Source organism: Toxotes jaculatrix, chromosome 15, assembly GCF_017976425.1.
Source record: "Toxotes jaculatrix isolate fToxJac2 chromosome 15, fToxJac2.pri, whole genome shotgun sequence".
Classification (NCBI taxonomy): Eukaryota; Metazoa; Chordata; class Actinopteri; family Toxotidae; genus Toxotes; species Toxotes jaculatrix.
The window spans coordinates 8546026-8610781 of NC_054408.1; the positions used below are offsets into that span (position 1 = coordinate 8546026).

General features: G+C 41.0%; 6 protein-coding genes across 7 annotated transcripts; 4 read left to right on the plus strand and 2 right to left on the minus strand.

The window, feature by feature from the left end:
• The first annotated feature begins 2879 nt into the window (after positions 1-2879).
• On the plus strand, positions 2880-7813 carry cracdla (cracd like a). Its single transcript, XM_041057724.1, has 9 exons — positions 2880-2928; positions 3249-3393; positions 3511-3646; positions 3732-3893; positions 4159-4386; positions 4473-5580; positions 5858-6843; positions 7233-7353; positions 7432-7813. Exons 1-9 carry the CDS (start codon positions 2880-2882, stop codon positions 7623-7625), a joined length of 3129 nt encoding a protein of 1042 aa, XP_040913658.1. The 3' UTR covers positions 7626-7813.
• A 1818-nt stretch (positions 7814-9631) lies between these two features.
• creg2 (cellular repressor of E1A-stimulated genes 2) lies at positions 9632-12728 on the plus strand. Its single transcript, XM_041056347.1, has 4 exons — positions 9632-10122; positions 11401-11570; positions 11964-12077; positions 12200-12728. The coding sequence occupies exons 1-4, from the start codon at positions 9673-9675 to the stop codon at positions 12339-12341; spliced, it is 876 nt and encodes a 291-aa protein (XP_040912281.1). The 5' UTR covers positions 9632-9672; the 3' UTR covers positions 12342-12728.
• A 1418-nt stretch (positions 12729-14146) lies between these two features.
• Positions 14147-40561, plus strand: mgat4a (alpha-1,3-mannosyl-glycoprotein 4-beta-N-acetylglucosaminyltransferase A). Its single transcript, XM_041057160.1, has 16 exons — positions 14147-15137; positions 25138-25305; positions 26424-26564; positions 31594-31727; positions 31830-31876; positions 32012-32125; positions 33231-33306; positions 33950-34064; positions 34948-35078; positions 35161-35268; positions 35359-35433; positions 35605-35723; positions 36895-36973; positions 37510-37570; positions 38007-38119; positions 38241-40561. Exons 1-16 carry the CDS (start codon positions 15044-15046, stop codon positions 38265-38267), a joined length of 1602 nt encoding a protein of 533 aa, XP_040913094.1. The 5' UTR covers positions 14147-15043; the 3' UTR covers positions 38268-40561.
• Positions 40562-41001: 440 nt separating this feature from the next.
• On the plus strand, positions 41002-42963 carry LOC121194901 (cytochrome c oxidase assembly factor 5). Its single transcript, XM_041058037.1, has 3 exons — positions 41002-41231; positions 42334-42417; positions 42632-42963. The coding sequence occupies exons 1-3, from the start codon at positions 41130-41132 to the stop codon at positions 42671-42673; spliced, it is 228 nt and encodes a 75-aa protein (XP_040913971.1). The 5' UTR covers positions 41002-41129; the 3' UTR covers positions 42674-42963.
• Positions 42964-42998: 35 nt separating this feature from the next.
• On the minus strand, positions 42999-46612 carry si:dkey-4e7.3 (uncharacterized protein LOC402865 homolog). The gene is made up of 7 exons (XM_041058036.1): positions 46504-46612; positions 45802-45896; positions 45398-45585; positions 44332-44511; positions 44147-44258; positions 43890-44026; positions 42999-43737 (listed from the first exon to the last, which is right to left on the minus strand). Exons 1-7 carry the CDS (start codon positions 46563-46565, stop codon positions 43390-43392), a joined length of 1122 nt encoding a protein of 373 aa, XP_040913970.1. The 5' UTR covers positions 46566-46612; the 3' UTR covers positions 42999-43389.
• Positions 46613-49289: 2677 nt separating this feature from the next.
• Positions 49290-59223, minus strand: inpp4aa (inositol polyphosphate-4-phosphatase type I Aa). 2 transcript variants are annotated; one of them, XM_041057213.1, is made up of 23 exons: positions 59124-59223; positions 58976-59020; positions 58098-58216; positions 57875-57991; positions 57667-57746; positions 57438-57555; positions 56795-56885; positions 56514-56661; positions 55831-55961; positions 55365-55469; positions 55146-55254; positions 55004-55021; positions 54687-54873; positions 53205-53486; positions 52968-53115; positions 52466-52498; positions 51835-52007; positions 51546-51669; positions 50961-51228; positions 50720-50817; positions 50496-50608; positions 50258-50412; positions 49290-50177 (listed from the first exon to the last, which is right to left on the minus strand). In XM_041057213.1, exons 1-23 carry the CDS (start codon positions 59221-59223, stop codon positions 50045-50047), a joined length of 2895 nt encoding a protein of 964 aa, XP_040913147.1. In that variant the 3' UTR covers positions 49290-50044. The 2 variants fall into 2 exon arrangements, with proteins under 2 accessions (XP_040913147.1, XP_040913148.1); XM_041057214.1 differs by lacking the exons at positions 52466-52498; positions 55004-55021 and having other exon boundaries at positions 53205-53269; positions 53330-53486.
• Between the last annotated feature and the right edge of the window lie 5533 nt (positions 59224-64756).

The following is a 64756-nucleotide window of genomic DNA, read 5'->3' on the forward strand; positions in this document are numbered from 1 at the left end:
AAAGAAGTCAGCTCTGTATATATCAGTCAATATGTCAGCTGTAATCACATTATAAGATAAGATATGCTTCTGCGCATAATGGCCTTTATGTGTAGATTACAGACAATAAATCCATGAATGGAAGGAATTAAGTAAAACCACATCCCAGACTCTTATGTCACTGATGTCTGTTGACATGCTGCATGTGGCTTGTTGCATGTAATCCAGATGTCACCGACTGGGTTTATATTTTGCTGGTTTGTATTCTAACAGATGAGGATTTGTGTGATGAGGAGCCTCGTGAGAGAAGCTGCTTGGCGACACATCCAGAAACAAAAAAACAAACAAAAAAACAAAAACGTGGATGCAAAGGTTTGCTCTTCCCTTTCCTGCTTCCCTCCCTCTCACTGATTGTAGCCCAGTGGCCTAGATAGTGTTCCTATCTCTGAATCCTGTGTGAATGTGCAGAAAGTTGGATTCACTGCTGCAGCACTGAGATAATTTCACTAATTTTAATGTACTTGCGAGAGATATTGTTGTCTCTTAGGATTACATTTTGATATATTTTTTTTCCATTTTTACAAAACAGTTCTAAACAGGAAACATGCCACTTCCAAACCAGGAATATTGCGGTTATGTGGCAAACACCTCAACCGAAAGCCCACCAGGTTGCCAAAAAGTCTTTGATGAAAACGATCAATCGTGTCCATTTTACGCTTGTAGAAGTGTTTAGTACCTAATGATGTCTGAAGACACAAAAGTAAAATTCATGTATTTCACATATTTCTGTATAACTACTGCAGAATGCTATAAAAGATTATTTTAGCTCCAGTGCCTGTTACATTTGGATTTGAACTCTGGGTCTCACCAAGGCTGGGAGATGTCTAATCCCTGGTTGGTGTTTTTTTTTTTTTTTCATGTGTATGTTTTATTTTTAACTTTCTAAGACACATACTTGCACACACACACACACACACACAGATGCATAGACTCCCCTCTGTGATCATCCCCTCTGTGTAGGCAACTCAGTGTAATGTGTAAACAGTTCTATGAGCTGTAATTCCTGTATGCCTGTCCTCCTTCCAACTGCAGCTTTATTTTTTTTCCCTCTACTCTCATTTCTGGGCCTAAAATCAGGTTAGCGTTTTATAAGGAGCTTAGCGCAAAGGGCCACAGTGTGCCACTAATGTAATAGAGCATCTCCCTCTCTCTCTCTCTCTCTCTCTCTCTCTCTCTCTCTCTCTCTCTCTCTCTCTCTCTCTCTCTCTCGCTCTCTCTCTCTCTCTCTCACTTACTCACTCACTCATTCTCTTCTGTCCTCTTTTCTCTTTGTGCATTTGCTTTCCCCATCATGAAGTGACCTTCTCTCTCTCTCTCTGTCTGTCTCTCTCTCTCTCTTTCTCCCTGGCTGTTTTTCTTTCTCCTTCCACTTCCCTCGCTCCCTTCCCTCTGCATCTCCCTCTATCTGCAGATGTGCACGACGCAAGCCTGAGGTTTAAACATTAGGACACTGACACAGCCAAGACAAGACAACTCAGCGTAAATCGGAGGACAAACAGGAGGAAGAGGAGCAGAGCTGCTGTTATTAGACGTTGGGTAAGTTCACTCGTTTTTGCACTGCAGAGAGTGTGTATGTGTGTGTATGTTTTACAGGTTTTCACACAGACAAGGAGAAGTACTTTTCCTGTAGATGTCAGGTGAATATTGTGCTGCAGCACTCAGCATGAGAGGCTTGTGATTAAGCTGTTGTTGTAGATTACGGTGCTGTGAAATCTTACAAGGATCTCTCTGCAATGTCAATAATCCAAGAGATTATCCTCTGCTTTGTGTTGGGGCTATAGCTTGGCTCGCTGGATGGCTAAACTCTGAGGAAGGGCCCGGTTCATGAGCACTTTACTTTCATTCACTGCGGTGATATTTCCACTGACAAGTGGAAAGTGATTCATAAGGCAATAAGTTCAAATGTTAGTCAAGTCAAATGTGACATCACATGCAACTTTTTTGCCATGCTGCATGTATGTGCTTAAATCCTTTTCAGGATGGTGTGCTAGTGGTCTGAGAGTCTATTGAGTGCTATGAGAGGTGCAGTGTGACTTCCTATGTGTATCCATAACCTGACACATCTAGTCTTATCACCAGGCTTTGTTGACACCAGTTTCTAGGCTACACAGGGAGCACTGGATAAAATACAGAAAATGGTGTGTGCATTAGTCAAATAGAACATTATCTCCGGGGCAGTGTACAAAATAAAGACTGTAAAACAGAGGAAACAAGCTCCCTGTACTGAATCTTGCATCCAGTAACACATCAACCCAATCCGGATATTTCTCAGGCAAGTGTTGCATAAGTAAAGCTGCCTGAGAGCAAGAGTTTAGCTTTTGCTTTGTTCACAAAATTGAACATGTTATCCAGGTTATACTCTTAAATGTCATTCTAGAAATCCTGATACCTCTGCTCTAACCTACATAGTGTTAGTGTTTTTGTTTTTGGATGACACTGCACTAAATGTGTTTTCTATTGTACATGGTGTGCTTGTAAAAGCTTCTTTAATTGTATTTTCTTGATCACATAGACATAGAGTTTCCAAACCACGCCCCACCAAGCTACAGTAAAGGTTTGTAAAGTTCCTGATAATGTCAATAAACCTTTGAACCTCAAGTCCACTGTCACCTCTTCAGGCTATCACACAAGTACTTTAAGTGCATATGAATGCTTGCCAGAGAGTAAAGAATATGCGACTGGAGTATTCACGCCATGTAAGACGTCCTTCTCCGTGTTACAACAGCCTGTAAAAACTGTGTGTCTGAGGTCTATATTGTCACAACTGCCTCTCATCACCAGTGCCTGTCTTCACGCACTTTCCCGTCGTCTGTTCTGTGCTTGTTTCAGGGATCAGGTCAATGGAGTCTTTCTCTGGCGATGCAGAAGAAAGCACTGATGATATTCCAGGTGAGATTATTTGTCATGAAGTTTTACATTAGCAAATTGTGGTGAAGAGAAAACAACTCCTTGTCAAAAACGAGTAATCGGAGTAAAGGACTTGGTCGAAATAACATTAAAATGTGACTAGCACACACCAAGGGCCATTTATTGTCAATGACAGATCACAATCTACAGCACAAGCTGACATATGTCTGATGATTCAATTAGAAAAGATCATTAGATAGTTTACAGGGTGCGGAGATGAGATTATGTGAGTTCTACTTGTGTGTGTGTATGTGTGTGTATGCGTCTGTGACCTGGATTTTCTCCATCTCGATCTCTGTTAGGACGCAAAAAGTCCAAACTCAAGTCTCTGAAAACCCGTCTCTTCGGGAGAAGTAAGAGAACAGGTGGAGAGGGGAACATCAAACTCAGTCAGTCGGCCAGTGACATCACTGCAGGAAAGGGCCTCGGGTCAGATGAAGATTTGGTGTGAGTGTCTACATGATAGTAAAACTTATAAATGTTTGCTTTACAGCTCTATTTTCTGCCCATATTTCTAGTTTAGCCCTTCAAACGGTTTCTGTTTTTCCTATCCTGCTGCCTCAGATGCTCCCAGGGGATGATGGGATCGCGAGCATTGTCCCATGACAGCATCTTTCTGGCTGATCAGGTCCTGACGGACACTGAACCGGCCAGGGTCTTATCCCAGGAGAATGTTCACAGCAAGATCAAAGCTCTGCAGGTATAAAATCGTATTCTAGGCATTTAGGAGAAGTGAGCCTTTTTATAAATGTAGTTTAAAAAACACACCTGCTTTGGTATCATAGATTAAGCTTCAGCAGCAGAAGATGCATTTGGGGCCGCCGCCTCTGGTTCTGCCGATCAGACGTCCGGAGGACCAGGGTAGCCGCTCAGAGGATGACAGTCTTCCTCACAGCCCCCCTGAGGTCTCAGGGAGTGATGTTACATCCCAGGAAGCCTTCAGCAAGGTGATTAATCATCTCATTTAAGTGATACTTGCCCAGTTACCTGCATGGTTAATCAGTATAAATTTATTTACACAGAAGAATAAGATGCTTTGGGCCTGTTTGTTTTTTCATGGGATTTGTTTAAAATATAGAATATTGGCAGCCTTATCCTTTAAGATCAGGCAGGTAGGACAGAACCAGGTTACAGTTAGGTATTATAGAATGAATGCAATGAATAAGTATCCTAAGAATAATGCTAATGATTTTGTTGCCTTATTCTTTTTAGGCCATATCCCAGCCATCCTCTCATCCACTCTTGACCAAGTATGCGCCCTCGACTCCATCCCATCTTTTACCTCTTATTGTCCCCTCCATTTCCTCTGTTATCGAGCCCCCCTTGGACTTCAGCTCTCCAGCTCAGTTCACCCCCTGCCTGGATACCTCTGCTGCACGCCACCGGATGTCTGTCAAGCCGAGAAACCAGAGGGCCAGCACCAAGAAGAGGCTCGCTACAGTGAGTTACCTTACCTACTGTTTGTCAAACAACACACCGCACACCTCCATCACTTCCCTAACCTTGCCATCTTTTTCTTTTTTTAGCAGACTGATTCTAGGTCTCACTCACACACCCTGAACAACATTGACCACTGTGAGTCTGTGAAAGAAGAAAAGCAGCAGCTTGGTGCTCAGGACGATGTGACAGTGGAAACAGAACAAGGAAAGACTGACATTCCTGTCACAGCTCAGCATCTTCCTTCAAAATCCCCAGAAGTGGCACCAGTCACACGAGAAGCAGCACCCAAACCCTCCAGTCTAACGTTTTCCCAACAGGACCATGCTCCTCTGGGGAGAGCGCCCTCTGCTCCCTCACAGGTACCTTGGGTTAAGCCTCAAAAACCAGTGGATGTAACGTCCAGTGAACGGCCACATACATCCTGTATTGAGTCAGAACTTAAAAAGAGAGGGGGGTTTGAGATACAAGTAATGTCCCAAGACAAGAAGAATACTCTAAAAAAGGTTGAAATGGCTGAAGACCCCTCAGACCAGCCCTCCACTACCTTTGGCTCAGTGGTGGCTTTCAAGTCCTCCTCTGTTCACCAGCAGGTTCAAGGTGAGATAGAGAGCACAATAGGAATAAAGAGACTTAGCCCAGGATCTGGGTCCTTCCATCTCTCCATCACCACTGCCAAAAACCGAGATGGAGAGAGACCCCGATCAGGCAGTTTTGTGGGAATGCTGGAACAAGCTGAAGCCAAGCACAAGACTGTAGGGGGAACAGAGGATAAACCCTTTTCAAGCTTGGGCCCCTTTGCTGTGGGAAGACTGAAACAAGAGGGAGCTTCGCCCAAAAGTTCAGTACTTGTCAGGAGGGACAGCCTCAAAAAGATAGAACCAGACACAGGCACTGAGTCGGGGGAGAAGGTGGAGAGCAGCCGGGAGGAGGTGGAGGAGGCAGTGGAAGCACAGGAGGTCCAGGAGGAAGAAGGAAAAACAGCATTTGGTATCAAGCTACGCTCAACATCTCAGTCGATAAGATTTCGGTCTGACCCTACTACGTCTAACCATCTTTCTAAGCCACCAGCATGTGAAGACCAGTCTGACAAACAAAAAAGACAGGAAATAAGCGATAATGTTACCAACATGTCTAAGAAGCTGCCGACAAACGTCTCTTGTACGCCATCCACCTCTGGAGATGTCAGAGTGACAGGTGAGTTTCTGAGAAATTTGATTCTGTGCTACCAGCCAAGGTTTAAAACTGAAATCCACAGCCATATTTCTAAACTCCTTGTAAGGTTAAACATTGCACCGGCACACATTATAATAGTATATCTGTGAAACGAGATGAGTTTCACATAGTAAATGATCTCTCTAGAGCGATAAGATTTTTACTGATCACAAGGGACCTTTGTACTCATTAAAATACCACCCAAGCTAACTTTAACAGTGCTGCCAAGTGTGTCTAACAGATCTGTGTCACTCCTTAGATCCAACCCCACCTGACTCCTCTCTTCCAGTCAAGAATAACCTGCCATCTAAAGGCGATCCTCACATCATGCTTGCAGAAGTCCAAGCAACTTCCTCAGACCCCAGAGAAGAAGAAACTGCCCTAACAGTGCCTCAGGAGCCCCAACCTGCCCCTCAAACAGCCTCATCTGAGGTGTCCTGGATGAGCCTGGCAATGGAAAAGACCAGGAGCCTTCAGCAACTCTTTACTAGTAGATTCCCCAGAGATTTTACAGGCGTGCAGACTGCAGCTCGACCGCAAGTGCAAGTGCAGCCGGTGAGTCAAACAGAGACACAGACTGGTGCACAAATGCAGACAGAGACTGTAAAAACGCAACAGAGTACAACACCAGTGCAGGCTGCAAATCAATCAACTGATAAAGCAGCAACAATACCAAGTAGAAGTCAAGCACAGACTGTGAAACCATCACTGATGTCAGTGCAACAGAAGGCATCACCAACATCTGCTGGTCTGTCAAACACTTCTAGAGAAGCACAAACGTCAAAGCAAACCAATGAATCCCAGTCACACCCAAATACAACTCAGTCTGCCTCACAGTGTCCGTCTCATACACCTGTACAGACTAACCCATGGACAACCCAGTCTCCCTTGTGCTCTTCTACGCAAACAGAGACCTCATCTCAGTTTACACAAAGGAGTGCCGCCCAGTGGCTTGCACAATCTGACCTTTCCACGGGCCAGCATGCCACTTCCCAACAATCTCCTTGGAGGGGTCATCACCCCACCAGCCAGCTCAAACCTGCAGCTTCCATTTCTACCACCTCGTCAGCCACAGCTCCTCCCCCAGTGTCTGCTTTGGGAAGAGTGGAAAGAGAAGAAAACATGCAGGAAAAAGAGGGTCCCTCATTCTCAGGAAGACGAGTAGTTTGGGCTGGGTCTGTGAGCGAGAAGGCTGCTTTTCTGGAAAAACGGGCAGAGTGGACCACTCCACCTGGAAACAAGGGGGTTTGTGGTACTTCTTTGTAACTTTGAAACCCAGAAGTGATTGCAGACTACTTAAAGCATAAGTGGTATATTATAGTTTCTTCTTGTCAACCAACTGATTTCCCTACCGTGTCTATAGCACTCAGGCCCACACCCATTTGTTCCTGCTGAAGCAGGTCACCTATATAGTTTAATTTTCATAAAAAGCAAAGACACTTCCTTTAACGGCTGGGCACTGTATTTCTTAGCAAACATTCATCAAACTGAAGTAAAGAAGGCCATTTGTTTAGGACTACTTTTAGCTACAGATTTGGTGCCCTAAAAAGTATTTTACGACACCAGAATGGTGTATTTAGGATTAACTGAAAGTTAACTACATGCACCCATGTTCAGTGAATTTGTTTTCTCAGGTGGAACTGAAGAAAGCTCAAACTGAAGTGCAGACATCAGGTGAATCCCCCACCATGGCCAAAACAACACCTCTAAGCAAAGACTCAAAACCAGAAGGAAGGCAAGCGGTAAAACCTGCAGGTGTGTTAATCATAATGATGCCTGTAGAAATACAAATTGGTGTTCAGTATCTCAGTGTTCAGTGTTTTTTTCCTTTAGAGTCAAGCCCCACCAAAGTTCCAGACAGGCCTCGTGAGGACAAATGGCTCCGGAAAAACATGGTGTCTTCGTCGCCCTCATCGTCCCCCACACAGCCATCAGTGTTGCAGTCCATATCTGACAGTGGCCAGCCGTCTTGGATGGAGCTAGCGAAGAGGAAGTCAATGGCATGGAGTGACAAGACCATGGACTAAGAAGGAAAAGAGACAAATATACAGGGTATGGAAACAAGAATATGAACAGGACCTGCAGACAAATACTGCCTTCATCAAGGTTAATGAGCCGAATGTTTGAGAATGTCAGAATGATGTTGGTACGACTCCATGGTAATTTATGTTGTAAGGGTTTTGTGTTTGTGTAATGAATGGTATTTAATTGTAAAGTATTAATGTTATATTGAAAGATAGACGGTGACAGTATATGTTCAAAAGTTCACTATAATCCCTTTCCACCACAACCACTTTAAGGTGAAGGGTATTTCTGAATAATATTTTGTCTGATACAGCATTTCACAGCTGTTCTGTTAAATAATAAAACTTTTTAATGTTAATTTTTTTATGTCATTTGTTAAGTCCCATTATGTGAGATGGTTAAAGCCCAGTATACATTATGCTGCCTTAATATCAGAAATTAACTAGTACAACTGAATGTGAAACTAAAAGACACTAAAATTTCAACTAATTTAATTTTAGTGTCAGCCAGTGCAATAATGTCCCTGTGTGATATACTTAGTAATAATGTATAAATATATGATGGGAAATTCATTTGCTCACTGATTTGGTGTACAGCCCTGCCTGCAGGCCAGATCTGTACTGTGCAAGGCTGTACTGAAGGTGGATTATGTTAATAATCTTAAACCTAAGGGCCTTTTTTTCTTTGAACACAGATCAAATCGCAGAACAGATCGCTGCAGAAAGAGCACAGGTGTAAATAATAAAATTAACGATTGGGTTCAATTTAGCTGTTTAAGTTTCAGGGTCCTGGCATTCTTCATGGATCACTGTCACCGACTCTTGACTGGAACAGAGCCATCATTGCTGTTATTAGTAACACCTGTGCTTTTCCTTCTGTTCAAAATGCAGAGAAAAGAATGAGCATTCAAAGACCAGACACAGCTCTGGTTCACCCACACAGGTGTTTCCAGTTATTTTTGCCTGATTAAAGCTCGGTCAGGACTGTGTGGGTGTGTACAGAGTGTACTTGATTGCTATCACTACCAGCTGGGTCTATCACCTCAGTCAGTCGGTTTTGCACCTATTTGCTCAGAGATGAGTGGAGAACAAACTGATTTAGCAGTTTATTTGGTTTTCAGGAGTTTTTGGAGAATAGGTAGAAGTATCCAGTATTTCATGAAAAAAAGAGGAAAATCAGACAAAAACAGGACAAATAAATGTGATTTTTGTCTTTTATCATTCCTTTAACCATTGTAATCTGGAGGGTCCTGATGCTCAGGTTAGGAACTACTCATTGAGCCTATATAAAAGCATCAAATTTTCTCAGCACACCAAAGGTTGGGTAAGTAAAACATAATTTGGAAAGTAACAATTATCTCTAGATGACTTCTTTTTTTAAAGGCACCTTGAGGAATACACCACTTACATTTTATAGAGCAGTTTATAGTTTTCAAAGTACTAAGGGGTCCATGATTAAAAAAACAAAACAAAAAACATTTTAATGCCAAACAAATGTACTATAGAACTTCTTAAAGGTGTTTAATTAGTGAAGCATGATCCTGCAGGACTGCCACAATCTACAGAAACCAGAAAGACTATGCATAGATGTCCTGCAGGACGGTGAATGCTGCAGAGGGAAATTACAAAATGTCCTGTAAGAGAACAATATCAGAATCTAATCCTGCAGGAATGTAGTAATTTAGTTGTGTAGCAGTGACATGTAGTGAGGGTAGCAGTGTAGTGGGATACAAAAAAGAAAAAAAATTCTCTCTAAAATCTAGTGGAGTGAGAGTAAAATCCGCAAGTACCAAAGAAAAAAATCTACTAATCAACTCAGAAGTCAACACAATGTTTTTGCAGAGCTTCTCTACTGTAGCGTGTTATACTGCGTGTAAATAGCAAGTTTTTATGTCCTTAATGAAGGAGCTTCAGTGGGTTGACTATAAAATTAATTTCCCTGCTTTGTCAGTAGGGGTCGGTGTAGACAGGGTATGCTCTCTATCTTACGAAAATCTCCTCGTGTTACGAAAGCACATACACGTGAGTTTGTAAACAAGAGAGTGGGTGGATGAGGGCGGCCATTCTCCGAGCTCTCAATGACATGAAGGCCCGTCACTTTCCCCTGGCAGTACTTGCCAGTGTGCTGTGTCTGTGTCAGAGCTACACCCTGAGGAGCTCGGTGTCCTGGGTCGTGTCTTCCAACGACGTGGTGGAGGACGCGGACCTATCGGAGGAGGTCGCCCCGGCGTTGCTGGTGGACAGTGCGGGGCTGTGGAAGCATGCTTATCCGTCCTCCGACGTCCTCGGGGACAGCGTGGAGAGCCCCGGGGAGCTAGGCAAGCCCGAAAACGACAATGTAGCGCAGCTTTCCTCTCGTTTGTTTTCATATCGGCTGGAGAAGGTGAAGAAGTCCCCCGGCAGCTCGCCTCCCCCGCACCAGGAGACCGCCAGGACTGCCAGATACATAGCTCACTACAGTGATTGGGGACACCTGTCCACCATTTCAACTCAAGACAAGGTAACACACGCAGAGGGGGAGTGGTCCAGATTTAATATGTAGGTTTTCACTGGGCTGGGACATCCTAATGAATGTGTGAATGCAAGTCAATGCATTTCAGTAAAAGGGTTAGCCAAGGAACAAGATTCAAAATCTTATTATAATGAATCAAACACTGATGGCACCTCAGTAGAGCCAAGACTGCACCATAGGTTTTTACAGATACTGAGGTACAGAGATGGAAAGCAAAGTACATTTACTGAATGTACTTAAGTACATTTTTGAGATACTTCGACTTGAATATTTCCAATTTATGCATCTTCATACTTACACTTAAATTACAATTACATTTCAGGGCATAATATTGTGCACTACATTTAACCATAGTTTCTTTGAGTTTACATATAAAACGTACAGAATTTGATGCATAAACATGGATTTGAGACCAGTTATGTTGCTGATTAGCCGTGTTGTTGGAGTTGTGTATTCTTATACTGGGATTCATTCAAGGTCATTGTGTGATATAACTGGAATGATTAAGTTGGAATTTTGTCACAGGACAAAATTAACAAGAAATCCCCCAAAGTACCCAAAAAGTTGTTTTTTTTAAATCTATATGGGACTTTGGAGGTGCTGTAATCTGAAAGGGACCAATATGTTTAATGAGTACTATGTTAATTATTTTTTACTGTATTTTTACACTAGACCTCAGGGCAATTTCATAAGTGCACGTAATGGTTAATTGTTGTTTGACATGAAAGAAACTGCAGATTTTGTAAAACAATACAGTTACAAACAAGTCTGGATTCTCATATTTCTGACATAGGGTGGGAATTGCCAGTGTTTACATATATTATTCAAACTCAACCATATGAATATTCATGTTGATTTCCTTTTCTTATCATAGCTGATCTTAGCTTTCATTTGCTGGAATGCTGGACTGGACTGCCGCATATGTGACTGTGTAAAGAATTTGTCTTTTAGTCATAGCTGTAACAGTCATAACTATAGAAATGAGTCATAGCTCTAGATATGACTGTAGCAAGTGTTTTAGAAGCACTGATATGAATCAGCCCCTCCACCCTGAGATAATTTTGAAAACACCTGAAACTTTTCTATTAATTTGAAAGCTTTTCAATTTTTTATCATTTTTTAAAAAATATTTCTTTATTGATTGAAGGATCTCTACACGATGACTTGAAAGCTGGTTTGGTGGAGTGTTATTTATTCTTCCAGTAATAGATTATGGTTGTATTTCTCTGTAACAAGATTTTTGGTAACATCCTCCTTTTTGCACAGATCAAAGGTCTCCCCTTTGGGAACATCTTCTCAGTCAGTGATGGACCACTGGACAACAGCACTGGAGTTATCTACTTCTATATGACTCCAATGGACAACAGTGTGTCAGACCTGAAAAGTAACCCTTATGCTTCTCTCACCTTCTCAGAGGCAGAGGGGGAATTCTGCAGGTAAGCCTCAGCTTTTAATATGCTCTACTGAAATCATGATTGCATTAATCTGCTAAGGGGTCCCAAAAACATTAAATAGCAAGTAATGAAAATCTTAAAACTAACTAACTTAAACAAGGGCTGTCTCAACCCATAGCCTCAAGATTAGATAGTGAAGCATGACCCTTTGGCTACAGGACTTGTTTTAGTGCTTATTTTCAAACAGTTATTAATATAATTAGTACAAACCAGTTGACACACAGACTGGAGCTTGTGGGGCCTCGGGGCAGTTTCCCACTTTGGTTTGCTGGTCCAGCCATTGACTGAATTATGACCGTGAATTTCTGAAAAGGGAAAATTGTGTACGTGTGTGGGTGTATGTTTCAATGGTGACATGGTCTTCTGTGTCTCAAGGCAAATGGTGTATGATCCAGAGGATCCAAGATGTGCTCGACTCACACTAACAGGGAAGATGGTGGAGGTTGCCCCAGAGGAGCTTGCTTTTGCAAAAGAGGCAATGTTCTCAAGGTAACTGAGCTAATGGAAGATTTATTAGTGTATGAATGCATGTTGACTTCTTTCAACCTTAAAAATGCGGGGAGATATTTGGCACATGTTGCAGTTTAACCATGTGTTGCTGTTTTTTGTAGACACCCTGTGATGGCAAAGTGGCCAGTGGGACACAAGTGGTTCTTTATGAAGCTGGAGTTGATCCAGGTCTGGCTGCAGGACTGGATCGGAGGCACATCATTCATTCCAGTGGAGGACTACTTTAAAGCTACACCCTTCTGAGAATATCCTTCCTTCTGCACCATGTCAGCCTACAGAAACGGATTAATTCAGCTGTCTACACCACACACACGTCCCTCCAATAAGGGGAGACAGTTCCCAAAACAGCAGTGTTCAAAAAATATTTTCAACATTTGTTTCAATTACTGTTTCTGTTTTAACTTGTGAAGGTGAATATTCTTCACACATATTTTTTCCGTTCAACTCAGTGTGGTATGTGAATGTATCAAAAGTCAGTAAGCTTATTAAATGTGATGGTCACAGTCATCACAGCTGGCATAGAAAATTCTGTGTCATTAAATGTATTCTTTTTAAACACTGATTACTATTTTATTGGTTTGCATTAAACTGTGTGCTGTTTGAAAAATAAATGAATGTTAGCACACAAAATTGTTGTGCATACTTTTTAAAGAAAAAAAATATATATACTAAGCTGTGTGGTTATTTTTAAAAATGTAGTAGCTGGAAAAAATTAAGGCAACTATTAGTTCAAATCAGTTATTAGTGAGACTGTATGATGGCTTTCATTCGTATCACATTTAATTAGCACATGTTCATCTCCATTTTTGAGAACTTTGCGGACACCTTGTTCAGTTGGTTAATTCATCTGCGTGGTGAAAATCATGATATGATCAAAAGCCCTACAACTTTTACTTAGTGGACCTTGAGTTGAGATTGTTTTACCAGCTGCTGCTTTAAAGGTCAAGAATGAACTCTGATCCTAAATCAGCTATATGCTCTGATACTGAGCGCACGCAACTGATCAAGGGAAGCATCATAATGTTATCTGATTCATAACCACAAAATGTGATGTGAGTAGGGAGTAGTTCTGCAGTCATGCATAGTGCAGGACAAGACTGGGTGTGAGCACAAAAAGAATTTATAGAATTTTTTGTTTGATAATCCTCACTCAACATGTTGATTATCAGAAATAGTTTTAACTAACATTTAAACATAAGACATCGTCAAATGTGAAAATGTGTCTTGGTGTTAATGCAGCTGAAGACACGGCCACTAGATGGTGTGGTTTCTACTTTTAGAGTGAAGAGTTGCTGGTGGAGAACAGAACTTGGTTACTCTAGAGCAGAGGTGAGCAGAGGTCAGCAGATAGGTTTCAACCATGGCCCTTGGTTTTAGGTATTTTGACCTGTAATAATGGCCAGACTGTGGCTTTAACAGTGAAGAGCTTGCCTGCCAAACTCCCAGAGTGAAACTCCCCTTTGTCACTTCTCTATCCATGCACGCCATGTTAATTTGGGCTTTAGGGAATAATAATGGACATTTGTCTCTGTTTTCTGACACTTTATACAATAAACAGTCAACAGTTATTAAAGAAAATAATTGAAAGACTTATTGATAATAAAAGTAATTGTTGGTTGCAGGTTTACAATTCTGCAGTCTTGTCCCAGGTCGTCTGTTTTACTTTAAAAATAGAGATAAAACTAAAGTAATTTGATAAAGCGTAACTTTTACATCAGACTGGGTCAGTATAGATATACAACAAGAACAATGTATAAATAATAAGTATAAATAAGTACATTTAAACAAAGTCTTAATCCGTATACGTCCCTCATTGCTCATATTGTACCTCAGTGGTGTAAATTTCTGACAAATTACTAATTAATCAAATTATGTTGGCATGAATTTTATGGAATAAACCTCGGGCTTTTGGGGCCCTGTTCTGCCCGGTTGGTAATAATCCAGCCTTTACTGAGTCTAGACTGTTGCTTTATTTTGAAAGTTGTTACCGGAAGACCTGCTTGTACATACTGACGGGTAAATGCTGTCAATTAATTTCCTAAAAGCGTTGTTTGTAGGCGTTTGAAGGCAGTCTGTGGCCAGTCGTTCGTTTTAGGGCGTGTGTTAACTGTACACGGACGGCAAAATGTAAAACTGCCCAGCGAGAAGCAGCCACAAGAGTTCCTCCTTTCTTTGGGCTGCTTTTGTTTTGGTAGTAAGCAGCTTGACGGACGCCGGCGGGGCTAACTAGCGGAGTTTGAACTTGTTAGCTCGGCAGCTAACTAGCTAACACATATTGTGTCGCAGTCGGCGGGTCGACCAGTCAGAACTGCAGATAAAACTTGTTGACCACTCTGAAGTATAAACAGGAGGCTCGGTTAGTTAGCACCACGCTGCTTTAATTACAACAACAACAAAAAAAATCATATGTTGCCTGTCGAAGCCGATTTGGCGTGATTTGAGGCGTAGCCGTTCGGATCCCGTCAGAGACAGAACAGCCTATCCCAGAGGATCAACCGTCACACACTCGAAATGCTTTCTACTTGTAGCTAACGACTGGCTGTGAAAATTACGATGGGTACAATCGGCAGCTAGCTTGTTTTATCTTAACCGACCATGTAAGCCGTCTTGTCACGAAAAGCAGTTGACTCGTGACTTGTCGCTGTAGGACGGTGCAGGAAGAGCCCGTTACAGACCTCCGAACAACGACACGAACAGACGCGCCGACACTGAGGCTTAGGGTACATGCGAGCACCCCTCACCCCCTCTCCCAGCGCAGAGGTCCGTGCTCACTGTCCTGTTAACCGGAGTGTTTTTTTTTTTTTTTTTAAACCATTTGACCCCCCCATATGCCTGCGCTTACGACCGTGTCAACATCCTGAAGGCGGAGAGAGACGGAGGAAGGGAGGCAACGGCAACTCCGGGGTCCCCGACACTCAGCCGAGGAGAGGCATCGCTGAAATGAGATGAGGCTCAGAAATGGAACTGTGGCCACTGCGATTATTTTCTTCACGTCGTTCCTCAGCCTGTCCTGGTACACAGCGTGGCAGAATGGCAGAGGTAGGCTGAACACCCCGAACATCCCTGTCATCACGACTACCACACAAATGTAAGGTGTTATCGGGTTTTAGGGGAAGCGACAATTGTAAGGCCTGGTTAACAAACTGGTAGACATTGAGCTGACGTGGGTCCAGCCGCATGTCGTAGGACAGCAGGTGTTACCCGTTCACCTCGTACCCATCCGGATTCTGTTCAGCATTTTGGTATTCACATAATCACCGTGCGATATACATTATGCAGTGGTTACCTGTTGTAATATTTGGCCTTTACAAACGGGTTCATCTATATTGTTTTTATTGGATTATATTGTTATTCCCACTAATGTATGACAGCATGGCAGGTCTGTAGACAGTCCTCATCTTGCCTCATCAAACTCAGTCAGTTACGGATAATGTATTATGTCCCCGTCAGTTTAAAGCACTGGAAAGGACAGTTCGCAACTCATCTTGATAATTACAGCATTCAGTGTCATTTACCCATTCTCCCTCTTGCATAAGCATTTAAATCTTTCATCTGGGCATTAACCAAATTTGTCCTGTCAAACATCCAGGTTCAAGTGTGTCTGTGTTTCTATAGAATGCAAAGGCTGTGTGTTAACATGCCAGGCTTAACCCAGCCCATGTGGGGAGGGTTATGGGCCTCAGTGACTTCTTATCAGCAGAGTGTAAATAATTGCAGCCTTTTGATAAATTCCAAGCCAAGGCTTCATGTTGTGATTATTGTTGAGCTTATCAGCTTGATTAAGTATTTTCCTTTAAAAGGAGCGCTCTCTTAGTGCCACCGCTACAGCAAGCAGAGATTGGCCCATGGCTTGATTAAAGTGTGTGTGATAAGCAAAGGTCAAGTAAAAATGCCCTCTGGTCTGTCTGGTCCACCTGTTGATACAATCCAGTAGGTCTGTATTCAAAACAGGGATATTATTGAGTGCAGACCCTTCTGTTCAATTTCACATAACTGTCATTGACTAGCAGTTTTCTGTTAGTTGGAAACAAGTATACTTTTATCAGCACTTCACAGTTGTCTCTACAGTTAATATGATAATAGCATATGGTGAAATGCACTACTTCTCTGACACAAATATGAGAGAGAGAGAGAGCATGCATTTAACACGCATTTAGACCCTAAATTATAATACATATCAAGATTTGGAAGACATTTTTGTCTGAATATTTTAAACAACTTTTAAAGACAAGCAATAGGCCATGTTTACGCTAGACATTTTGACTTGTCATAGCAGGAAAAGCGGAGGTGTTTCTGTCAACATTAATGACGGCTCCCCAGTAAGCCGTATCAGTGTGACCATGAGCTGCCATGCACAATACCGTGAGTTTGAAGCTGAAGCAAAAGTGGAATTCAGCCGTCAGTAACTTTATTATTTACACCTGTGCTTTTCCTGCTTTGACATGTTGAAATTTCTGAATGGCTAAGTGTCTAAAAAGGTTATAATGAATGTAACACTAAAGCTTTTATTTAAAAACAAATGCGCTGGTCTGTGCAGTGGCAGAGGGAGCTCAACGCACTGCACCTTAAGGAAACTCAAACAAATAGATAAAACACAAGCAACAGAAAACACAATTGAAGCTGGTAAACGTTAAGTAACATGCTGGTAGTTATTGAAGGGCTAACAGTAGTAGCCAGTATCTCCACAACTAAAACTAAACATTTTTGAACTCCCTTGACAACTGGCCTCCATATTTGTCTGTTTTCTGTGCCTGCTACAAATTTCTTTTGTGTCAAGTTGGACTTGCTGTGTTTTGTGTATTTGCTTCTTTTCTGTATGTGTGTTTATTTGCTTGTGTTTCCTTAAGCTTCATTGCAATGAGCAACATGTTGAAAACAGCAAGCCTGTTTGTCCAATCCAAGGTTTATTTCCGTTTGGACTACAAAATGTGTACAGTACAAGTATTTATGTTCTGGGGGCAAACCATGTGAGCAGTAATCAAACCGTAACAAAGAGCTCTTTTTTTTGGCCTCACAGTGAAAGCTAGAGTATTGATTTATACCATAAACTCTGACCAGCATTAATTTATGTGAGGGCCACTGACACACACAGTCTTTCTGCACATCGCTGGGCTGTTTCATTTCTTTTTGTGGCCGGGATCACGTGTAGCACTTAAGTATCCTCATTGGGGGAGGGGGGCAGACAAAAGAGATGCAGTTAGATTTGCTGATTTGCTGTGACACGAAACACTTACAACAAAGGTCCCAACTAAAATATGATATACTCACATGTACTCTTACATGCTTGCAGGAAATGTTTGTGTAACCTCAAGATACCTGAAGCTGCATATTTTTCAGTCAGTTCTATCCTCAGAGTGTATTTCCATATATTAATCTCTGGGTACATAAAACTCAGACCAGTGTGTTCTTTACCTGCATCAACATCACAAGCTTTAATCTTGTACTTTACTGTGTATTGCACTGGCCCCCTGGCTCCCTGCCTCTGTGTGTTTGTGTTGTTTCTTGTCTTAACAAGAGATGTTTTAATACAGTTTTCTTCCTTTTTGAAAACATATGCACCTTTTTTATGTTCCTTATCATTTTTCCCTGCAGTTATAGATCGCTTCTCCTCTTGATGCTGCCTAGAGTGGGTGTTTAGAATTTACTTGGCCTCCGGCGTTGAGTCATTCTGAAAAAGACAAATTTCAAAACCTGTTCTACTAGTTGTAATCAGAAAACATGTTTGTATTATAGGCTTGTGACTGTGTTGTATGATTCGGTTATTGTAGCCCATAAGGACACTGTTTTGGTGTTTGTTTCATGGGGTATTGGGGTAGAGAGGTAATCCCAAAGTTTTTAATTGTATTTTTTTGCCCAACTCTTTGCTTCCGACAGCCTGTCTTGTTTCTGGTCACTTGACTGCTGTGAATGAGAGCTGTGCCAGTCAGCTGTCCAAACACTCCATGCTGAATGACTCTCCAGAGTGTGTACTTCTCTGTCAGAGTCTTCCCTGTCCCCCAGCATGAGACTGCTCTCTGATATCTCCGTGGTAAAGTCTCAAGTAGACCTTAATATTTGTTGGGGCTTTAGATTTGTGATGGGACAAAAATTGGATGTAGCAATGTAGCTACATCAAATACACCGTTATCGTTTAGGCTTAGCAGAGTATTACCTCTTGATGATATCTCAGGTTTGCATTTACCATATTAATGGTATAACAGTGGGTTGAAGTAAAATGTACATGTAATGCGCAATAAAAACTGAATAGTGGGTAGCAGGGACAAGCCTATTAGACAGTTTCAATATTATCCTTCACAGCGACAGGACAAGCAAACAACGAGAAAGTACACTGGTACAAGACGAACAAGACAAGCCATTCATACAAAGCAGTTATCAGACACAAATATATTAAAATGTTTTTTCCCCATACCAACTCTAAACTGGTATGGGGAAAAAACCCTACAACAGGGGAACTTCTACAGCAAACATCAGCTGTAATTTGGTGGCATGTGTAAGTGGCATGTGTAAGTGCATCATGGCAACGTTTCTGAAAACACAAGTATTTTAACACCTTCCAAAAGTGTTGCTCATTCAACCTTTTTGTATAACACAGCAGTGAGTGGGATAAATGTCTTATGTGGGTTAATGAATCAAATGGCAGTGTGGTAGGTTGAATCCTGTAGTTTAAGGATAATGGCAGCAACAAAAACATATAAAAACATTGGTTTTTTTTTCAGTTATTAAAGGTGAGAGACCTAAGACTCTTTCTGTGAAAGACTGAAAAAGAATGAGACAGCTCTAAGATATTAATGATTTTTGCTTATTTGCTGTGACTTAACATCTACCAAGTGCAAAACATTCTTCTCTTTTTGCATATGTGATTTCCTCTTTGCTTTCCTTGAAGCAATATATTCCACATCCTCTGTTTAAGGGCATGTTTTTCTTCTATCATCACATCATTCCAAACACAATGGGCCAAAAATAGCAGAAGTGATTGCAGTGAAGGGGGTAAATGAGTAGGCAGATAAGGAGAGTGGTAGGCCAGATTCATGGGTTATTAGTTAGAATGGGAGACAATATGGCCGGCACATTATGTTTTCTCATTTGTAGCATCTGCCTATATGTGTGTGTGTATAAATTTTGTTTGTGTGCACTGAGAGGTAGTAGTGTGCACTGAGATTTGCCTGGCAAACTGCCAGGCAAATCCTAAGTGGCCTGGAAGGAAGAAGTGAATAGAAAGGCCAAATCTTAGAAGACAGAGGATGAGAAGAGCCTGAGGTTGAGAGTGCTGACAATGCAGTGAGACAGAGACAGTGGGACAGTTTCTTTTTTTTTTTATGTGTTCTACCCTGCTTAGTCACACAGACACACACACCTCCTTTTATCCCAGCTTTGGCTCCGTCTGAACAGGAACAGGCGTCTTCAGCTGTTAGTAAGTTAACAATCACTGTTGTTTGCCTCCTCGTGCTTCTGCTCACTTCCTTAATCCCATTCAGCTATGCATTCATTCATTCATACATGTTCTCTTTCTGCTTCTGGACACAATTCCCAGACAGCTCACAAATTCTCCTCAGTGTCAGGGAGGAGAGATGGTGATTGTTGGTTTCTAACTGTTTCCTGTTGAATAATCTGTGGCATAAGCTTCCTGAACATACTGAGAGAGAGATAACTTAAGAGTTATTAAAATAGTTGCAGATTAATTTTAGGTAATTGGTAAATCAGCTAATCCTTTCAGCTCTAAAAATAGTTTTTGTAATGGACTTTTTTTAAAAAAAAAAAAAAGTGAGAAGAGAGTGATAGCCCTGGCTGATGGCAGCCTTTCAGGAGCCAAGTGAAGCCAGAGGAGTGGAAGTAAGCAGAGTGGGGCTGTGCCTTCAGCTTCACTGCTGTCAGACAGCGTGCTCTGCCATAAAGAGAGTCAGCAGGCTGCGGGAGGATATCCTGACTTACAGCACAGTGGAGGAAGAGGAGTGGGTGGAAGGCGAGAGAAACAATGAGCCTACAGTGATGAGGCAAAATTAAGAATCTGGGTTGGAAAGTTGCCAAAGGCCACAACTTTTTTCAGTACTTTAAAAGTGAAGTGAAACGGTTGTAGTGCACTGTAAAGGAAAAAGGACAGAATGGGATAAAGGCATACATTTTCTCTTTCTGCAAACTACATAAAACCGTTCAGGGAGTATCACTAGCCTACTCATGGATCGACTTGCACTTCTCCTCAGGAAAATACCACCAAAAATCAATACTACTACTCTGTGTGTGTGTGTGTGTGTGTGTGTGCAGTATTATTTATGTGTGTTGGTGTGCTTGCTTTTTTCTGTGTTAAGTGTTGCCATGATTTTCACCCACTGAGATGGTTTAACCAAAGAATTTAATTTGCATTAACTTGATGGATCTTTTCTGTCCAGTGGATGAGTGTCACAGTACAGTCTGTATCTTCATATGACTGTTTAACTTCTGTAACCTGTAAGAGTTATACTGTAAGAGTATACTAAGTCATGTTTAATCTAACATGACTTATTGACCTAATGTTCGAGCATCTGTGCACTTTTGTATCTGTCCCCTAAACACCAACATGCTATAACCATTCCAGTTTTTGTCCTATTAATCTCACATTCATGTTTTGCACCATCTGCCATACTTAAGATATAACAGCCTGATTAAATGCTTTGTGTTGCACACAGCAGCTGCAGTGTGGAACCATGAGGCTAGCAGGTGCATCACTTCAGGGCTTTATACATGCATAATGGACATGTTTTACATGCATGTGTATCTTGCTTGTAAATGTCAGACAGGTGGAATCTGTAGCTACAAGTCCATAAAAAAAGGCTCAATGATGTGGCATCTTTTCAGCAACTCAGAGTGTAAGGACTGTTAAATTTGTTATGGCTGCTGATGTTACAGTATAATGTGAAAAATAGCTTAAGTGCTTTTGAGATAATTGACTTTCTGTCAGTACATGGAGACAGTCTGCTGAGATCGAAATTAAGAAAAAAATTATTTTGATAAATGGAACTTCTGGCAAAGTGCCTGATTCCCAGTTTCAGTGTGGTGCATTAAAAAGAGGCTATACAAACAGTTTAAGTTAATGTGGGGACACAGGATGATAATTTTGGCTGAACACCTAACTGCTATATGCAAAGAAAATTGTAACATCAGTACTTGGTAGCTCTTCTGCAAATCTTGGTTTCGCTTTGAGTCTTTTATCCAATTCGTTTTTGGTACAGATCCAGACACGTGGCAGGCAGAATCCATAATTTAATGGAAAAGTTCCGTTTTTTTTGCCGATGATGAGATCAGATGAGAAGACTGATACCACTCTCCTGTCTCTACGGTAAATAAGGAGTTGACTAACTTATTCTAGTACAAAGAGTGTAAACATTTGAACCGACTCTGTCCAAATGTAAAAAAAAATCCACCAACCAGCATCTGTAAAGCTCACTAATGATCACCTTCTGTCTTCTTTGTTTTGTATGAAAACAAAGACGTAAAAACAACAAATCAACTTTTAGAGGAAGTTATGTGCCAGACTATATCTTGATCGTGACCAGTTGCCCGGCAACAAGCTGAGACTCCAGGATGAACAGAATTTTGTTGGTGCTTGAGAAATCTGATTTGGAAAAACACAGCAATGGGTCTTTCGAGAAACATTGTCATCAGCTGAGCTCAGATCAGTTTGTAATAATTACAGAAGGACTGTTTTTAAGATGACTCTTGTGTCTGTGGAAAATGATTTCTGTGAAAACTGCATGTCAACCACAACTTCCTCTGAACATCAGGGTGTTGAATCAGCTGTAGTATTTAGGCAAGCTTGTATTTCAAGAAGAATTAATCATCACTATTTCTCAAAAGAGGTACGTCATTGAGTGATTTTCCCTTTTTTGTTATAACACTGGAATTACGAATGGTACCTTCTAACCATAGCGGTGAGATTTTATTTCTGCTTCCTTGCGCAAAATAAATGTTTTTAAATGCTATAGACCTGGGATCAGCATGTGAAAGTGTGATGGGGAAGTGAAATTCCAGAAAGGGCATTTACATATTATGTAGTGCAGCTTTCCCACTCGTGCAAACATAAATTGCACAAGTCCCTCATCAGCACTCATGAACCTGCAGTCAGCAGCATGCATCAGCAAGGGAGAGTGAGGTCAAGGACAAGATCGCTGTGAGGGCTTTTGATGAGCTGATGGGTTTAGTGGTAAAACTCTGAACACTCTTCTGAGTTCAGGGTTGGATTTCTCTAAAGTATTTCTCAGCACTGAGATCATCCTTGTCCTCTTTTAACTGTTAAGTTATTAATCAAGAATCAAGAATCTTCACTGTCAGTATGCAATCAGCGTTCACCAGTCAGATAATGAAATTCTGAAAGGTAATTCTAGGCTAAGTGTAAAGGAGGAGGCTCAGAGAACTATATGGCAAAGCCAGGTTACTGTGTCTGTCAGCTCTTTCTCTGACAAGCTGTTTTCAGATACTTAAATGCTAGAACTGAAGTCAAAGCCATTGAGCACATTGAAATAACAACAATCAGGTTACAGCCACAAATATCTTAGTGTATATATGTAATATTACTCATAAAACTAATTATAGTATTCTCGAACTTTTTTGTGAGTCCAGTGAGTTTTTTTCTTTTTTTTTTAAAATCATCCACATCTATGAACACGATGGATTGAGCAATGGATGTTATCTTTAGTTTTGTTGCTCTGATTTTCTTTGTTGTTGAATTAAGACATTAACTTCAAATTTACTGGATGCATGATCACTCTGTGGTCTGAAGTGTGTGTGTGTGTGTGTGTGTGTGTGTGTGTGTGTGTGTGTGTGTGTGTGTGTGTGTGTGTGTGTGTGTGTGTGTGTGTGTGTGTGAGTGTGAGACCATGGCTCTGTTTGTTACTAGCTAGTTGTTGAATGTCCATTATACAGTCAGCTCCTCCTCATTTCTCCCACGTATCTCATTAATGTATGAAATAAACTGAGCAGATGAATGGGGGAAAAAGCAATGGCCTGTCAAGGCAAAATATCACAGGAGAGTCGGGGGCAGTGGATGTATGGAAACCAGGCAAAGACAAGCTAACAAAAGTGTATGCCAGGATGCAAGTGCAGATAGTATTCAAAGTTATATACTTACATAAAAGTAAAAATAAATAAAGTAAAGGGAGGAAGCAGTGAGACAATGTTAAGAAAAGAGACTGAATTCAAACAGATGGAAGGAGAGGAGAGGTTGTCAAGCTCAGAGGCAGAGCATAGCCACTTAGCCCTTCCCCCACTACTCACAGTTCTAGAAAGCAGAGAAGAATAATGAGATTGAATAGATGTACTCCAGACCCTCAGGTAGGTCTAATTGTTTAATTCATTTGTGTACCCATGCAGTCATCAAGCGGCTGTACAGCAGCAGAGTAAGTTCACCATTCAACCTGTTACCTGAATTTGATAATGATGACACTTGATTTGCCATAGAAAACGCTTTTGTGCTTGTCTGTAGTCTGAGCTTTTTATGTGAAGTCAAGGTCAAGTTGTGAATGACAAGAATGAAAGTAAAACAAAAGTGACATATACCTGAAATGTCGAGAGACTTTTGTAAACACTGCCCAACATTCTTGATTCTACTCATGTCATGGAATGGAAGAACACATGATATTACTAAATACATGCAATAATCCTACAATTTCTTGGGGGATATTAGGTAGCTAGGAAGCTCGTCTTCTTCCTGTGTCTGTTCTGTGGTGCTGTGTGTGTGTCTTGTTTCTTTGCACAGTAGAATTACAGGTGTGGTTTCATGTCAACAGGCCTGGAGTCCAACAATCAAAGGACTGATGTGAAGATGAAAGTCTTGTTTTAGGTTGAAGCTGCCCTTTTCTTGAGGTTTGGGCCAAATGACAGCATCTGTCTGTGTGTCTTAGAGATCAGGATTCATGAAGAACAACATGGTTCTGTTAAAAAGAGAAGCCCAGGCAGAGGGGTGGGACAATAGCTCAGTCAGAGAGAGTGATGGAGAGGGAAAGATGAAGGGAGTCTGGGTTTTGTTGTAGTTAAGGGCACTCTGATAGGGCACAATAAATCTACCAGTGGAGAGAAGATCAGAGACTGCCCAAACCTGCACCCCACCTAACCCTCTCATACACACACACACACACACACACACACACACACACACACACACACACACACACACACACACACACACACACACACACTGTCACACATTTCACACATTTCAGACAAATTTTGGAACAAAAATCTACACTGGTAATACAGACACTAAGATTTGCTTATTAAGCAGGTCAAACAATGCCATACGTTTTCTTGGCTTCATTTCGTTATCATCTTCATTTCACAGTCATCTCCATCTCCATAAATAGTAATTATAATAAACTTTATTCATTTTTTTTTTCAAAAACATGACAAAACACAAGGCAATATAACAGTCAGGCAAAAGACACAACTAAAAATACTAAAACAGAAAGGAAACCAAACACAAAGAGAATTCAACATAAAAGTGTCTTTAAGTTAGATAAGTAGAAGGTGTGCCTCACTGTAGCTATAGTTAATTTAATATATCTGATCTCTCTCAGACCACAGCTACTCCCCTTTTCAGCCTCTACTTTCGCCTCCACAAGCTGCTCAACTTCTGATAAGAGACTGGTTTCCTCAGGCTTTTGTAGTAAACTGCTTCCAAACGTAAAAAACAAAATCGGTAAAAACAAGCGCTTGGTTTTGCCAATAAATGGCTGCTCCTGAGCACTGTATTGGTGTCAACATTATCATCATCATATGGTACTGCAGTAGTTCAAAGATTTGCTTTAAACCCTTGTACAATGAGAGAAATCCTGGTTGGGATAAAAAAAAAAAGCTTTTTTTCTCCCTTCCCTCAGCCGCTTAATTTGAAACATTCTACTGATCCAGTTTATTTCATTCCAGTCTGTTCCAGCAAACCTGTTCACAAATCATCAGATAGAACTCTCTTTCCTGAGCAGCCCCAGGGTTTGAATGTTTGTAACCAGCTGAAAAGGACCATTCACTAAATTTTCACCTCCTAATGCACCCTACTTTGCTTTTATTTCTCTTATAGAGAAGCTGATAGCATACCAGCGGGAGTTCCATGCCTTGAAAGAGCGCCTCCGTGTGGCAGAGCACAGGACGCTGCAGCGCTCGTCTGAGCTCAACAACATTCTTGAGCAGTTCAGACGTGCCATCGCCGAGACTAACAGCAGCAAAGATGCTCTCACAAACTTCTCAGGTGACTGACGTACACGAGCACGTACCAACACATTAACTGAGGTTTTACATTGTCGAGTTAACATGAAAGTTGTTTCAGTCATTTATGAGAAACAAATGTTGTAGTTTTGTGTGAGAAATTTGGAGTGTTCTAATTTCCATCTAATCGAGCATTTCCTTCTTATTTTGGCTCTGCATCACCTGTGGGAAAATCCAAAACATGCTGTGCACCTAGATGCAACAAAGGCTTATTTTGTTTTTACTTGCTGTTGAATTTCTGTACTTGCTGCTTGAAAGGAAGTGGTCAGGGGAAGTACCTTTGTGAGAGTGAGCTCATTTCTAATGAAAATGAAATGAAACTGACTTTTTCAATGATCATCCATTCTCCGAGGCTTCTTTGTAGAATCTGTCAACCCTCAAAACCACTGGGGGAGTTATTAAATCCAGTAGGCTGAAACACAATAATAGGCTAAAGATTATTTTCCATTATCAATTAATCTGCCGCTCATTTTCTTGATTAATTGATATTAATTTAAAAAAAAATCTCAGACAGTATTGGAAAATGCCCATTATATTTTTCCACAGCTCAAGTGCAAGTCAGGTATTCAGATTGCCTGTTTTGTTCAGCCAGCATTCAAAAACCCGAGAAAAAAAAGCGTCAACACTTCAAATTTAAGAAGCTGGAACCAGTGAATATTTGCTGTTTTTATTTGGAAAATGACTGAAGTGATAAATTGATTATAGTTGCCAATTAATTTTCTGTTGATCAGTTAGTATATTAATCATTTAATGTTGCTCATTGTCTCCCGATTTTAAAATGAAATGTCCATTTTATATCCAGTTTTATTATCATGATGGCATCGTTTTGCTTTTGAGTACACTGAAAATTTCCTGCCAGTAGAGTTTTACTTTAATTTTCTCTGGCAGTTATTATGCTTTTTCAGACTGTTTTGATTTTTGGTTTTAGTTTTGTCATGAACCGTGCAAACACAAAAACAAAATTAAAAACTCATTTTCATAAAATGCTTTTGGCTTATTTTCGGCACCAGTGGCCTTCTGTAATAGTCCACTGCAGCCAATAATTTTACTTCTGTCTTCATTTGGACTCTACTTAACTTGTTTCTCTGTGTTTGCTTTCAGATGAGACACAGAAACTACTGAAGGAGCTTGCAAATAGGAAACATCTCCAGGTGCCAAATATCTACCACCACCTGCCTCACCTTCTCAACAATGAGGGCAGCCTGCACCCTGCCGTACAGGTTGGCCTAGGCCGAACAGGAGGTGAGAAGCTTATAAGCACAGTGCAAATTTAGTACAACAGTAACACCCCTGATTTATGAGGCGTGTTCTCCAGAACGTGCATGCTTATCCTACACAAACACAATAAAACCTCCCGAGATCCTCGTTACACCAGGGAGAGAATCAAGCCTCAACAAGTTTTCAGTTGGTGACTAGTTCACAACAAGTATCCCCTCTGGACTGAGCTTTGCATTAATATCTTTGCAGAGTTGAAGATAATTACAGTGTATGTAACGGGATAATTCCCTAGTTAATTTGCAAGTTGAGTTAGTTTGATTGAACGAGGATTTCAGTCTTGCTTTTACGTCTTTATCCTACTTTGTTTTTCTGCCGTGTTTGCACTTGGTGTATTCAAATGCCTTTCTCTTGTCTTCTCCTTTCTCTTTTAATGAACCTGTGAGGCACACTGTTTTTTAAGTGCTATTCAAAGAAAATTTACCGTAGGAACATAAATTGAACATAAGATTACAGGTCGAGGCCACAGTGAACCCAGCAATGCAATTTCCGATCATGTTTAAGTTTACTTACAGCAGCAACTACATTTTTACAAAGCCACTGAAGTGCAGTGTGTCCTGTTGGAGCTGTTGTCTGACATTAGTCCCACCACTTTCATATGGATTATTTCACTTTTGTTTTGCTCTTTTCTGTTCACCCCTATTTTTAGCAACTCTATTTTTGAAAATTTCTTCCTTTCAAGCTGCAGCATACAGCATGTGTCCTCTGCTAATTCAAGTTTACTCTAAGAGCATTGCTTATTCGGCATTGTGTGAAAGGTTGAGTGAATTCGGGGCGCGAGGGAGGTGAGTTTAGGGACTGAACAGCTCAAATGGTGTTTCCACATTCCTGCTGACAGTGACTGAGAACAGGAACAGAGGCCCTAGACAAATTAGAGGCAAAGGAGGAGGGACAAGTTGGGTACAAATAGGAGTTTCTTGTCCCTGGCCTGCAGCCTGTTTGATCAATGAGAGCAAGGTATTCCCACAGGAAACAAGAAGAATGCAAGTCCTATTGACAGAGAATCTTCACAGACATAAGGCCTATTGTTGCCATCTTTTTGGCTTTCTTTTATAGAAGTGGTAGCACAATTGCAGTAGAGGATTTTTGCCTCTCCACCACCCGTGCATGCCACATGACATACTTAACATGACACACTGGCAGCTTTTGCCTTAATGCCCCAACAGTTAGTGTTCCCTTTTCCTGCTAATTGTTTTCCTTATTCTGCCCCTGCGTTTCACATTTTTCTTTTTCACTTTCCCTCTTGTTTCTCTGCTGGTCTAAGCATATCTGACATTGGGATATTTATAGCTGTGCAAATTAGGACATCATCCCACTTTAAACTGAACAAGAATTTAAAGTTGAAATTAACATTTCAGTCACAGAGAATCTCTGAGACTGAAATGGGTGGGGTGGGGCCTCACTGAATCCCCTCTCATACAGAAGTAAACAACTGTGTTATTGTAAAGACAGCCTTGCTAGTTCCAAACTCATATATGTCCTTTAGCAAGTCATCCTCCTACCAACTCCTGCCCTTTTAAACTGTCACTACTTTCTTTGTTGCCAAGCAACATCAGTAACACACTAGCGTTCGTTTGTTCTGACCAGCCATTAAACATGCTATAGTCGAAGATCTTTTGTAACTGCCTTTTCCTGCCAATTTGGAACTCTTTCAGCTGCTGCCTTTGTCGCTTCTGACTCTTCTGTTGGCCTGAACAGAGTGTAGTCAGTCATGTTTCTGCTCAGATATACACATGGTGCCAGCTGCTTCTTTTCTTGTTTCAGAGAACCTCACTGTGAGGGCCTAACACATCTGAAGATTGAAAAAAAATCTCCCCCATGTCCCTCTGCTCTCCAGTAGAAGTTGCCTGTGCAGGGACAAGAAAACGATCCCTCAGCAGCTTCCCACTCACTGCTGATAATCATGCTGGCACTTGTATTCCTTATAAGGCAACAATGTTTTTGAGACTGGCATGGACAGAAAAATGATCAGTTGACAGTACTATGAACCTTATATTTGTATAATTTGTTCCTTTTATTTCTTTTCTGTTTAACCCAAATTACATTTCTTGCTTCCCATGTAATTGCTTGTACATTTTGAGCAGAGGGTCCAACATGGCAGCCTTTGATTTAGCTGATTATGCAGGAGTTTAAATGGCAGTTGTTTAATACAGTATAAAAAAGAACCTTATATATCAAGCCTCACCCTGTGTGCAGGCATTTCTAGCTGAAAATCATCACCAAACACAAGTGAAGGCTTTCAACTATCTCTGAAAGAAAATAGGACATGGTTCTGTTTTTCAACTGTTAACTCCAATGGATGTCAGAGCAGCTGAACTTTGCAGGGCAAAGCTCTGCGTGGTGCATTTCAGCCACAAATATCAACACGTCTATATAATCAGACGTGTTGCCCACATGTGGTTGACACCAGACTATAATTATCAGGTTTGTTTTTTAACCATACCCAAGAAGTGGTTGTCTAGTCATGCAAATATGTGAAGCTTGTACTGTTGATCCATTTAGTGGAATATTGTGATTTGGTAATAGTATTGTGCAGTATTAAATGCACAGCAAACAGAACCAATTTAAGGTGCATAATTACTGTTTCTGCAAGGGACTGTTGTGATTATTGATGGTAAAAAACTTTTTTTTTCAACTGGTCTGTGGTGTTATAGATTTAATTTATTGAACAAACTACTTAAGTAACAAGATACTATAATTTTAAAGTTTGAGCTTGAGCTTTGAGATTTTTACCAAAAAAAAAAAGTTAGCTTTTTATGGATTGCTACTGTCAAACTTGGTTTAAAAGGGCTTCACACACTTGCTCACCCACACACACAGGCACAAATTAATTATTTATACATTGATGTCCTAAAAAACTATGATTCCTCAAGTCAAATTGAGTGTTATACGCATAGACACACTTGCCTGAATGATTATTCCCACTACAAGTAATAATCTAATGGTGTCAGGTCCTTCCTTGACACTAACCTTAGCCCTAAATAATGTGTGTCCATGATCTCTAATCAGAAAAATTAGCGCATTTACATGCTAGGTTGAAGCAAGCAGTCAAGCTGGACATATTTTGCTGGACATCGAAAGGATAAAAACACAGCTGAACACTAGCTTCTTTTATATGTATGTCATGCCAGATCAGTTCTTTTCACTGGTGTGGCTGAGAAGCAGACAGAAGTGTAGAAGTGTTTTTTTTTTTTTCTCCTGAAGGAGATGAAAGGATGGCAGAGTGAAACGGGCAGGCTGATCAAGGGACACGGGGAGGGGCAGTCCTGGAGTCGGTCCTGCTCAAGCTACACTTGCATGCATTATCACTCATTCACTGTCTGCCTCACTCTCTTATTCTGTCACTCTCTGTCTCTTTTTCTTCCTCCCACATTCTGCTTTCATCCTCGACCTACTTTCTCGGGGATGGTGGGTGTCGCTATACGACACAGAGCTCAGTGTGCGAAACACAAAGCAAAACTGGGACAGATTCTCCACGCTGCACAGATCACTCTGGGGGATTGTACCCTTTCTCTGGTCCACTGTGCTGCTCACTCATTCTGCACCTCAAGTTTAGTTTTTTTTTTTTTTTTTTGCCCCTTCATCACCTCAGTCAGCATGTTTTCACAAGCCACACATTACCCCGGTGCATGTATTTCACAGTCATTACTATCCCTATAGGGCCAGTTGTTTGTAACTTTCATGGGGACAAAACGTAACCCTACTTTCCTTTCTCTGGGCGAGCATGGTACATTTTATCAAAAACATTATCCAAAATGACCTTCTGTAGATTGTGGCCCAAGGATTTAAATTCAGTAAAGAGCAAATACATCATGTACAGATGAAGGGAAAACTAAACATGAAAAAAGAGAGCACACAAGTTAATAGGTAATTTCATGCTGCTGTCTTGACTTATTTTCCTTAGCAAGAGGAAGATGCTAATTCGTTGTCAGATAACCAGCCTGATAACTTTATCCTCGAATTTGCTCTCACATCACTGTGGGCTTGCTGTATACTCTCTTCTCCCTTCACTTGTGAAAGTGATGTTTGTATTCTTCTAAGTAAAATGAACTGGTTTCATGTTGGTATCAGTCTATTGTACTTCTTTCATCCTCATTTAGTTTTCTGGGAGACTCTCCATACAAAAGAAGAGGCCTTCTGTTTAGCTCCAAGCCTCATATAAGAGAAGCAATAAGGAGATGACAATGGGCACTTTCTTTTTCTCTTTCCATGTCTAGCTGTTGTGTCATTCAACCAGCCTGTTCTCAGCTGAACGAAATGTCTGCTATTAATGTCTTCTTTAGCTTAGAGATGACGATTACCATAATTTTTGAGATCAGTGGGCTGTGTTAACACAGTTTATTGCCTAGTTGTTAAACAGAAAAGGAACTGAATACAATTTAAATAATGTATTAATCCATATTTTGACCAGATAAAATAACCAGAGAAAGACTGGAATATGGGGTCTGGAAACTTTGACATTTTATAGTTTCATAAATAATTAACGACAAATAAATCAGTATTGTATTGTTATTAAATTAGAGGGGCCAGATCCTCTCTGATCCTTGCTCTCTGCTGTTGGCTTTGGCCTGTACAGCTTTATTTAGCTGGTAATAAAAGCTCATAAATTCATTTATGAGAGTGTTGCTGATCTCAGAGTAAAGGATGATGTTCAGTAAAGCATAGTTTTGTTTACTCTGGCTAAAGTCTAATAATTGTTGCCTCTATGTAGCCCGCAGTTGTAAATTAAAATGCTGTATGTTTTGCAATAAATAACCAGATAGTGTAAGATTGTTGTATAAAAACGTTTCTTTTAGGAACATGTAGCATGGTAGTACAGATGGATTACTAACTACCTCCATCAGTCATCCTTCCTACTGCCATCTGTCAGTCTGGGCATGAATATCTGTTCCTGTTCTGTTGCAGTCTAACAGTAAAGATGACTTTTTTTTATTGATCCAGTTTATTAAACAGCCACCATTTCCTGTTCTCCCCTCATGCTTTCTCCTCTTCTTAGTTACAATGGTGATGGGGATTCCCACAGTGAAGCGGAAGGTGAAGTCTTATCTCTCAGAGACACTGCATTCGCTAATAGACAAGCTGTCACCCGAGGAGAAACTTGACTGTGTTATTATTGTATTTGTTGGGGAGGTGAGATCTCATGATTCATACAATATGTGTCATTGCGTGATGCTTCTATGAAATGCGTTTAAAAATGATGAAGTCTGTGTCTTCCTGGTTTAATATCTGCAGACGGACCTGGACTACGTTCACAGCGTAGTGGCTGGCCTGGAGAAAGAGTGAGTACACTTCTCTGCTTTCTGACAGCTGCGAAAAAAGGTGGAGATATTGTGAAGGTGTAAAAAGATGCTGTGACCCAGAGTGTGTATGTCTGTACCACATTGTTGACACCACCACTGACCCTCTTTCTGCAGGTTTTCTACAGAGCTGAGTTCAGGCTTGCTGGAAGTGATCTCCCCACCGGCCACCTATTACCCAGACCTCACCAACCTCAAAGAGACGTTTGGAGACTCTAGAGAGAGAGTCAGGTAAGCAGCTCGCTTATGCATGAGGTCTGTGTTATCTGTTTTATCTGTGCTGACATTTAATTAGGCAAAATGTGATAGAGATCATTATGGAAATCTAGAGAAACCAGCCTTGGGAGAAATGAAATGCAGGAGAGCTGTGATGAGGATTGCAGAAAAAGTAAGATGAGTCAGGGGAATAGGAGGGAATGAGCAAGTGAGAGCTTTTAGGGAGGCTGCCTTGGTGCTTAGTATTCCACAGGCATTTCTCAAAGTCATATCAAGGTCATCAGCCGCAGCACCCTGTATCTCTTTGTCTCTGTAGTGCTCGGTCTTATTACCTTCTGTACTTACCTTCTCTTTAGCTCGTCAGCTAACAACTGGCTTCATTAGAAATCTGTTTATAGTGCAGTTTGTGCTGACTAGTTACAGTATGTACTTGGGTAATAGCCTCTAGGCCCAGAGGACTATGTGTTATGTTTGTATGTGGGTGGTTGTGAGCGAATGCTTCTGATCATCGTTTGAACAGTTAGTATCTTATTCAACATGGGTCTGCGGTATACAGTAAATATTATAATTGAAACACTTGTCTTAAGTGTGTGTCCACATGGACCCAATTCAACGATATAGAAAAAGGTTTATTACATTCCCTCACTGCTGAAGCTGCGGCAACACTGAACCACTTGGCTGAGCTGAAGTGCATGCACATCCATGCCTTCATATCGGTGGTATCTGCTCACCTGACTGGAGTGTTAAAAGTGTGTGCGTGCGTGTGTGTGCGCGTGTGCATGCATGTGTGCGTGTATGTGTGCTCGTGTGCGTATGTTGGCACATGTGCACTCAGGAGAAACTGTGTGCCGCCTCCCACAGCTGCTCTCTTGTGTTAGAGTCAGACTGCAACAAGGGCAGATCATTTAAATCAAACAATTAGTGTGACAGCACTTGGTTTATAAATTATTCAGAGTCTGCTGTTGTAATATTCAGTCTACCTGGGAGTACCGGATTTGAACAGTTTTGCTTTTTGCATGTGAGCAGTGAGCAGTGGTGTAATATTTTGGAGGATACTTGATAGTAGATCAGTTTTGTGCGTATAATTTTATTGTGTGTTGATGATTTCTGCTTTGTTTAGATGGCGGACCAAGCAGAATCTGGACTATTCCTTCCTCATGATGTATGCTGTGAACAAAGGGGTTTATTATGTCCAGGTATGTCCTTAAAAACAAATAAAAAAATATTTCCATAGCTGCTAGTTGGAGTGCATTTTAAGAAAGTCTCTGTAGACAGTTACTCACAAGTATCAGCATGAAAATCTTTTCTAACCTAAAACTTGTTTGCTGTTAGATTGGAGCATGTCATTCCAAATTAAATGTGTATTGGTGCAGCCATTCATCAGAGCCAGCGCTGTTTTTTTCCAGACCAGAGCCAGTTTCACTTAATCTTAGCCTAATCCTCTTAGACTTCTACAGCTTGTATCTGTCTTCTTGGCTAAACTAGGCATCCAATTTGAGAATGTTCATATAAACGTTTACTTATGCTAACACCAGCCAGTCACGGTTTAGTAACTGTGTTGTTAATCTCCCATCTTTCTATCTTGTGCATGGGGTGTGTCATTTCCGTTCTCTGCTTTCAACTGGAGGAAAGAGGTATTGCCTCTCTGGCATCTACTGCTACTCTAGTTTAGTGTAGCAACTCAGCAGTGTTCTTTAGTTCAGTTCAGAGTGATGTCCCTGTGTGAACATAGAGGAGTCCCCCACCTGCTTCTCTCCCTTAAATTAACAACAACCCCTAACTGTTAAAGTGGTTCCATCTGTCTTACGTTTCACTCTTTCTGTACCTCTGTTCCTCCAGTTGGAGGATGACATTGTGGCCAAGCCCAACTACTTTGCCACTATGAAGAACTTTGCCCTGCAGCTGTCGTCCGAGGACTGGATGATCCTGGAGTTCTCGCAACTGGGCTTCATTGGTACGATCCATTAAGCACTTCATCAATGTGCAGCATCTACCAGGAGTCTGTCAAATGAAGCAAGATCTGTCTACTCAGCTGATGGCAAAGCCAAACAAAGGCAGTCCGGACTAAATGGTGTCTATAACATGGTTATCAACTCATGCTCTTAAACCAGCAGTTTCCAATCCACTTGACAAGGCTTTTTCATACTGTAAGATTTGTAGGGTTTATGATGAACAATGAAATACAGCATGGACTGATGCAGAGTAGAGCAGCCTGTATAATTAAATTAAAATTATATTGATCACTTGGAAATAAGGTCATTGCAAAATAATAGCAATTGGACAGGGAAAAGTAAATCCAAAATGAGCTGCAGTGGTATAGATGTTATTGTATACAGATCTCTGTTTAAATTTAAAGTACTCAAATGTAGTTTTATCATTAAAAGCAGAATTTAACTAGACTGTGATTAACCCTAGTTTGTTCCCCCTGAACAATTTGTTTTAAAGTGGAGTGTTTTTGGTTGTATTGGGTTTTGTAAATGGATTTTTGGCAATACACTCTATAACCAACCAAAACAATAACCCTGGTTTTGGTCTTGTGTGTGTGGCAGTTTTTTCAGCCATGTGGGGCAAATGATGACGGTTCTAAAGCAGACATCTTTTGGAAGGCTTTTTGTGGTTTTTAGAGAGACAAGGTTTCCACAAGGAGACACTAATTGTCTTACTATTTCCAGTTGATTGTACTCTTTTTTTTTATTTACAGTGTAGCAACAAGTCCCTTAAGTCCTGTTCATGGTTTAATCATCTCATTGCAAATAATTGGTTGTTAATGATGCTGAGTGCTTCTGTGCAGAATCAGTGAGCATCTATGACCCCTCCTTATTCTCTCTTTCCTTCAGGAAAAATGTTCCAGGCTCCAGACCTAAATCTCATTGTTGAGTTCATCTTCATGTTCTATAAGGAGAAGCCCATCGACTGGCTGCTGGACCATATTCTCTGGGTCAAAGTCTGCAATCCTGAAAAAGATGCAGTATGCACTGTGATTACTGTATAGATATGAGCATCAGTGTGTGGGGAACGGGTGTCTCATTCCCACCTGTCTTCTTTTCCAGAAACATTGTGAGCGTCAGAAGTCCAGCCTACGTGTGCGGTTTAGACCCTCCCTGTTTCAACATGTGGGACTCCATTCTTCTCTTGCTGGAAAGATCCAAAAACTCACAGTGAGTCTCACGCCCTCACAGTCGCTCGTTTGCAGCAGCAATTCATGCTACTTCCTTTGTAGAAACACTGGCCTCTGTCTGTGTCTGTAGGACAAAGACTTCCTGAAGCCACTTCTCCACAAGATGCATGTGAACCCCCCAGCTGAGGTTTCCACTTCAATGAAGGTATCACTCCAGAGGTCCCATCCTGCTGCTGTCCAGTTATCCATTTTCTAGTTCACAGGCATGATTATAAAAGCAAGAGCAAACTGAATGCAGTATGTCCTAAATTATGAAGAGAATACAAGAGCAGAATCAGTGATCAAGTTGGAACAAAATGTTTACTGTGTCACACAGGTGTATCAGGGTCACACACTGGAGAAGACGTACCTAGGAGAGGACTTCTTCTGGGCCATCACTCCTACCGCAGGAGATTATGTCCTCTTCAAATTTGACAGACCTGTTAGCATAGAGAGGTAAATGTGAGGGAGGGAATTGTCTGTTTGTGATTTTTTTGTGTGTGCACAGCTTCTTAATGTTTGCATTCAAATAATATGGTGAGCATGCAAAGCACAGCCCAACATAAATATTATCATCTAACATTTTCACATACAGGCACAGGCAAACTCTGTCTTTTCATTTATTTCCTCCTGCTGCCCTTCACTGTGTGTGTGTGTGTCTCCCGGGATCAGGGTGAGCTAATGAGAGTGCTCTAAAATAAGCATTCTCTGGCCAGCCTCCTACTCTCTGTCGAGCCAGGGTAGGAAGGGAGTAAGACAGCCAATATAAAGAGAGCTGATATCAAGACTGATGGCTGGGAGCAGATCGGAAAAAGGATGTTATAAGTTTGGTCATGTGAGGATGTATGGTGATTGTATCCTTTGCTCTTGTAAAGATTACTGTATGTTAGGACAGCAAGACCAATGCGAGAGACTGTCAATCACTCAGCAAATAAGTGGCAGTGAGTGGGAAAGGGTCCATCCAGCGTTCCACTGTCTGACTCTGAAGTGTCTGCTTTTGAGTGAAACCAATTACACTGACTCAGACTGTATTGCTGTTCTGAGTAGACAACATCTCATCAGCAGCTGGTTGAGAGATGCTACATTTCTGTGGCTGTTTCACTTTTAATACAAGTCAATACAGTGCACCCTCAAACTTGGGTGCCAACAGATAAAGTAAGGGAGATATAATCATTTATTTCTTCTTTGAATCTTGCCAACCATTAGCCCCAAAGCCACAGCTACAAGTAAAACTCATATTTCATGATGTGCTCATGCTTTGTGAATTCGAAGCACCGTTGTAGCTGCTCTGAAATCGAGATATCTCAGCTTTTCCTGGCTAGAAAGGAAGAAGTACTGTAATTTTTAATGTTTTAAACCTGTGACTGTGACCTGAATATGAGATCTAAGAAGCACGAGATTTGAAATTCTGATCTACTATATCCTACTTATAGTTAAGTCCTGATGACACGTTGGGTTTATGTACGTTTACATACCCATTTTTTTTTTCATTTCATGGATATAACTTACTTGATTTCCACAAGTGATTTGATGCAATGTGTCTGTCTGTGTGGCTCTTACCATTGGGGTGCAGGAATCATTCCCCATTGGTGTAAATATTAAAATGAATTCTTGGTTTTATTGGCAGGTTTCTCTTTCGCAGTGGTAACCAGGAGCACCCAGGGGACAAAATTGAGAACACCACAGTGGAAATACTGCCTGTTTCGGTAGGGAAACACACACACGTACTTGTACTTATATCTTTGTGAGGACTCTCATTGACATAATGCATTCCCTAGCCCCTTACCCTAACCTTAACCATCCGAATGAATACCTAACCCTGACCCTAAAACCAAGTCTTAAGCCTCAAATAGCCCTTTAAAGTTGTGAGGACTGACCAAATTGTCCTTGCTGTCCAAAAATGTCTTTCCTCTGTAACGTCTATGCTATTTTTGGTCCTCACAAAGATAGATGGACAAGTACACACACACACACAGTCTGTCACCCTTCTGTGGTGTGATGTGCAAACGGTTCTGATTAGATTACATTGAGTGGTTCCTCTTGGGGACATAGTGCATTGATTATTGACAGGAATGTGAGCATGACAGAATCGTTTGCTCTGCCAGAGGCGATACATTCTGACATTGTGATCCGCACCTCCAGTGTAGGCACAGAAGCTAGTATCTGTACAAGTGCTACTCAAATGAAAAATCACTAAGATTTTAATTTCTGCTGTCCATCTTTCACTGTGTTCGTATGTTAGGAAACTAGACTGCAGACCAAAGAGAAGTACAAACGAACAGAGGACCGCTTTTACAGAATTGGTGAGTGGATTTCTCCTTGTCGTCTAGAACTATATGTGTTAGTGCATACCAACATACTGAGACATCGTGATCAGATTACACACTCACACTGATGGTGTCTAGAGTTATAGGCAGTTCACAAAAAGTGTGTGAAATGTTCTGTCACACTTTTACTTTTTTAATCTAATCTCCTGTCTTGTTTTTGCTGACATAATTTCTACTTGTCCTTTTTCTGTCCTAGTGTTTTTGTTTATTTAATGTTCCTTGTAAATAAGATAAACAAAAAAAGCAGGTGAAGGCCGTGTGGTTGGTTAAATAAATTCCAGTAAATCATTTATCACATTTATTTTTTTTCCACTTGCGCACCCAGTTCACTGGTAAAGTATTGGCCATGGACTCACCCTATAAATATGATTTAAAGTACTTCATAAGTGCTTTTCTGTGTTTTTAAACACAGGTCAGTTTGAGAAAGGTGTGGCAGAAGGGGCTGTAGATCCTTCTTTCAATCCTGTTGTGGCACTTCGGCTTTCAGTTCTCAAAGACTCCGCGGTGTGGGCCATCCTCAGTGAAGTAAGACAATCACAAAACGCACCCCCTTGTCCAATCACATCAAAAATACCACTTGCCCCAGATGCATACCGCCTCCTCGTTTTAACCCTCTAACATGTGATGCTCTGCTCTCCTCTTGCAGATACATATAAAGAAGATAGCTGGCTGAATCTTCTGGAAGGGGCACATGAATCATGGCCCCTGGGGGACCAAAATCTCCTGGACTGCTTATGCAGGGCCTCTGGCACCTAGCAACCAGCAGTGAAATCATTAGAGCCCACTAGAGTTGCTCGTCTGAGCTTGTCTGAGGAAAGCCACCTCTCTGTTACCCACTCTCCCTAATGTACCTTGTTATTTTGCTTCTCATCGATCGACTTCTCCCTTTTCTTTCTGCATCTCTCCCTCACTCTTCAGTTCATTTGTGAGAATGTGAATACTACTGTCTAAAGAACAACAGTGAAGTGTGTGAAGACATCTGTTCCCAGCTCTGGCTCTGAACGTGACTGTGTTGCTCAGCGGCTTTGAACACAAAATGCCTGCACGATTGAGGAGAAATCTTCACATCTGGGGAGAACCGGTCACCTGGCCACTGGTGTAGATGCTGCCAAATCCCTCTCTGTAATTCAATGCTGCCACCTTTGGGCAAGCTGTGGCATTGCACTGTCACTAGCGCCTCAGCAAAGCCCATGATGATCAAGAATGTTGTCACTAATGGCCAGTTGCTGTCTGTTCTCAGCAGAGATGATGGAGCTCTAGATCAACACCAGCCCAAACAAAAATGTTTTCCTCACTCCTAGAGTATTGTAAGTCACACTCAAATACTCCACTTGTCCTGAAACACAAACTCAGGATGAGCTTTTCCAAACTGTTCCAAAAATCCTGCCCACAGTCAGTCGGTGACAACTTTGACCATAGGCCAGATTCCGTGGTAATTACCCCAGTCCATCAAGAAAATAAGTACCGTGACACCATATCTATCTCACGTCCTGTCTGACAGGCTGTGTATGACCTCAGTGTCCATTTATAACCAATCAGACATTGCCTTTGCGTCATTTTCCCGAAAGGAATATATTGTTATATTGATATATTATTACAGCTTTGACGATCTATGAAGGTGACTTAATTTATTTGAAATAAATCTTTAATTTGTACAAGAGGTAAAATATATTTTTATTCTATTAAGAGATGTTTATGGTAGTTAAGAATCTGTTTTATTTGTGTACAGTTTTTTTCTAAATTGCTATTCTTGTGAAAAGCTTCTTGTGAAATTATGTTGTCTGCAAGTAGCAAGTAGCTCCTTTCAGTTTCTTTTCATTTAAAGTGAAATGTTACAAGAAAAATTATGGATTTTCACTGTTTAAAAATTACATGGTAGGAGAGTTGTGAATAGATTCTTTTGAAGTAGTCATGGGGCAAAATTAGAAAAATGTGCCTTATATCCAGGTCTCTTGAAATTGTCTCAGCAACATTATTCGAATCTGTTCCCTCTTACTTTTGCCTACACTTTTCTGGATATGGTATTTTGAAAATAACACCTACAGTACAAATAGTGATTGGATGTCAAGAACAATATCTCTGTGTTATAATGACTGAAAGTGGCAAACAAGGGGTTTTTTTTTGTACCAGATTACCACCTGAAACAGCTTGATTTGCACTGCTTTCTCACCATCACCATCACATCCCTCACTGCTGTACCTATATTTTCCATTTTGGCACAGTTTATGCTTATTTCACTGACTCCTCCAAATCCACTTTACAATTAATTTTGTCCAATCGCTCATCTGTTTTTTGATTGGACAGAATATGACTACTGATCATTGCAGAGTATGCCTTTGTGGAATGATTTGACTGAGGTTGTGTAGTACTTTCACTGATTGTATAGCTATGAAAACAGCAACAAGCATCTCTCTCTCTCTCTCTCTCTCTTTTGTCTCACTATAGTTTATCGAAATTCACCTGACATGTTTTGTGTTTGTGTGTGTGTGGCCAATGTTCTGAGTGGAAGCTATTTTTTAAGTGAAACTTCACTCACGCTATGTGTCAGTGGTTTATTCAAGGGGGTAGTGAAGTGCCTTTTGGTTGACTTGATAAGAAAATGGGACTTTTGTTAATCATGCCTGTTCGCATGCATGATTATTTGTAATTTATAAACAGTGTTTGTTTTAGTTTATTTTCAGAACAGGCTCCTTCACCCCCTGATCAAACCATCAATGCTGTACTCAAGAAAACACAAGTGGTTTAGCGTCTGCCTCTTAAATAGATTCTGTTGATTGGGAGAAGATGGGAATAAGCCATTTAAAGAGTGGAACATGTTTTGAAAGGGTAAAGACACAGTTCTGCTAACAGGATTGGCTTCTGCCCTTTACACGGCATCCACATACAAACTGAAACTAAATGCATGAAAACAGCATGAATGGTCATGTAATCCCCTACTATATTTGTGGAAGGTGGATGGACAGGAGACTAAAAAAGAAAAAAGGAACTCTTCCCATGCTCGACAACCCTACGTACCCATCAGTTCATGTGCCTTCATCATGTACATGTGAATGCCTACGTACGATGATTTTGACATCATTTTTCATGGACGTCTTTGAAATAAACGATAAAAGTTGTTAGAAGTCATGGCCATTTCTTTTTTTTGTGTTATGATTTGGTTCTAGTCGCATTACTCATACCATCTGCATCCCCAGGTTTGAAGTAACAGGCAAAAGAAATACATTTTGTCTTTGTTATGAATTCATTTGTAAACATTGCAAATGTGATCACGACATCCAGCTGACACAGCCTCATAACCTTTTCACAAACGAAGGGTGACAAATGAATATTTTTCAAATTACATGGAAAAACTACAAGTTCTCCCAGCATGCACTTCTTTGGGCCGCGTATTTCCGTTTTCCCATCATGCCGTTTCGGGAACATGGTGGCTCCGAGTTTTCATAACAACATCGATGTCATTGCGATTTTCTAGGCGATTCTTGCTCTTGCGAGATTATTGATAAGGTATTAGCGGTGTTAAAGTGGGCTGTGCACAATGCCGAAATATTACGAGGATAAAGAGACGGATGACAGAGCCTGCGCCGGTATCAGAGAAGACTTTAAGGCATGTCTCCTTCAGCACGACTGCGTCGTAAAGGCAAGTACTCTAGATGTCCTCCGGTCATAACGTCTGAAATGCAGATGAAATACAGGTGTGAAGGTTGGCTGCTGCTCTGTAGTTTTAATAGCTGTCTGTATTAACTTGGAGTTAAGTTCCTATGTCAAACCGCACGTGGAAATTATATGTTATCAGTATGCTGCTGTTGTGCCGGAATCTGTTCTCATTTTGAACTCCAACCAACCAACCCTGTACCAACTAACCACAATTTAAGCCAGATCCTCAGCTACTGATGGCGAAAGCTGGATGAGAAACACTGTTCGAAAGTAAAACACAAGACTTAGCTTTCGGCTAGCCAAGCTTGTGAAATAGTAGCGATTCGAGCTACTGCTTCTCGCCGTTCTCTCATTCTCCGTTCCGCCAAACTCCATTTAAAAGACTGGCAATTTAATAATGTGTGTTTGTCGAATCGATGGGAGACGTTGTTTCAGTTCGGCGTCAATATAGCTAGGTACCTATAGCTAGGTAAGTTGAGTTAAAGTACGAGTTTGAGGGCGGTGTTAAAAATGAATTTCAACGCTGTCTCCGTCGTGGTGAATAAATTAACTGCTAAATTTCCCGGGTAGATCCTCACCCGGGACTGACTTGCTCAAGGACCCTTAAGCAGGATTATGGTAGACGATGCATTGGACCCACGTTTTTTTTCCGCCCAGTTCATGAACGTAATGTTTTATATATATTATATATTAACTGACCAACAACGACGATTTTTTTATTCTCTGTTATTTTTTGTAATCTGAAAGACTAGTAAAAGGTTAAGTAAATTGTGCAGTTAATTTTCTGTCACTTGACTACAAGCTTTACTCTTACATAGTTCCTCTTCCTTACAGTTGTGTTGTCTTTGGTAGGAAAACCCTCGTGTACAGGTGGAAACCGTTAAAGGCTGCAAATTAATTAGTATACCCCAGTCTTTTTTTCCCCCTCTGAACAAAAGCTATGTGATGTGTGTCTTATGGGGAGTTGAGTGAGACCTGTGCAGTTCCAGATAAAGAAAGGACTGGAAAAAACAGGTGAAAGTTTGTGTTGGGGAAAGGAAAGATTTATAGATTTTACATTTACATCTGGTTTCTTTAATTTTCAGGAGGGGAAACTGCCCAGTGAGTGTTTGAAGGAAGGCCACTGTAAAGCCCTGCAGACGTCATTCTTTGAGTGCAAGAGGTCAATGGTAAGTCTGTTTAATCTTCCTCTTTCCTGATGTTTCAGCAAGCTGTATCTTCCCAGAGTGAAGCAAATATTATCTTATTAAAACAAATGTCTTGTTTCATCTGTTTTAAAGTCTGTTTCAATTTAATCATATTCTTCCCCATGCAGAGATAATATAGGATTCATGTTTTAAGCTGTGCTGCAAAGACTGACCAGCCTATGTCTTCTATCTACAGCTGGACACAAGGTCAAGATTCAGAGGAAGGAAAGGATATTGAGGAACAAGCTGAACAATGAAATTGCCATCAGCTATACATACTTCGAACCATTTAAATCAAAGGAAGCTGGTTCATGGGTCAATGTATGTACAGCTTTAAAACCTCAGTGGAAAGACATGTCAAGAAAGTGGGTATCAAATGACCTAACATGAGGGAATGATGCACACGGACACTTGAAAGGATTACCAACTCATGAGGAAAATGCAGCGCTGAGAGAAAAAAAAACTGAAGCAGTCACTGGCTCTTGATTTCTTCCAAAAAAAAAAAAAAAGTACTTTGTTATTTTGTGTTTTATGATAAGTAAAATAAATAAAACATAAAGAAAGACTTTCTATCAACATTTAATGTGATTTTAAAAAAAGCGACGGAATCATAGGATGTTTAATGTATTACAAAGCTATTTTTATGATGATGTCCTCAAACAATTGAGGTACACATATATAGTAAGTCCTTGCCCTGGCCCTTTCAGCTAGAAACAGTGCAAAGTTACAATTTGCTGTCAGTTACACGGTTTTATAGTAGTCTATTTGTTATACACAGTATATTGATTTATTACTGGAAATAGAAATAGCTGAGGTTTGTGAATTGTCAGACTAGAGTTTCCGCAAGAACACAAATCCATTTAAAAAAACAATCCCCTTCAGACTGAGGTACAATGTGTGGAGAGAAAAAGAGACATGGTGGTCACTCCTGTCTCCTTACCACACTCAAAAGTGCTATTTCAAAGCAGCCATCATCATCTGCTTGAACTTCTCCATATCCACCTTCTTAATGATGACAGCCGTGCGAGACTTATTCATGAAGCCCACAGTATCTACTATCATCATGCCTCTGGTGTGTGTGCCCGTCAGCTCTACGCTAACTGGATACTGGTCGCTTTCTAGTATGAATGAGTCGTCTATGGCGGCTGCCATGGCGTATGAGTCGCAGGAAATGAAACCTGTGCCAGCGACAAGCTCCTTCTGGACCCGCTCACTTTGTGATGCCTCGATGCTGTGGCGGAAGATCCGTGCCATGAAGCGAGCTTTATCGGAGTCCAGTGCCAGCCAGGTATCACAAAACTCCTGTCAAGACCAGGAGAAACGTCAGCACAGAGAGGTCGCAACATTTCTCTCTTGTCTTTGTTGATGTATTAAATTGTTAGCAAGGTTATATGCTGAAATTTGTGTTAGAAATCTGCTCTATGAGTTTGAATGTGTAAAAGAGAAATCCTTACCCAGGGCAGCTTGCTATAGCAGGTAAACTCCCAGCAAGCCAAGTAGGTGGGGCACAGGTAGTCGTTCAGTACAATGTAAGCAGCTTCTGGATCAGCAGCAAAATTGAACTCACCACACACTGTGGTGTTTCCTCGAGCTGGGAAACCAAAACAAAACTGATTACACACTGAACTCCAGCGTTACGTGGGGTGAACAGAACAAAGAGAACGATTTGAACATAGGAAAAATAGTCATAGTCTCTGATTCTTTTACTGACATTCAGTGTTGCCTCCCATGATGTATAGCCCTCTGAGTTTGCTCGGCAGAGATGGATCCATCCTCACAGCTAGAGCCAGGTTGGTGAGGGGTGCTGTGGCAACCAGAGATACCTGGGAAATAAACACAAACTTAAGACCTGCGAGAGACACGTGTGCACAAATGGAGCTCTGCCACACCTCTCACCTCTCCTGGGTTTTCACTGACAATCCTGATCATGGCTGACACAGCGCCCTCCTTCTGAACCAGGTCCAGACCGGGAGCATGGGGGTCAGGAGCGTCTCCCAGCCCGTCCTGTCCGTGAAAGTGTCCCGCACTAATCCTTTTCCCAAGAATAGGCTTAGCAGCACCTTTAAACACTGGAATCTGAAAGAAGAGCACACAAGGTGAAAAGGGAGCAATCGTGCAAATTATTCCGAATTCAGACTGGTTCATGGAAACAGGATTTTCACATTATTGTGCTGAGGTACCTTAAATGACGTAGCCAAAAACAAATGTTCCTACCTCGTAATTTTTGAGCCATTAATAATTTGTGAACACAAATTTCCAGAAAGTTTACTACATCACAATATTATGTGTAGGTACTGGAAAACTGAACAGTGAATAGTGTTAAGTTCCTAAATCATCTGAAAGTGTTGCAAATTACTATTTTTTTGTCATCAATAAACCTCTGAGCATTCTCCTTATAAATGTATTACACTTGATATTACTATGCTATACTGATTTTTCCTACAAATGCAGCAATCACACATGTATTTGATGTTGAACCTGCTTGGACTACTATAACATACTCCTTTTCTAAGGTCCTTTTTAGGGGACATTTAATGCTTTGAATAGACAGCAATGACAGGAAATGAGGGGAGAGAGATGGGGAACAAATGATGATACTGATGTCCTTGTTGATTAATGCCAAATCTGATCAGTATTAGTAATTGTGATTTTGTTCAACATAACAATGATAATATCATGTTAGATGTCTGCTTTCATTTCCTTTTCAGAACAGCAGACCAAAACTACAAAGAATTTCCCATTTCTTTCTGTTTTAAAAATCAGTTGTTTGGATCTTGACGTGAATTCATGCAACCAAAAATTGTCTACTAAAGCTAACTGAACTCATTCCAGTCGTCCAGTTTGTTTGGTTCCTGCACGTCATGTGGCTTGAGGAACAACAACTCATTGTTGGTCAGTTTAATAAACAGCACCCCTGCTTGTCACATGTTAAAAAAGAAAATCACACCAGTGCTGCACTCACCTCGAGTTTATTACAGACTTGCAGAACGCGCAGTGTGTTCTTACACACATTCTCCACTGTGGTGTTTCCATGGACACAGGTGATACCCAGGAGCTCCACGTTGGGGGCAGCCAGCGCCAACATGATGGCCTGAGCATCGTCCACCCCACAGTCTACATCTACCAGCAGCTTTTTACTCATTATGGACCCTGTGAAGAAAAGACCTTTAGTCCAAAAAGAGCAAAACACTTTAACTGTTTATGTAACTGGTTAGTGTTTAATTCTGTTAGTAAATCAGTAACATCACATCAACATTTACCTTTTATATATGCACACAGATGACTGGAACCAATCACGCTGAACTTGTTGTGTAATTCAGTGTACCTATCACACACAGAAGCAAGCAATCACAGAACAACACTTACCAGAGGCTGAGTGTGGAACTGATGAACTGTGATGTTTGACGGCTGGTGCCCTTCCTCTCACAGACTGGAGCCAATGATAGTCAGCAACAAGCAACCTTGGACAGGCCAGAAGGAACTCAACAACTGATGGTCTCAATGGGAGGAGTTACAATATAGGAGGCAAAAGTTCATAACAAATCTGATTCGGTGGCCTTCTCCAGAGAATAAAATAAATCTCTTACCAGTTGTGGAATAAACACAAAATTACAGGATTTACAAGGAAAAGTATTTGTGTCTATCAGAGGCGGAAATACTTCTTGAGTAATATTAAAACAACCTTTGTGTAAATACCCCAGAAGTCAAAGAAGTGAATTTAAATACACAAGTATTACCTGCAAAATCATTTGAGTAAATGTCCTTAAGCTGTCTACATGTCTTTATGTTTACAGAGCCCGATGACTAAAAGGAAATTACTATCTTAAAAGGAACATTGATCATTGAGTTGGTTTAATTCCCAGATTGAACATAAAAACAATCAATATATTTACAAGACATTTCAGTCATTTCTATATTGAAGAGTATGAAAATGTCTTTCACGCGCCCTTTGATATAAAATACTCAACAGAAACACTAACGACTGACATGATAGCTGTTATAAAGAAATATGAACGCGCAGCAAAGGTCTGAGTCTTTGCTGTTCTTCAGTGTTTAAGATCTGCTCACCTCCACACAGAGCTGCTGGAAATGAACGCAGTCGCCGCAACGCATCGAAAAACCACCGCCATGTAGACACATACCGACCTGAGAGGAGGGCAATAGAAAGAGGTCCCACTCCGCCGGGAATTCTGCACACCGAGAACTACATCGAGAAGCAAGCCGAGCAGTGTAGTAGCACCCGTTCACACTGTATGGTGTATGATATTTTAGATATGTCTTTTTTCAAGCAGGGAAGAATTATTCATTAACGGTTTAATTGCAGCTCTGGATGCCGATGTTTTCGGACTGGAAAGTGGGTCATTGTTTGAGTGTTGAAGTGATTCTTCTTTAATATTAGACAATCTTTGGCAAAGACGCCATTTCCGGAAATGCTTGTTGATGTTGTTTTTTTCTGTTTTCTTTTGTTTTGTTTTTTTTTCCACCAAAATTGTCTGAACTAACATGCTCACATAGAGATTTCTTTTGTTGTTGTTTGTCGTTTATTTTGGTTTCTTTTATACGTGCTAATATATTTTCTATACAGTTGAACCAACCAGCCAAATAAAAACTTCTGGAGAGAGTCACCAGTCAGTCTATATGATGCATTCACTGGATAGAATAGAGTCTCTGTTAATGTTATGTGGAGCAACTGTGCCCTTTCTACTATGGCAAGTCCATGAAAAAGCCCTGTTAGGCTTGTGGGTGGACTGTGTGGGTGTCCACAGGCTGTATCTGATTGACATTTGCCACAGTCTCCACCTTTGATGGGTCTTTCAGGAAATGGTACTTTATCACACTGATTTGTACAGAGTCCAGTGACCGAATGTAATCTTGAGCATAGCTTTGTCATTGTCTCTGATAAGAAGTCTAACCAACCAAACCAGTGATATTTCCTCTGATATTGGTTTTGCATGTTCCTAAACATATTTGTAGTTATCAAAATCTCCAGAAATGGTACACTGTTGCACTTAAAGTTGGAATAATTTTGTTTTCAGACACATTTTTCTTTTTATTCCTATTTATACACATTAGTAATCACACTGTAAGAGACTGATCAATAAGGTTTTGAGAAGATATACACTTTATCTATCTATCAAGAATAAATCACATTATCACAATCATTTCATGAGAAGAGGTAAATTATTCCAACTTTATGGGCAACAATGTATACACACTGAATGTGGAGATTTTGGGGGAACTGTAAGTCTGGGACCCCGGGGCAGCTACCTACTTTGTCTTAGGTGCTTAAGCTTTGACCAGGAGCTTGGATTGAGAGGGAAAAATATAAAAATGGAGATAATGATATACTTAGGGAATTTAATGTTAATGTGGGCCTAGTTCTTTAAGATGCTTTTCTCTGAAGCAATTTAAACAAATTCATTAGGAGGAAATTGTTATAGCCCAATTCACAAACCATGACGTCTCATTTAATTCCCAGACACAATAAACTGTTATCGACAAGCTTTTATTCATTATCCAGTTTCAGTTCATACCTCTATGGGGGTGCAGGCATCGCCCAAACTCCCCTGTCCAACCTATGTGCACGTATAACCGATCAAAACAAGGTCATAACTTACTCAGTAACAATGGATAAAACTATAACAGCATTTGAGAACAGCAGCCGTATCAACATAAATACCTGTAAGCAAAATAACATCTTCAGAATAAAATCCACTGTCTCTAAAAGTTTTGTACAGTACGATACACTGGAGCCTGTAGGTGGTAAACTGAAACAGAAGAGGTGGTGTTGATGGTGGTTATAATAATGCAATATGCATTATTTCACTTTCAGTCTAAAAACATTTATCAAGTGCTCGTTGGTACTCTTAGTTGCAACAGTACACAGCTTAAACAGTAAGCAGTAAGGTTTTTTTTTTTAATCTTCATGCAGGTTAAAGTTTTTACCCAATTTTGATCACAAAGTTCTGCATAATTCAAATGAGCGCTTTAAAACTGAAAACACACACTTAAAAATATAAAAACCCAAGTTTGAAGGGCTATTGAACCATTATTGTGCTGCATATAACCTGCAGAAATATCTTAAATATCTGTAACTGTAGATATTTTAGAATTACAGAATAAAGTGGTGCCCCACTTCTCAAGCCCATGATCTGCGAATCAGTTTCCCATCAATGCCTCTATCGTAGTATCAGAAGAACCTCAGAAATCACATAAGACATCAGTGTATTACACATGTCAGTGAGTAGTGTGATATAAGTACTTCTTAAAGATCTGTGCTTATTGTAGAGAGTGATACTGTGTTAAATAGTTATGTGATTAAAGAAGACAGATGAGGAGAGACAGTGGGAGGAAGATGACAGACAACAGGCTAAAAGCACTGAAATAAATCAAGTAAGTGCTTTGACTTTAACAGTGGTCATCCTGCAGTGCAGTGTAGGTCCAAAGAAACGTCTTAACAGGCAAAGACAGAAGTCTTGATAAAGCTGATGGTCCGCTGTGTTGGCTACTTTGGATTTAAAGCTACATTAGGCAGCTTTACATGTGGGCACCTCCAAATGGCAGAAAGGAGGTTACATTGTTTTTACATTGTCTCATATTTGACTCCTTCCATTAGGTTGTTGCAGAACTGACCATACTTGACAGATAAGGTGAATTTATTTGGCAATTTCAGCACAGTCCCACTTTGTTATTTAGGCTTAAAATGAATGAATTCTACATGTAAGTTTTACCCGGTGTAGCCTTTAAAGAATGAGGCTGGTGCTATGTTTTGCATTTTTATTCTATTGTCAACAAATCCCAAGAAAAGAACATGTGTTGAGAATTCACTGGGGACTATTTTTACAGGTGGATTACTAGCAGTAGGATGGCGTACATGGGATTGGCTCAAAGCCACAGTGCCCACATTCACTGTGACGAAGGAACATGTTAGCCATTGCGACAATGTAGCTCACTGATGTGTTTTTAATAGGCTGTGGACAACAATACGACTCTATGGCATCAGATTAGTAAGATATATCAGGCTTTGGATAGATAGAAAATTCTTGTTAGTTGGATAAATTCATTGCTGGTTTTGGTCTCTGCACAGGATTTGTTGACAGTAAGAAAAATACAGACTGTCACTTGCCTTATCCTGTAACTGACTGATTAATAACTTTAAATAAAAGCAGCTTGCACATGTATGGATATGTCTACCTTCAACCCACTTCATCTTTCTAAAGGCTGAGACATTTTCACATCTTACGTCTAAGGAGGTTAAAATGACTCAAATCCATAGTGGCTGTATGCCTCCTGCTGCTGCTGCTGGTACAGCAGCTCACAGTGGTGTCTGCACACTGGCTATGATGTAACACAGAAAGCTATATCTTTACTGTTGTTGTGTGTGAATTGGCTGTGAAACCTGTGTCATTCTAGTACTACTGAGAAAAGAGAGGGAACTGCGATAAAACAATCTACAGTAGCACTGGCACTTGGACATTAATAATCTTAACAGTGACTAAGCACAAAACAAAGGGCTGTTGTTACAGTTTGTGTTCGTATTTTTCTTTGCTTGGTGCCATCATCATTATCCCCTTCAGTCTTTTGGTTTCCTCCAGAAAGAAGTGTCCATTTAGGTCTCGACTTTCCCGTATGTCCCCTCTGGAGGGCGATATTGTTTTGGAAAGGCCTTGAGCTGGAGAGAGTTAAAGGCGTATTTACGACATCCCACATTCTTCATGGTGTTCTCTCTCCTGCAGCCCTCGCTGTGGAGAAACAGAACTGATGCATTATTCACTGTTGCCAAAACATTACTTTTCTAATAAGATTTGGTGCAGGGACTGACCTGCGCATACAGTCCAAAGCCTGGTAGAAGACCTGTGGGGCCAGGGCATGCTCCTGCTGCAGGATCTGACACTGCTCCAGGGTTAGAGACATGGCTGTGCGGTCCTTGGCACTCTTACAGCTGGTGAAACGCACTCCATTCAAGCGGCGACATACCTTTAGCATTTAGAGAAAAACATTAGACAGACAGAGGTTTTACGTTTGGGGGCTGAAAATGAAGACAAGCAAAGCAAGTCTACCTCAGCTGCCTGCCACAAAATCTCCACGTTCTTGCTTTTCTTGGCATTCACATTCTGGCTCAGCAGTTTGAGCAGCTCAGACAGACTGGTGGTGCTGCGGGAGCGAGGGAGGCCTGAGGAGATAACAGAGGGGGAATGATGAGGTGGGTGAAATATGAAAATTAAAATGATGAAAGAGACATTTTTCTTTCTGATAAAGGTTTGTCGTACGTATGCAGACTCACAGTCTTCTGGCAGGACTTCTTTAAACTGGTCATAGTATGAGCTGAGGCGAGTCATGCTCTCCATGTTGATGACTTCTTGTAGGGAGGTATCTCCAAATCTGGAAACATGTACGGTATTAGAGCCGAAACTTTGATGTCAATCACTCAGTCTGTTACTGTCCTGCTGCTCATTGAATTATTCAAACAAAATTGTGATTTTCATTTTTTGTTCTTAACCTTTCCTCTTGTCTCAGTGACTCACTTCTCAGCCAGCGTCTGCTGTTCGTTTATCCCCACGTTGAACAGGACGGGCTGCACACGCAGCAGCATCCCGTTCTGGATCTCTCGTGGCAGTGTGTCAAACATCGATCCAGGCATTGGAACCCTGACGTTGAAGCCGTTCCTGTTTCCTGTGATCACCGGCAGCATGTCCGGGGCGAAACCCGAAGTTGCTTGGGTAACTTTGAAGGTGACATTTCTCAGGTCCATCACTCCGACGCTCATGTCCTCTAACATGGCCAGTTCCTCCCCTTTAAGAAACAAAAAGTCAGTACAGACGTTCATGATGACATTAATTCACACAGGTATCTGTGATAACAAACCAACATTCACAACCCAAATTATATATCATTCATAAAAGTAACACAAAGAACAGTCCTGCATGTTAAACAGAAGGTTACAGAAGGTTTTAATGCAGGCAGCACCAATTCATCACCATTACATCACCATTAAAATTAAAGCCTTTACAATTTGTAAACAACTCCAGAAGCCAAAAAAAATGTTGCTTTGTGTTGTACCATTTTCCTATCACTGGTTACCAAATCATACACATTCACACACAAGTTACCATAGGTGCTTAGCAGGCCCTCATACTGCACCAGTAAGCCGATGGTGTGTAGCTGCCTGAGGAAGCCTGAGTCACACAGACAGTTCCTCAGCTTGAGAATGAAGCCGCAGATCAGAGCCGTCAGCTGTAAGAAGCACAGCTCATATCAATACAGCGATACATAGTCATGTTTTTGTTTCCATATTCAGAAAACTGTGTAATGACATATTAACTTTCAAAAAAAAAAAAAAAAACTACATATGTATGGAAGGCTAGAGCAGGTAGAAGTGGGACGTAGAGGCGGACAGACCGTCTGGCAGAAGACAACATCGCGGCGGTACTGCAGGGTGAGGCTCATGGCGATGGTGGGGGCGCTGTCCTGCATCAGTAGAAACACCATGGCTTTCTTGGCTTTGTCACTCATCAGAGACACACAGTCTGTCAGTGTGGTGAGGAGAGGATACAGGGCGTCGCTCCACTCACCTGCAGACACAGCACACAGGTCACACACACACATACTAATAGACAAAGAGGGTGCGTCTACATCTTCAACCAAAAAGGTTTCGTGCTTCTGCATTTACAGACTTTTGAAGTATTTGAAATTATTGAAATCCAATCTATTAAAATGTCTTAACTACATTTATTGATCAATTCATCACATTATATTTGGCCCAAAAGAGAATGACTGATACCATATACTTCACTGCAAACTGCCATAATGTCCCTAAACTATTAATATATCCATTTTACTTTAGTGGTCAGAGCAAGGTCTTTCAGCCTATTCAGAGAACCCATGTTCAGACATGTAGCTGTCAGGCTGTCAGGTCTGCATACCTCTGAATTCTGTTTTCAGCAGAATGGAGTGATTGCATTGTAGTGGCAATTTTTGTGTAATTCTCCTTCACGCACACATTTATTTGTAAAGGAAATATCACTCTCACCTGGGGATGTCTTTTCTACTTCTGGGCTGCTATCTACAAATGGGAGAAAGAAAAAAAAAAAAGGAAAATTTAGATAAAAATAAAATTAATGTTGTACTTTCAACTCAACATATTTTTTTAACACCCAACAGCACTAAAGCAGTGATTATGAACCTACAGATGTGATCAGCTGGATGGAGGAGTCTGGTGAGAGGATGACGATGACAATTTTGTGGTGGATGCAAGGATAGTGATGATAATGGAAGATGATGTGCTGATTGCAGTAATGATGATGATGATGATGATGATGATGGATAAATCCTTGTTTTTATGCTGAGGATGAATCCAGAAAGCTTCCTAGTTACTATGGATACCTCATGAGAGTGACACTTTTGCATGAATCCTTCAGATTCAGGTTCATAGAACTTTATTGATTGGTGAGATCAATCAGTACATGAATGTATGATTGTACCTCATTCACAGACTATACAGCAAATCTTCGTCTGTGTGTGTGTGTGTGTACCTTTCTTGGTGTTACTTGGCTTCTCATTGGTGAGCAGGAAGACATCCTCAGAGCTACTGTCGCTCTGAAGACTGTCTCGCAGCAGCAGCCTGTCCACCCTCTGGATCACACACTCCAGGCTCTTATCAACATTTAACCAGTCCTTCTCCTGCACACAAACGAATGCAAATGAAGTTAGCTCAGATTAAAAAAACAAAACATATAACACATTAAAAAGGCAGACCGACTTTCTCTTACCCACTCCTCCTCGTGCAAATCTGCCTGCAAGGAGGCCCGCTTGTTTTTACTCCCTTCGCTGGACTCTGGAGGAGCTGCGTGGCGGGAGGGCGAGGTGGTAGCGCGAGATGGAGAAGTGGGGTGACGAGACGGGGAGCGGGAGGGGGAGCGAGAGGAGGGTGAGAGGGAGGAGGAGGACGGGGACGGGGTGCCTTGCTGAGCGAACACTGGGCGGGCAGCTGCCAGGGAGAGGATGGCCGAGGACAGGACCTTGGAGTCGCACACGGTCACCAACTGACGAGTCTGTGCAAAGATTGCTTTTTAAAATTCATAAACCATGACATTAAAAATGAGGTTGAAAACGCTTTGTCATGACTAGCCCCTAAGGGGGCTGTTTTTGGAACCCTTTGGTGGACTTTTGGACATTTTCAGTTTCAGTTTAGTTTTATTTTGGAAAGTTTATTTCTTGTGTATCATGTCTCGTTTTACTTACTGTCATAGTCTGTAATTTATGTTATGTTTTTGTCTGGTGTCTATATTGTCTTGTGAGTTCCGGTTGTATTTTGAAATCATTGCCCTTGTGTATCTTGTCTGGTTTTACTTCCTGCCTTTGTCTTGTTTCCCGCTTTTGTAATTGTTTTCCCCGCCCTAATTGTTTCCACCTGTTTCCCCTTACCTGTTGTGTATATATAGTCTGCGTTTCCTCTTGTCCAGTGTCAGTTTGTTTTGTCTGATGTCGTTGTCATATGTGTTGTCTCATGCTTTTGTCACCTGCTGTGTTTCATGCCGTGTCCCTTGTTCTGTCTCATGCCTTTGTCTCTAGTCTCATTTCTTGTCCAGAGATCTTGTTTTCCCCAAGTCATCGTTTCCCAGGTCAGGTTTTCTATTAATTTGTTACTTCGTTTCTTAGGTTTTGTTCATTGCTTAGTCTTTCTCCTCGTAAGAGTGATTTTGTGTTCACGTTTTGTAACTTTTGTTTTAGTGCCTTTTTCCCATTTATGGGTGATCTTTGTTTGCTACTTTGTCCAGTTGGTTTGCCTTCCTCCTTCGTGAGTGATTTTCTGTTGATACTTTGTTCGAATAAATAATTATTATTTTGGACTACGTCTGAGGGGTCGTGCATTTGGGTCCTAGTCCTTGCCTCCCATAGTCGTGACACGCTTGTGATTATAATAATTTTTTCCCCCTTTGTTAGTTATGGAAAATATTTATATTATAAATATTTTTTACACCATAAAACACTGATATCTTGTCTATTTTTACATTAAAACATTTCTTGTGCTTGTGCAAGACGTAAAAAATATAGTTGTTTTCACTGCACTTGACTGTCAAAATTTAATTTAAAGACATTTATAGTCTGTAAGAACAGTTTGTGTCCACACAATCACAATAAGAGTAGAGATTTAAAAAAATCAGCCAGACGGGGGATTGAAAGTGAAAGACACAAGACAGAGTGCTGTGAGATTGACTGACTGTCTCCATTTCCTCTGAGTGCTGTCTTACCTTCTCTGTTAGGATGGCCAGGGTTCTCTCCAGAGCGTTGGCTGAGCGTTCCTTCGCCGCTCGTGACAGACGTTCAGTGTAGTAACACACTTGCGTCTTAAGAGTGTTAATATGACCAATCAGCTCCTTTGCTTTCACGATATCCTGAGGCTGGTATGCCATCGTCTTTGAGGCAGAGCCAGAAGAGCTTTGGGTGCGCATTGGTGTGAAAGACAGAGATAGAGAGCAGAAAATAATTTGTGGAACAAGTGTTGTGTACACAACAATAACAAAAACACACAAACAAAACACCTGTAAACTACTTCACATAATCTTACCTCTCCTCCTCATAAGTGCTGAGTTGTTAGGGTGAAAAAAATAAATCACAAACAAAGATTAATCAATCACATGTAAAATCCAACAACACCATGACACTCAAAGAACAAGAACCATGCATTTTTTTGCTTTGCTTCTACTCACTGTTTCCTGGCTTCCTCAAGCTTGTGTAGCAGTTTACGGAGGCCGCAGCCTTTAAAGCCCTGATGATGTGCTGCCGGAGCACCAATAGTCACAACATCATATGTCCGGTCTGATTGGAGGGACAGTGGGACAATAATAAGAGAATAAGAAATAAGATTTTGAATAAACTGTGTTATTAAAAGTCTGGACATGTACAAACGTAAGTGCACAAATGCCTACCATAACCAGACTCTCCCTGTACTCTCATCCTCTGGATGTGCAGGTTAGTGGGAATGAACTCCAACTTCCTCTCAGCTTTCAAGGTGCTTGACTTAAATGAAGGGCCTGAGAGGGAACAGAAAGGAGGAACGAGGTTATCTATCTCTGAATATCATGGGGGTATAGATAATAAAAGTTTATTTTTTGGAACATTGATTTTTTTATTTTTTTTTTTTTACTTAAAGAGGCACTCCAACTTATCTAGTAGTCCACTTTGTTAAGGGACTTGTGAGAGATAGATTTCTTTACAAAAAAGGTGAATAGTCAATAATCAAATCTTTTCATTGGACCCTTCCTGCCTCACAAATGCCCATATATTTTAAACTCAAATCCCCTAGTTTGTAAAGCTGTAACTATCCTCAGCCTACGTTTTGATATGTAAAATCAGTGCCTCTTTAAAATGATGTGATTATTGTGTGGTTCTAACCTTTATATTCATGCAGGTCACTTATGGTCTCCTGGTAGGTGAGGATGATGGTCTGGTACTGAGTGATAATCTGCCTCCGGAGGTTTTCCCAACATGGAGACAGCTCACCCAGCTCTTCCAGCTCACACACCCTGTGGAACACAAAGGCATTAATGAACAAGATATCCAGCTGATGCACTGATGATCTCGCTGTTTGTGCAGCTTGTTCAGTTAAAGTCTGTGGTATACACACAGCAGCTGAGCATTTCCGACTCCTCAAATTACAAACATTACAAGCAACTATTAAGAAAATGGCAGCAGTGGGTGTCGTAATGATAATGTTGCTTTGACCATATGATGATGATGATCCAATAATAGTGTACACAAAGAATATACTGTTCACAATAGCACACTCAATTAACAAAGCACACACAAGTTTCAGTGTAATATCCCCAAGGAGATATGAAAAAGATGTTTATGTTATGTTTGCTGGGTCTAAGACAAGACCAAGTAAAAAAAATAACCCTAAGACTAAGAAAAGTCGGACGAAAGTTGGACTCTAGGCTGACGCCAGCAAGTAGACACTGCTTTCTGTTCAAGGGTCACAAGGTTGGAAACCACTGTCCCACTACCACACCCTTTTGCTCCTATGGCCAGATATTTATGTTCTGCTCAGCCATATCAAGACAATTTTCAGATGTTACCTGACGGCATCTTCCTCCAGCAGCAGTTTGACAAACTGTCGAGGAATGTGCAGGGAGAGCACGCTCTCTGCCATCTGCTCCAGAATACGTAGGTGGTTGCCATCCGTGGTGGGGAAACGGTACGTCCGCGACATGACACCACCAAACACTGAAGCAGAGAGAACATGCTATCACAGCAGTGAATCAAAATGACAGGGCAATCCAGATGTCACTTTTTACTAAACTCTGACATATATTTGTCCATATGAAGCATATTTGGTTCATATGGTTCACAAACTCACCAGCCTTTAGTAGTGGGTCTTTACACAGAGATGAAGACTTGGATTTAATACCCATGGATTCAGTCAGGCTTTCATCAACAGGGAGAACCATCTGTTCCACACACACACACACACACACACACACACACACACACACACACACACACACACACACACACACACACACACACACACACACACACACACACAAAACAATAAAGAAAACAGTAATGTAACAACTCGGCTCCTTAAAACAATAAGACTAATTCTATTATTTTCATTCCCAATTCACCAGCTGATTATTTTCTTGATTTTGGGATTAATTATTTGGCCTAAAAAAAGTCAGAAAACAGTAAAACATGCCCATCACAACTTTCAAAAGCCCAAGATGATGCCAATAAATAGCTTGTTTCCTAAAGCTATTCAGTGTACTATGAAATAAAACATAAAAGCAGAAGATCTAAATTCAGAAGCTGGAACTGAGAGATGTTTGGCTTCTTCACTAGAAAAGTGAATTAAATGATGCATTGATTATCAGTATTTATTATCGCTAAGCACTTAACTGTTTCAGCTTTCAAAGCTTTCATGGAAAAAAAACATTAGCAACATCAAGTATTTCTAGCTTGTTCTCATTAAAAAAGGGATTTTTTTCTTGATCACTCACTCTTCCATTAACAGTGTCTCCTCTCTGTAGTCTTGCAACAGGAGCTCTCTGCTCACGCTTCTCCTCTATCTGCCAGGCAATGACGGTGATGTTGCCCACACGCTCATTCTCGGCTGACCTGAAACACAGCGACATCAAGTACATTAAACATCCCTGAGCCCAGATCCAGCATGCAATTGATATCACTTTGTCATTTGCATTTGTGTATCACTGTATGTCTGCCTGATACCTGAGAGTCAGGTGCAGTCTGTGGTGTTTGTCCTGCAGCAGCTCCTTCACGGAAAACATGGCCGAACCAAGCATGTACATCTATCACATAGAAACACATAAACAAAGGATTAAAAAAACTCATCCATAAAAACGTAGACTGTAAAGGTTTTAGTAATTAAAGGCAAAGGAGTGGTTTTGTAAGAAATTATTCTCAGGTTGGGGGTTACCGTGCCCTGTGAGCGGTCCTTCACATCGTAGACAGAAAGCTTGACCTGAGTCTGCTGAGTGATCAGAGAGTCCTGAAAGAAAGCTATACTGCTCAGGAAGATGGGGTTACTGGTTCCCTGGAGAAAAACACAGAGAGAGAGAGAGAAAGAGAAGGGTGAAATGGTTTTGAAGTCTTCAACAGCAGGAAGGAAGGAAGAAGGGGGCAAGCAAGCAATGGTGCACCTCAATGATTTCAGTCTGAGCATGCTTGGTCCAGAAGGCCTGGGGCGGCGTGGTGCAGCTGACGGCGACAAAGCTGGTTGGCTTCCGATCCAGAGACGGCGTAACCAGTTCACTGCAGGCTGCAACACATAAACGCAGGAAGAGATTACAAACTCTGGGATTTACTAGTGGGATGGTCACTAATCCTTGGCCATGGGAGAAATGTAATACAGTATTTCTGAGTTGTTAGCACTCGATGAGCAGCGTTTGTTTACAGTGATGCGTTCAGGTTGAACAACAAAAAAAAATTAAACAAGTCTTTCGACACGAATGATGAGCAAATCGCTGACGAGAAACATCACCCTTTAGAGCAGCATCATATCACAGAGGTCAGTGTAACTTCAGACGTTTGGTGATAATAGTGAGTCTAAGCCTGTCACTGTGAGCAACACTACATTACACAGAGTCATTTGTTGATACAGAAATATTGATTAGGGGATCAAATCCAATTAGTGGATACAATTTCACTGTTAGAAGAGGGTCAGTAATTTCCTTTAACAGCTGGGCATTGAGTGAGAACATTTGGACTGAATAAACTATTGTGCTCATCACAATGAGCACAATAGTTTATCACAATGGAGGAAAACCCAGTGCAACAGTGTGGCCCACTGGCCGATTGTTTTTGGATGGCAATAACACAACCGTGGAGTAGAAGAAGCAACACCATGTTTTGGACTCACAGACAATATCTGCCTGTGTCGCTATTGTAGTAACTACAATCAGTTCATTGTCGCTTTGGCTCTTTTCATGTTAATTGTGAAGTTCACAAGTAAGGACCTTCCAAAGTGAAATGTGTGAAATGTACATGTAATGTGCAGCAGTGCATCTCCTCAACTTACCAACACTAAACTCCAGTACAGGCTCGTCTGGATCCTGACTGTTGCCTGTAAGATATAGACAAAGAGGTGGAGAAGCTCTTTTTAAATGCCCTGTTATTTCATCATCAGTGAAGTAAACAGGTTACCATGGTAGCAGTTACTTAGTTACCCGAGAGGGCCAACCCCATCATCTCAGCTGAGAGATCAAACGTGTTGGCCCGGTAGACCGACCACGGCCGATGGCGGGGGCTGCGCTCCTTCCCGGACATGGTGGGTTCACGTCGGGGATGAGGATGGATTTTAGAATGAAGCAGCTGTGGAGCACAACGATGTCGAGCAGACGCAGATTCAAAAGTCTTCTGTCACGTCAGCTCTTTGAAACGCGTACACTGGTTCCCTTTGTGTGTCGATCTGAGCAGTCACACGTTGGTCAATGATAAACCTGAAACACACAAATGCGCACATCATCAGCATCACACCACAGTCTTCTATTCACAAGGTTTAAGCGAGAAATAACTAGTGCAAGTTGGCTGTCTACGGTGTTGTTTGCCCTGACGCTCCATTCTGAGCTTGAACGTCGTACCAGAGGTTGTGTGCTTGACTTATTCCTTTCCTTCTGTTAACTTTCTAATGTATGCAGTGGGAAAAAATTCTGTGGAGGGGAAGTGTGACTTTTCACGCAGCATGCATCTTCTATTTCCTGATGCTATTTGTACTTGAGTTCTGCTTTTAGACAGACTAATGACAAGCACACAAGCGCAGACACGCAGATAATAAAATTATTATAAATGACCCAGATTGATCGCAAAGATCAGATAGCTACAGCCAGTCTACTCCAGACATAACAGAAAACCTCGTCACAGGAGCGCAACAAGAACAACCAGCTTCTCACACAGATTTTTGTTTAAACCAGACCTAAAATTAATACAATATAGTATATAGGAAGAATTATGTGGTCCTCTATGTTTAAACAGTGCCAGCGTTGTTCATTCTGTGAAGAAAGGTAAAATCAAACAGGATTTTTGTGCAAAACATCATGGCAATCTGTAGATACATTTCCTGCATATAATTAGAAATTTTGGCATGTTAGGAATTTTACTGGGTCACCAAAATCATACAGAAAGGGTGCATCACTGGGGGAAATCATTTTTTGAGATAGTTTTTACTGGACTTGTGTCCAGATTTACAGATTTACACACTGATGTTTACAACATAAACTGTATGAGCATTCAATAAACCATCACCATTATCATCTCAGCAAATATTCCAACATGTACAGTAAGCATTTGTGGTGTAACCACAATCATGAAATGATCATGAAACCAATAAGACCCTCTGAATACAACACTTACTGTGTAATTCAAAACCCACAACATGAATGGCTGCTCATGTTGTTACCTAACTGACACTGCACCTGCCAAAATTACACGCACAACACTGAGAGACAGGAAACTAAGGCTGTGCCAAGTGTGCCAGCACAGGAGGTTTGGCTCCATTGAAACATTTATGTCCTCTTGCTGCTTTGATTAATTTACTTGCTCTGTTTATGCTGTCTTTGATTCCATTTGGCTTCATCTAAATTCTCTAAATTGCACTGATAGGAAGAGACAAAAGACGTAACCACTGCTGAGCCTTCACCTCTCCATGCCTCTACGTTTTTATTAGTCTTCTGACTGCCAAGAGATGCCTCCCAAATAGCTGTTTCAGTGTCAAAGAAAATGTTCCTGTCTATATTTCTGCCCTGTCAGGTGCCCCGCGCTCCTCATTCTCATTTTTCTCTCTGCAATTTCTTAGTTGGAAATTAGAAAGAGGACACATCTTTAAATATAACATGATAGCAAGTAAGGGATTTGAGACAGTTCTAGGAGGTATAAGTTTCATTAAAATCACCAGTCAGCATGCCCTGTGTCATTCTCTGAGCAGAACAAGAGAGAAGTGCAAAGACAAGCTCAAATTAATTATCACATGTTGACTTCTAAGTGAAAACACAGATGTAAGACTTGATTGCAGGACTCAGTGCATTGATTCAGCTCCTGCAAAATACAACTAAGCGTAAATATGAAATGCTCACAGAGCAGTGAATGGAGGAATGAGACATGGGAGAGGGAGCAGAAAAGAGAAAATGATGCGTGAAGAAAATGTGAAAGGTTAAGAGGAAAGAAAAGAGACGTAGAAAGCAGTCTGATGACTAACCTGAACTGAAAACTGCTTCAAATTGCCCAGAGAGGTGAATGTTTCCTGGCATGTCAGACTCTGTTAACATTTCCTTTTTCATAAGTGTGTGTGCGCCACACAGATATCCACTCGCCTTTGCTTAGAGAGATCAACTGGAATAAATGTCACTTCCTTTTCAGCCTTAATATACACAGACCTGGCAGGCTGTGGGAATATCTGGTACTGTGAGTGTTTTGTGTGTGGCTATTTCTTTGTTACTGCATTGACAAAAGGAGAACAACTGTGTGTGCATCGTGCATTCATGTGTAATGACTTTTGCAGTGGAGGTCTATTTTTACACGTGAATCTGTTTTGACGTCACAAGCCGCGCACAAATAAAAACACCATCTCCCAGTAACACACACACACACACACACACACACACACACACACACGCACACACATAACACTTAAAGTCATCATTAAAGTCACACAAAATCCAGAGTGTGAGTGTGATGATCTTTGCCAGTTTAATCTCTGTTGTGAGACCAAAACCAATGACAATTACAGCATGGATGCTCTGCCTCATTAGGCCGCGTGACAGTAATTGTCAGTGGGAGCTGTCTTTTAACACGCTGTAATCTCCACTGCCTGGGGCATGGCGAGAAGCTCTCGAGGAAACCCACGGTGGATCTAATGCAAAGCCACAGGGAGCCACAGATCATCATCAGTTCAGCCATCAGGTACATGCAGTCTGCGTGAAGGGAGACAAAACGCCCAGGCCTACTAACCAATCAATCATTGTGCAGAATTAATAAATGGCAATTTTGATAACTGCTTTATTATTTAAGTGATCTATCAATCAAAAATCCAGAACATTCTCCGGTCCCAGATTCTCAAATCTCATTATAAACTGAATCTTTGGATTAATAGGGCTGCAACTAACAATTATTTTTGTTGTTGATTTTTTTGATGCTGATGATTATTTACTTGATTAATCATTAATTGGTTGGTCTATTAATTGCCAGAAAATTGTGAAAAGTGTGCATCACAATTTCAGGCTCCATGACAGCAAACAACCACAGTGATGAACAGCCACTGAACAAGAGGCTGAACCCAAACCAGCCCCACAGCTGCTGCTCTGCACATGACCTCTGACCTTAATAAGACTTAATAAGACAAAACAGGTCAAGGGGAGATATGTTTTGGTTCCCCAGACCAGACTTTTAAAGGAAAGTGAAGATGGTGAATGTGGACAGGCAGCAAGAGGTGTGGTGAGTAAAAGAGGATTCAGGTGGTCCTTGTGGCAGACAGCCCTTTGGGACGGTATGGAGACAAAAATGACCCAGTTAATCAGGCTGGCGGCACACAGCTGGCCCCCTGCAGATGCTGTCAGCACCGGCTGCACTGCAGTGCCTCTCCCTCAGACGTCCTCTTCTTTAACCCATCTCCTCCTCTTACCTTTAAAATGCCCCATCTACCTTTTATTCTGCTCTGTCATCAGCTCTGTTCTTTTCCTTTTTCGCTCCAGCCGTCTCCCTTTCCCTTGTCCCCCTGTAACCCTGATGTTCTTCTCAATTTCCATCTATTGATCTTATTTCTGTTCAGAGCTGAGCTGTGCCAAACTGCTGTCCCTCGAGTCTGATCTACAGCCGTCTACTTGATGAAGAAACGGCCGCTGAACCACCATGGGCCCACAGACGCTTAGTTAGCAAGACACTGATCCATAAATTGCTTTCTGATACAACTGATCAAAGAGGAGGAGAATATCCAAATGAGTTTATTCCCAAGTGGAGAACATTTATCCACACACACGACAGCACCTGGAAGTAACATCATGCATAAAGAAGAGAGAACTAAATGATCATTCCACTGTTAGTGTTAGGTATCAGGAGGATCACAAGGAGCACTATGCAGATGGGCGGGAATAGAAGCCCCTAACAGGCTCTGTTCAATTTCTTCCTCAAAAACTTTCATCAAAAACACACATCAGCAAACAGATGCGAGAGAAAGTAAGAAACATAGCAGCTAGAAGTGAATCACAGAAGGACTCAGTGTAATGCAGTTCCCTCTCTGTTATGAAAAGAGCGAAAACAGTGATTCAACAGATCAAATCTAATCCTTTACGCTCCGTTGGGAGCATCTGGGAAGGCCTGCAATGGCGTGACACGTTGTTTAAATAAAGCAACACATGCAGCATTAGACGTAATATGTATTTAAAAAACACACACACATACGTGAGATATTCTTCATAATCCCACATCAGCTCTGTCTTGGCTTTCTATGCATGTAACTGGGTGTCATCCTGCCCGTTCACCAGGCCGGGCTGAGGGGAGATAAACACACTGAGGCCAGAGCTGCCCCAATGGAAATCTATTTATGGTAGCAGTGGTCAGTAATATTGTCATTATACTTCATTGTGGATTCACGTTTATTCACTGACACTCGGACAATAACAAATGTTGCGTCATGATGTCTGCTGATGCTCATTCACTGAGGCTGCAGCACGGTGCTGCAGGGTGTAGCTACACTTCGTTCAACCACAAATAAGGACAGGCCAAATAAAAAAAACAAACACCCCCCCCCCCCCCCGCAAAAAAAACCTCCAGCTCAATCGACATTTGTGATCTCGCCATTACTGTAAACGTGTCTTATTCTGACCCTGCTGCTCTCCCTTAACGACAGCATCCTTATCAGTGAACAAACCAGACCCTCGACAAACCAAGAACCGATGAGAAGCGCAATGAGAAACATTAAAAAAAAAAAAAAACATCCCATAGACAGATATCCCGTTTCTTACCGTTCAGAGCAAAGCGATGGTTTGTTTTCATATTGATACGCATCCTGCTTGAACACTCGACGATGTCTGCAGTTAAGGCTCGCCCTGACTCCCTCTGACACAGCCCAACGTAATACCTCCGCTGGAGAAGCAGCTCCTCCTAAGTCCACTGGGGGACGCTGTCTGTCTGGTCTGAATGGACCCACTGTACCACCACAAACATAACCTCATGTGCTGTTGGAAATGGGTGGAGTACTGTATGTAGACGGTTGGAGCTTAAGTAAATACACACTGAATAAATTCACAACATTTCTGTCACTTGAATGCGAGGAAAAGGGATAAAAAGTTAGGAATGAGAGAAATGATAAACGCCCCTTGTAAGTCACCATAATTTTGACTTTGGCAGCTGTTTCTTCAAAAATGGAGAATGTTAATATTGTCAACAACTTGCTGTTTGTCATACATACATCATTTTGAGATACTAAGGACAGGGCTTTTGCAGTTCAGAGTCCCTAAAATCAAACTTATGAAATACGAAATCATAATATTAAATCGCTAAATCATAATAATACTAATACCAGGACCGCTGTTATACTGTCAACATAATAAGTGAAACTTGTTATGGAGAGGTTGTAAATGTTTTTTTTTTCTTTTAAAGAAGCTAATGCAAGTAAAAACACAAAATTAACACTTTGAAAATTCGAAATTAAGTCATAAATGATCACGGTCAAATTTACGAAATAAAAGTGTTAATAAAAAGTTGGAATGATTAAAATAAGACAAACCGAAGGATACACGTGGTTTTTATTGTTTCATATTTGTGGTTGTTTGCTATTTTGCAAAAAATTTGCTCTTTGATGACTAAACTA

Coding starts and splice junctions, on each gene's coding strand:
- mgat4a (XM_041057160.1), top strand. CDS start 15,044: ATGAGGCTCAGAAATGGAACTGTGGCCACTGCGATTATTTTCTTCACG. Junction 15,138..25,137: donor AGCGTGGCAGAATGGCAGAG/GTAGGCTGAACA, acceptor TTTCTCTTATAG/AGAAGCTGATAGCATACCAG. Junction 34,065..34,947: donor CTCGCAACTGGGCTTCATTG/GTACGATCCATT, acceptor TCTTTCCTTCAG/GAAAAATGTTCCAGGCTCCA.
- si:dkey-4e7.3 (XM_041058036.1), bottom strand. CDS start 46,565: ATGGCGGTGGTTTTTCGATGCGTTGCGGCGACTGCGTTCATTTCCAGC. Junction 44,512..45,397: donor AAGTCTGTAATAAACTCGAG/GTGAGTGCAGCA, acceptor CTCTTCTTTCAG/ATTCCAGTGTTTAAAGGTGC. Junction 44,027..44,146: donor CATGGGAGGCAACACTGAAT/GTCAGTAAAAGA, acceptor TTGGTTTCCCAG/CTCGAGGAAACACCACAGTG.
- creg2 (XM_041056347.1), top strand. CDS start 9,673: ATGAGGGCGGCCATTCTCCGAGCTCTCAATGACATGAAGGCCCGTCAC. Junction 10,123..11,400: donor CCATTTCAACTCAAGACAAG/GTAACACACGCA, acceptor CTTTTTGCACAG/ATCAAAGGTCTCCCCTTTGG. Junction 12,078..12,199: donor AAAGAGGCAATGTTCTCAAG/GTAACTGAGCTA, acceptor TGTTTTTTGTAG/ACACCCTGTGATGGCAAAGT.
- cracdla (XM_041057724.1), top strand. CDS start 2,880: ATGGAGTCTTTCTCTGGCGATGCAGAAGAAAGCACTGATGATATTCCA. Junction 2,929..3,248: donor AAGCACTGATGATATTCCAG/GTGAGATTATTT, acceptor GATCTCTGTTAG/GACGCAAAAAGTCCAAACTC. Junction 6,844..7,232: donor CTCCACCTGGAAACAAGGGG/GTTTGTGGTACT, acceptor TTGTTTTCTCAG/GTGGAACTGAAGAAAGCTCA.
- LOC121194901 (XM_041058037.1), top strand. CDS start 41,130: ATGCCGAAATATTACGAGGATAAAGAGACGGATGACAGAGCCTGCGCC. Junction 41,232..42,333: donor AGCACGACTGCGTCGTAAAG/GCAAGTACTCTA, acceptor TTTAATTTTCAG/GAGGGGAAACTGCCCAGTGA. Junction 42,418..42,631: donor TTGAGTGCAAGAGGTCAATG/GTAAGTCTGTTT, acceptor TTCTATCTACAG/CTGGACACAAGGTCAAGATT.
- inpp4aa (XM_041057213.1), bottom strand. CDS start 59,223: ATGTCCGGGAAGGAGCGCAGCCCCCGCCATCGGCCGTGGTCGGTCTAC. Junction 51,670..51,834: donor ATGTTGTCTTCTGCCAGACG/GTCTGTCCGCCT, acceptor TGCTTCTTACAG/CTGACGGCTCTGATCTGCGG. Junction 51,229..51,545: donor GGGCCTGCTAAGCACCTATG/GTAACTTGTGTG, acceptor TGTTTCTTAAAG/GGGAGGAACTGGCCATGTTA.